Source organism: Electrophorus electricus, chromosome 1 (genome assembly GCF_013358815.1).
Source record: "Electrophorus electricus isolate fEleEle1 chromosome 1, fEleEle1.pri, whole genome shotgun sequence".
Taxonomy (NCBI): domain Eukaryota; kingdom Metazoa; phylum Chordata; class Actinopteri; order Gymnotiformes; family Gymnotidae; genus Electrophorus; species Electrophorus electricus.
This window is the reverse complement of record NC_049535.1, coordinates 25,780,527-25,841,474: the sequence shown is the minus strand read 5'-3', so window position 1 is coordinate 25,841,474 and position 60,948 is coordinate 25,780,527. Positions and strand designations below refer to the sequence as shown.

Genomic DNA, 60,948 nt, shown 5'->3' with positions numbered 1-60,948 from the left:
TGTTGTGGACTGGGTGCGTTGACCTTGATTTAAGGCAGGGGAACTATGTCTATAAGCCTATTGGGTATTTTGTACCAAACAACAGAGCTGACGTCAGTCTATAATTCATTTTCTAAAGATGGAACAGTGTAATTATCGTGTTCCAGGACTGTGATGTTTAACCCAAAAAATGCTGTGGTGTGTGGTAGGAAAAATTGAATAAGAATATATGTTGATGCATTTGACTAAATTTTCTCAAAGATTTTAAGTTTGCTTCTGTACTATTACAGTCAGAGGGAAACTGTATCTACTATAGTGCATTTCCTTGAATGCACTTAATTCTATTTTTAATTCCAATCTTCACTCAAACACCAAATATCAACCATATCATCTGTGGTAAATTTGACCTCAGACACAGATTGGATGGTGATAATCTTAAATAGAAAACAATTAATCTGACATTTCCTCATAGCCTTAGGTTCATTTGAATTTTAGTGTAGAGCAGGTTTTATATTACCTTATTGTAAAACCTGATTTTCTGGTTTCTTGAGTCCCAGATTAAACATAGGATTGGCCTTTATAAATAAAACTTTATGCAAAATAACAGCTCATTTTTTGCTTTTTGTGTTTATTTAAATGCATAAAATATAGTTTTGATTGTGCTTTTTGAATTAATGTAATGAATTAATTAGCTTCATTATAACATTAACTGCATTACACATTTTGCTAGCATCACTGACATCACAGAATTTACCACAGATCAGTTCTGATAGCCTCGAATTTCAGCTAGATCCTAAGACTGCTGGCTTTTGGGAGTTTAATCCTTTACTAACAATACTTTTAATTTTTTTTTTTTATTTACTACGTCTAAACAGTACATTTGTATTTCTTTTGGGGGATTTTCTGAGCCTGTATGTCTGATTTTACCGGTCTTTCCCACAGTACTTAATTCAAGGGCTAATGTATGTCACTGATAACACACTAATATATTGGTCAATTGATTTATTACATATCTCTAATAAAAAAAACATTTTACTTTATAACTCAAAGACAACTGAGGAATCTGAGTATGAAAATGGTTCCCCTTTAACTCTATAATTATATTGTTTAACTCTAGATGTTTTCTAGATACTGCCAAATAAAACCCAGCAGAACCAGATCAATATGGGTTTGTCCTCAAGAACCTCAGTTTGCTTCTACAACAGGCTCAAGTTCTACACTAACACCACGCTGTTTAGATACATGTTAACTTTATAGTGTTCTGGTCCTTATCAGTAAATGTCTCTGTGTGTGTGTGTGTCTGTCTGTGTCATGTTTCCTTTATATTGTCATGGCACATTGCAGCCCTTCCCTCTCAGGTGAAACTCTCCATAGCGCATAGGGAATCGTCACTCCTACCTGCTTCCTTCATCCCTCCTCCCTCTGTCTCTCTCTCCCTCCCCCTCTACCTCCTTCCCTCGAGCAAACCTGTCGCAGTGGATAGCAAGCGGAAGAGGCAGAAAGGAAGAAAGATGAGTCTAGGCTTCTAGTTTCTTGGTTCTGTGAATTCTCGATGCTAGTGAACACCTTCCTGTAATTCTACTCTCCTATTCTCAAATCTTCTGTGAAGGTAGGAATCTTTCTCTCTTTCTTTTTCTCTCTCACTTCTACATGATGCTTCTCAGGCTTACTTTATGCTGTTCTGTGAATGCCAAGTAATCTACCAAAATAGACCTAGGTGTTCTGAAGGTGGGGGGAATTTGGACTTAAAAAAAAAATTAAGGTGTGTTAAATGTCTTCGACTTCTTAAGGGTTCTCCACAGGTTCCGCTATCTTCATCTTTCCTGTCACCAGGTGTGTCAAGAACTTTCTATTTACTGCTCCTTAGAAAGAGGATTGATTGAGAATGCAATGTTAAGGAAGGAAACAGGAATAGGAGACCCACAGGATTCTGCCACAATAATTTGGTTAGAGCATGTAAGAGACAACTTGTTCTTTACAAAATGTTATTGCACTTGGGGTCATACTTTAGTGGGAATCTAGGATGGGAAATAAACTTCGGAAGTGTGTTCTTTAAATATAGTGATTTGGAGTTGTGTCTATCTACTGGGTATTATTTCAAATAGATTAAATTTGGCTGTAAAGAGCCTTTTTTTTTTTGCAAATTGACTGTATCCATCTTTATCATAGACCTTTTGGCCAGCCTTTTATGAAAAGCATCATGGAAATGAAGACCAGAAGGCTGGTTCAGTTCTACACTTAGGATAGAGAAAGCTACTAAAAAGCTATTACAGGACTTACTAACATAACTGCTGCTCCAGATTTGCTGCTGATTTTTGTGTTTACCAAGGACCTGAAGATTCAGGATAGCTTCATGTGAATGGAGTGTGAATAGATTACTGGGCTGACTCACCAGCTAGTCAAGTGTGATGGACCATTGATGCTGACTACAGTTACTGCGTGTGCATTTGTGTAGATGCAGTAGGCAGGCATTATTAGGAAGGGACAAAAAAGAGTGGGACAAAACAACAACAAAAGCCACAGCAACACAAAGCTCCCAAGAGTATAGTGTTCTCTTAAAATCATGTGATTAACCTGCCACTACATAAACATTGACATCACTTGTAAGGACTCATAAAGGTGACTCTAGGGAAGGTCCAATTATAAGAAGGGAAGTTGAGTATGGTCCATTTAATATCTGACATCTACTTGTGATCTTTTTGATGTGTCACTTTAAGTATTTTATTTGTGAGAAGATGCTGATTGTGAGCACTGATCTTCATTTGTTTCTTAAACAGATTTGAGCTTAGAAAGCATTTTCATGGTAATATTCTTCCGAAATGTACTCATTTTCAAAATGCTGTGCTCTGAATATCACCATTTACTTTATTTCAGTTCAGGTACTTACTTAATTGCCTACTTCACTTCTTCTGATACTTAATTACTTACTTCAGTTATTTCAGCTTACTTAGTTACTTAACCATAGAGAGTGTCCAGATCCAAACTGAACTGCGGTGTTAATACTGATTCTTCATTAAAATCTTGTTTATGCCAGATGCAATAAAGTTTGCGCACCCTTGGCAGAACTGTAGGATATCGAGCAACCAAGAAAAGTTTTTCTGTTTGATAATGCCACTCTGATGAAGACGTCTGACATTACACAAAGTTGAATGTATTCTACAAGTCATAACAATAACTTAAACAGCACACATGCGCACACATTCAAAGGTTTACATTTGAAGGGCCTCTTGCAGTCTTTTGTGTATAATGGTGTATGAGATGCTGGATTCTCTCAGGTGGTGAAGCTACTCTCTGTTCTTAACAGCGGAGGTTGGAGGTGTCTCAGCTGCCTACCATGTGCTGCATATTTGCATTTGCTTCACACAGGCTCATTACATTGAGGTTTGGTGACCATAAGGGCTTCTCCAAAACCTTCTTCCCCCTAGTTGGCTTGGCCTTCTGCTCTGCATTGTTGTCCTGCTGGGAAGTCAAAGTGTGACTCATGCACAGCTTCTGAGCATGCAGATTTTCTGATAATGTTCTGAATTTAGCTGACCTTCAATTTTGACCAAAATACCTTGCCCAACTCAAGATCACATGTCCCCAACAACAGTGGTCTACATCTGTGTTTCACTATAGAGATGAGGTGTGTTTCTCTTTTGATCCCTTCCCCATGTTTTAAATTAGAAATCTTGGTTAATATCAGATTTTCTTTTTTCTTTTTTTTTTTTCTCCCTAAAGCAGTTTGTCAAAAGACACCATTGCAGATTACTATCTTGACCTTCACGGTGACCTAAATTTACTTGAGTGTGCTAAACAGGTTTAGCATAAAGTGGCATGGCACCTTTTATTTTAAGCATCAACTTTTTTATAAACTCATAGTGTTGTTACAGGGCTAATCAGTGTTGATTTAGATATCTTATAATTTTAAAGATTATTTTGTCACTTTCTTTTAAAAAGTGACAAAATTCTAACTGATAATGTGAATATGCTGCTCCTCTATAGTTAAAACCAGCATCTATTTTTTTATGGTTAATCAACAAACTTACACTCCTGGGGCTGAGCCCCAACATGTATAATATTAAGCTTAATCTTTTTCAATCTTTTCATGATTTTATCTTTGTGGGAACGAAAACTACAGAAGTGAATTTCCCTGTTTCCATCTTTTCTCCCAAATAGTTCACTGCAGCATTGAGCAGTGACAATCAGATTGTGGCCCAGTTCTCATGACTGCATTGTTTTTGGTCTTGTTCATTTTCTGAACAATTATTTGTTGTTTGGACCATTGGATTTAATTTTGGATTTGACCCATTTTGTCTTTCGCTCAGCAGTGTACATCTACGTCAAGGTAGGGCCTCAGCATGAGCCCCAAATTGGCAATGGCAATGACCTGAACCCCAGTGCACATGCAGTGGCTCTATTAAAGCCCTAGTACTTGATCATCTGGGGCAAAAGACTTCCTCGCTTGTTATTATTTGATAGAGATGGCATAATCCTCCAGTCAGTGGAACTAGTATTTAGGATTAATGGAACTTGAAGCCTTCCACTGTGATGTATGCCATTCGTGTCCTGCTTCAGGATGGTTTTGATTTAGATGCCCAGAATCAAACTCTTTCTAATTAATGGGGAGTTTACAGGACTGAATAGTGTAGTGCTTAATCTGCCACTCACTGGATTTCAAGAGTCAGTGGGTATTAATTGAAAATCCTCTTTAAGACTTTATGATTATGTCTGGAACGATGGCACCATTAGCACACAATTAGCCCCTAATGCTGCTGACTTGCTGAGGTGTTCCGCATTATTCTCTGAATGTATCTTAATTTCAGGTGTAGCAGGCAGACCGAAGATGGGTTGCTTTGGATTTTTGAAAACAGTGATGTTTATTTTCAATGGCATCATATTTGTAAGTACAAGAGTTGAACTGTTTTAGAATTAGTGGTTAATGATATAGACCCAACAAACATGTCTAGGTAAGAATGCTCCTAAGAATATGCATAATTGTCACATTAATTATGACATTATGGTTCCTTATTATGAATGGGAAGGGATCTTTTTAATAAATTGCATTATTATTATTATTATTATTATTATTATTATTATTATTATTATTATATACTATGTTATAGAATTAATAATTATGGCTTTTGAATGGGTCTGAATATAAAAATCCTAGTTCTGTACCTTTAAGGTAACACTAAGCTGGTGATTCAGGTCAAGGTTGCATTTTCTAACTTGTTATAATGTTAAATTGTGCTGGCATATTTAAAAATGGCACAAAGGTTACCAGTTAATAAACATAGTAACTGAATCAACTTGCTTCATTACCCCTTTTTAGGGATTTGATTTTTGGTTTCCTGATCTCTCTGTCGCTCTGTCTCTCTGTCTCTCTCTCTCTCTCTGTCTCCGTCTCCCCGCATAGCTTGCCGGAGCAATCATCCTGGCAGTGGGGATTTGGGTGAAGGTAGACAGTGGCTCTATGTTGGGCTTCCTGCAAAACCTGAACGGTGCTCCAGAGCAGCTGAAGCAGGTGCTGAATGTGGGATATCTGCTCATCGCTCTCGGCGCCATCCTGCTGTTGCTTGGCTTCCTGGGCTGTTGCGGTGCCATGCGCGAGAGCAGGTGCATGCTCCTAACGGTGAGTCTGTCTCCAATGGCAACGAGTGACATGACAACACTGCTAGACCAAAAAAAAGTCCCACATAAAAAGCTAAAAACCAGGTATTTGATGCAGGTATAGGTTTAGTTGAGTTTTCTTTCAGTAAAACTACTAACTGACAACTGCTTTTCATTCTTCAGGCTTATAGAATCAAGCCAAGAATAGGTGTTAGTATATTGCTACCATTTCTAACCCATTTTTGTTGCTTTTCCTCTCTCTCATCAGTTCTTTGTCATTATCCTGATTGTCTTCATTGCTGAGGTAGCTGGAGCAATCTTGCTCCTGGTTTTTAAGGGACTGGTGAGTCAGTATAAAAAGTGGGCTATGTGGGCCTGAGATATGGGTTTAGAGCAGGTAGGGATAAATAATTTTCTCTGCACATTCTGTCTCTCAGATCCAAAACTTGATAAATCAGTTGGGTGTCACAGTGGTGCAAAGCATTAAGATGGAATATGGAAACAATAAGGATGTCACTGACCTGTGGAATGCTACCATGAATTCGGTTTGTAATCTGTCATTAATTGCAGGAGAGACTTTGTTACTGCTTTATCTATATCCTGATCATGCATACATGTATTGTAAACTCTTCAGAGCTGAGTAGAGTAGCTGAAATTTGTTAGCACAGAAAAGTATTTTAGTGAACTGATAGTAACCCCCCACTCAAAACAAACACATAAAAATATCACCATTTACTGTGGAAGTGATGCTGGTAGTAATTCAGTATGCTACTCATTACTAAGAAATTCTAGGATTTGTTTTGTGTTTGTGTTTACAAAGCGTTTAATGCCACCTTCTTTTGTGTCCACCTGTAGATGAAGTGCTGTGGATTCAACAACTATACAGATTTCACAGGTTCCCATTTTGTTCAGAACACCAACCTCTATCCGGACCAGTGCTGTAACGGTGGACTATGCAAAGAAAGCAATGCCACAGCTGCGGTAAAGCTTAATGTTACCTTCTGCATAACATCTAGAGCAGAAAAATAATGGACCTCTCACTGACTACTCCATATAGCCACTTATCATGTATCTGTTCATTAGCTGTTTTCTTGTTTTTCATGCATTTCCATGTTATATGTCCTCAAATTAATTTCACTACATTTGATGTTTTATAAAAAGCTTTTCCTAAAATGTAAAAAGAGAGAAATCTATTTTTATGTTTTTGTTTTTTTTTATGGTTCTAACATAGTTTCATTTTCTTCTTCCTTAGAATGTTATTGGATGTTATCCAGCCCTGACGAAATGGATTGAGGGGAATTCTGCTGTCATCATAGGCGTGTCCTTGGCAATTGCCATTCTTGAGGTAATCTATCTGATCCCCTTCTTAAAGTCTGAGTATAGAAAGAAAGCAAACTACCTTTCCACCTGAAGAATTGTCCAGCAGTCACTTTGTCAAAATAACATTTCTTGTGTCTGCTTTTTCTTACCTTGTAGCTTGTTGCCATGGCTGTCTCCATGACTCTATATTGCCAGATAGGGGGCAAACTTGCCTGAAGCCTGAAGAAAAGATGATGCTTCCAGATTTCAAATGCATAGATGACTAGACTATAGCAACCATTGACTTTTTAAAATTAAATATACTAAATTGATTTTTTTCCCTAATTTTTTAAATTAAAACATTTTAATATATTACTGTGATTTATACAATAAGACATTTCTGTTATATAAATGATTTTATCTGTTTCATTTAAAAGTGTGACCCTGAAAAGTCCTTTTTAAAGTAAAAAAGACCCTTAAATGTACCTTTATTTAATTATATTTCCATTAATAATCATGGACAACATCAACTAAATATGTATATGTTTAAACATAACTGTCGTTTCCAGACTACATATACGTGTGTGTGTGTGTGTGTGTGTGTGTTCGTGTTCGTTTTCATCTACTGAGCTGTTGTTGGCGCTCTGGTGCTAAAGCGACACGTAGTCTGCTCACTAGCCTTAAATGAAAACATTGTGTAAGTAATAGCTATGTATGTTATTTCTTTGTGTTTCATATGACACGCAAAATCAAGGAAGCTGAATTAAAAGCACAGCTGCTAGATAAATAGCAGCTAACAAACAGGTTTGCTGATCGTATGCCTAATCTAACGATAACTCGACTAAGTACTAACGCAAGATAGCTAACAGCGAATTTAAACGTTAACCGTTTTCGTAGTTAGCTGCCTAGCTAACTTAATAACATTAATGCTAATATACGTATCCTAGAAATTGCGTAATCCGATGAACAAAACTGGAATATTATTGTGAGGATTTAATCCTAAATTAGATTGTAGCCTATCTACACAGAACGACTCATCTGTGCCTTTACCTTTGGTTTTACTAGGTTATTGGTAAAAATGCTGAGTCAAAAGAGGTTAAACATATTGATAAGATACCTACTGCTAATGATCTGCGCAGTGATTTTTGTAAGTAGCTAACTTCCTGATTTTACTCTAAGCCATTTTTAAAGTTTTATTTATTTTTTATTTATTTATTTTTTGTTTGTTTTGCATAAAAGTTCTAAACTTTAAGATAGCTCTGTGGCTCAATGAAACGTTTCTTTCTGTTTGCTGGTGTGTCTCACTCTACACCTGCCATATTATTGGCTTTGTGCTGCTAGTTTTGGGTGCATGGATTGCGTATGGAGCCTCCACCTTTGTAAATGCTCTGGGCCCCTATTCAGAACAGCTCAATATCAGCTACATCAGTGTTACCATGGGTGTTGCACTTTGCCATGTGGAAAGAGAATCACTGCTTCCTTTTGCTGGTGTGATATTCTGTCCTGATAACTATAAATATATCAGTTGTAAGAAAATATCCCCCTCCCTTTATCATCTACATCAGTAATACAGCAAAACGTGTGGAATGGGTTGCAGTAAATGGACAAGCATTACCTTGATGTTCTAACTGTAAAACTGCACTAAATTCATGGGTAGGGTAACATATAAGTATGGAATGGCATCATTCATCATTTTCCTAATCTAAATGCTATTTTTTGGCAGGTTCACTTACATAATTCCATTTTTTCCCCTCACTTCTTCTTCATAATGACAACACAGTTTGTTGCTGAACTTGTGGCCACCATTTTTGTTCCAGTGTACAAGGAACTGGTAAAAACATTCCATATCATGTATGTGTTTACTCCTCCTTTTAAACAGTGCCTCACAAGAATTGTTATTGTCACTCATCATGCTACCTTTTTTATGTAGTGCATGACCTGCACACAATACTCTTTAACATATGACACTGTGTTGTGTCAGAGATTACAGTGACCAAATGGCTAACATCTGGTGTGTTTGCTTGTGTGGAAATGTGGGTGAGGTGGTGCAGCAGGCCAGTAAAGACTCCCTGCAGAAGCTGTACATACGTGTGACTGCAGCAGTCCCCATCTCCACTACATGGAATACATTCATTATCAAAGTGAGAGACGAACTTGGCATGTAGGCTCAGCAGATCAAGGTGGCATTGTTGAGTTTATTTCCCAGCAGAATGACACGTGGTGACAAGTTTAACAGTGAGACTGTTTGTATTATGTCTGTCTTTTCTCAGTTCAGATGTTGAGCTTTTGGGAACTCCACACTGGATTTCAGGAAGGTCACCAGACTGATCTACCCCAAAAACGGTTACATCAATCTATGAATGTCATGGGATGAGCATAGTACCTGAGCACATTCATCCTCAGGTAAAGCGTATAATTCCAGCCTCATATTTCACAGTGGTTGTGCACTTAGTGCATACTAAGGGAAGTCAAGGGGGGATTCAAGAAGGGTTGTGTTCCATGCAGAGAAACTGAATTGTATTCCATCATAAATTGCTTTGGCTAAAAGTGATATAATTCATAGAGTGTATTATATTTAATAAAAACACAAAACAGTTATATTATGTAATAAAACAGTAATATTGTGACATATACAGTATGTAACTTTGGCCTGTTTTATAAGTATAAAGTAAAACAAATGTGCTTAGAAGAACAGATCCTTCATTACCAATTTGTACAATGTAAAACAAATTTTTTTTAAACATTTTTACAATGTAAAAAATGTCCTAGATGGTTTTCAATAAACGATTGTTGTGTGAAGTGTATAAATGTTGTTTCTCCTTGCAGAGCTGCTTTATGAAGATGATTGTAGTGATAAAGGAGCAGAGCACTGTCCTGGGAGCTACAGCTGGCAGCATACGTATCATTGAGGTCGGCTTGAGCTTGATAGCAGTGTGTGTGTGTGTGTGTGTGTGTGTGTGTGTGTGTGTGTGTGTGCGTGTGTGTGTGCGTGTGTGCGTGTGCGTGTGTGCGTGTGCGTGTGTGCGTGTGTGTGTGTGTGCGTGTGTGTGTGTGTGCGTGTGTGTGTTTGTTTGTGTGTTTGTAAATGTGTTTCAATACAATACTGTACATTGTTGTCTTGCATTACCTCATTGAGTTTTGTGATGTCTGTACACTGATACCTCACCATCTTTTGATATACAGTTTATTTAGAATGTTTAATTTATTTTTGTGTGTGTGTATGTGTGTGTGTGTGTGTGTGTGTGTGTCACCATGGTTGTCTTTGTGAAGCTGGGCATGGTGTGGCAGCACAGCACAAGATAGATGAGTTAAAAAAAAAAAAGTGTGCTCCATGAAGGTCCATCAACCATAAAATTCAGTTAGCTTTCAAAGACAGGGTTAGGTTGACTTTACTTTGCTTGTTTATTTTTCAAAGATTTTCAATCTATGTTATCTTACAGTAATCAACATTGACTTGTTCGACTAAATTAAATAATCTAGTTTTGTTCAGTGTGCCTAAAACTCTAGTACATTAACATTAGTGTACTTTAGGACATACTATGTCCTCTCTATGAAGCCGTGACCATTATGCCAATAAATGTTACAAGCACGAATTCTGAGTTGTATAGAATGTAGAATATTCCTTTATCTTAAAGGGGTTTGTGCTGCCATCTACTGGCAGGACTGTAAGCAGAGGATGCCATGTTTAGCATAGATTTAGTCGGAGGATGATGATGATAAAATATTCTGTGGAGTGTCTGCTGGAGCTTATATGATGTATATGTCCATTTTTCCATATATAATAAAGAAAGGTTTAATATGTACCACATGTACCACAAAATACAAAAGCACTGTTGTGTTTATGCACTGCATGAAGACATGGAAGCGTTTCTCTTTGTGTAATAACGTATGTGGAATTTGTTTTAGGGAGTGTGCACATCCTAAAGCTTTGGAGCTATATGAGGTATACCTTAATATATTATACTGTGAGAAGCAATATAAAACTACCAGAACAAGTTGTGCAGGGTTGATATAGTTTTAAGAATGCGCAGTAAACTATTCCAACTGACCAAGAGACAAAAAACAGAAACACTCAAATTTAATTATTCAGTTCAAAATTAGATAATAAGGACCTCAAAGTAGCCATCTAAAACATATTTTAAGTACAAATCCTGAAAAAAAATCCTTCTCATGTTCTGGTGTTAGAGTAGAGTCCAATTTAGAGTACAGTTTAGATAAAGGTAGAATTTGTACTTTATACCTTTGTATTTCTGGTTGAGCAGGTTTCTTTGATATCTGCTCTTGCTTTGGTTTCTTGGTTCATCTGACAGTGCTCAAGGGAGAAAAGGATCGGGAATACATGCTTTGTTAAATTCTAAAGGAGTTTTAATGTGCATAGGTCATGACTGAACATGACCATTTGTCATATGCTCTTCTACTGAGTGACTTAACATATTTATCATTATGACAGTATGGGTACTCCCTGGAAATTGAACCCATGACATGAATGTGGGCTATGTAAGAAACATAATATTGTTTGAATACTTTTATTTTGATTTTATTTAAAGATAATTAAAGGAAAAATGTAATAAATGAGAAGAAGACATTTTCGTACACAGCATTTCAAGAAGTGAACAAGTATTACAAGTATTACAGTCCTTAAACACGTGTCAGTGGCTAATAAATGACCAAGGCAGGTTTGTTGAAAGAAGTGATAAAGAACTAGGAGAAATGTAGCTTCTGTTTACTCTTGGGGATACATTCTTCCAGTTCTACGTTTTACATGTCCGTTTAACATTAGGCTTGGCCAGACCTTCACTGGATTATAATGAACTTTACGTGTCACATAATGACCTGGCGCTTATCCAACCAGGCAAAGCTTCCTAAAATTAACCCTAAATGCTAGCCTTCCAGAATCAGTTTTATCACGACCAAACGACGTCCTCCAGTCTTTAAAGCATAACCATATAATTTTGAGAACCCTTACACTCTAAGGTGGTGATTGGTTTAAGGCTACATCCTTTTGACATCCTCGGCGCTTGAGATGGTTTATAGACAACTCGGTGTTGCCAAGGAGGAGCCAAGATCTCGCCGTTTCCGGAGAGCACACCAGTTCGAGCAGTCGAGACACTTGCTTCACCAAGAGAATAACACAATTCATTCATGTCAAGTTCCTAGCTCGGCGCTGCTCAAGAATCCGAAACTCAATACAACTATTTTTGTCTGCGGGAATCAGCCCTATACACTGAAGGCATTCGCAATTTAAAAGCCAAGCAGTGCATTGTGCTCGAGCACTTTTTGACAGGTGCTTGGGTGGACAGAGGAGGAGGAGGAGGAAGAAGAGAAATAACCATGTCCAACGGGAAAGACGCACCTGGGACTGCAGAGTAAGTAGCCCGGAGCAACAGCTGCTTTTGCATTAACATAAATTATTCACGCGTTGCTTGAAGCCTAAACTGATCGTGTGAACACGTCGGTTTAAGTGATAAGATGTTTTCTGCAATGACGTGAGGGAAATTGTATGGATTTAAGGTCCTCGACCGCAAAATATGAGCATAATGTAATGCTTATCATTGGCAGAACCTGGTGTCGACTAGTTTCAAAAAGGATTAGCTGTGAAACTCCATTTACTCTGTCAAGGAACGAGCTATATTTTAGCCCGTGGTCGAATCGGCTGATTCAGTTTGTCTGTGGGAAGTCTTGCAGCTTGTTCATTTTTTCCCCTTACGCTAGTTTTCACAGCCCTCCCTCATCTCTCGTCTCTTCCTTCCTCGTTGTGTAAGTGTTTCTTGTGCAGTCTACTACGTAAAACCAGGCGAACTCCACACGAAATATAATATGGAACCTGACAATTAGTTTTTGAAAATGGATGACAGAATGAAAGGAAAGACGTCTAATGATGCCAGCTGTGTGGCACTGTTCATGTAAGCGCATGACCAACAGTTCATGGGCTCAAACGCGAGCAACCTGTGTGTGTGTGTGTGTGTGTGTGTGTGTGTGTGTGTGTGTGCGCGCGCGCGCGCGTGTGTGCGGTGGGTGACGTTACCCAAGTTCTTAGAGTTTACAGCAACTACCTGTGCATGTGTGTTGCAGAAACAGTAAAATAACCTGTGAAAATATTGCCACAGTTAAAGCTTTTTGTAATAAAGTTTAGGACAAAAACTGCTCCAATCTATAAGCTTATGGGTCCTTAAAATACAGGTGATCTTTTAAGTAGGTATGAGTCTATATAGAATGCAAATATTATGTGTAAGATTGGAAATCACATTGAACCCCTCTCATATTTACATCATTTCCTGTTTTCTGTAATCATTGGTTGGTTGATATGAGTCACTTCACACTTGGCCTGTTAATTAACATCAGTTGGCATTCTGCCATTACAGTATTAATGGCCAAGCTTTTTCCAGCCTCACATATACTGTCATAAGGGATAATTCATAATTAATAAAGGGCAGTGTTTCAAAGGGAAAGAAGTTGCTTATTATTTTTTTTAATCTATTACTTATGCTCTATAATTTCATAAGGCAGGCAACCTTAGTTTTGTCTACCACTTCCTTTGTATGGTTGTCCACATTGATCATTTGATACTGTTTGTATGTATGCCTTTCCACTCAGCTCCACACAGATATCCATGCAGGCATGTCTTGAAGAGTGTATGGAGGCCTTGGATCTGTTTCTCAACAACCGCTTCAGTGAGAGCCTGGACAAGCTGAAGCTAAGGTGAGAGCAAGCTGTTCTCCGTGTCTCTCGCCACCATTTGCCGGTCTTTTCAACTCTCTCATTCACATACACACGCTCCTTAATGTCAGGTGCTTCAGGTGATCCTGGTAGAGGAGTCCTCAGATCTTGTGACTTTGATGAGAATGAGGTGGAGTGTAGGTCGAAGTGTTTACTTATGGTGCGGTTGCTATAGGAATGTTTCTGTATTGGTGCTAGTAATTGTTCATGGTCTTTTAAATGGCCCAAAAGGTTTCGGTAGTGACTAGTCAAAATGGCTATTAACAATGTTCTGAATGTGCTGAATGTTTCTGTATCTGTTTGATCATGTGCGTCATGCTGACTCCCTTAACCAGGATGTGAGCTGTTTACCTAAGCACACACCCAAGGACACACATATACATTGGAAAGTTGAAGAGGTGATAATAGGAAAGTAAGGGGGGGAGTTCTGATCACATTCCTGCAAGACTCCTGCCTGCTAGATTTGTTTGACTGGAAACATCCTGATTCAGATGTAACTGGACTGTTAGTACATTCAGTGGCAGCTGCCTCCCAGTGCATGAAATTAACAGCTGGAGGTTGGTGAACTGAAGGGACCATTGATCCAGATTCAGGTGTCTGAACAACAGTGGAAGGAAGCATTTTAGATACAATGTATAACAATACATTGAAGCTAATTGATAACTGATTCTAATTTGAACTCATTCTGTCAGTCCATCGGAAATCCATCAATTCATCAGATATGCATCAATCCATATCATTTAACTACATAAAAAGGCCCAAAAGTTTATTTTTCTCCTGATGTTTTGTGGACACTTTAAAATGAAATATAACTTTTAAATTGAAATAGAAATCTGAAGTTTATTTGCTAGATTTTTCTTACATTACTGAGAGAAATTGTATTGAATTGTATCATAGTAACATTTGAAATATCAAAAGTAAATCATGCATAGTGAAAATAAAATTATAGAATGTTGTGGTAAAGATGTTGTGTGTCTATATGTATAGGTAAGCACCCCTATCCTGATGGGTGGGATGTGTTATACTGTATTTGAGATCTAAGAAAAATCTATGCTGTGCCATGTTCAGCCTTTTTGTGCATAGGAGGGGGATGTCATACTCATCTTATTTTGTTATTTGACTTTCCACTTGGGAGGGAAAAAATTCCACTGGGACAATAAAGGTCACACTACCAAAGGTTTGTGGTGTATCTCTCAAAGAGATCAGTGATTTCACCACTGGAAGAAACTTGAGAAGACCCATGTGCTGTCCTCATAAAGGACAGAAGTGATTGCTCCCTTCCACAACTCAGTTTTAAGGTAGAGTGCCGCTCCCTAAGCTTCCCTAGGTCCTGCAGAGTCACGGGGGTTCACTGATTGCCCATCTGGAATGGCAGCTGCTTCCAGAAGAATTCTATTATGTTATTTCCTGTGCCTTTACTTCCTCATATCAGGGTTTCTGGACTGTATATGTAAGTGTAGGCAGCATGGGTCTGTTAAACAGGGTAAGTATAACGGTGTGTTATGTCATATCGCAGGTCTAAACAGAGTATGTATCATGCTCTGATCTACGCTACAGTGTTAGAGATGCAGTCCATGATGACCTTCCAACACGAGGACCTTGTCAGTGCCGCCAACACAATGAAGAGCGCTCAGGAGGTGTGCCAGAGGTGTGGAGACACAGACACACACTCTCTTACACTTTTTCTCTGAGCTAAAAGCATTGGGTATTGGTCTGCCCAGTCCAAATGTGTCATTTTGAACAGCTCTTCCCATGAGCTCCTGATTGTGTAATAACACACCAGTGCTGCTAGGTGATTTGCCTGTGTTTGCATGGGTCTGAAGCTCAGGCCTGTCTCCACAGCAGATGTGGCTGATAACCACCTGCCTGCTAGACTTTAATGAATTTTGCCTCCTGGTAAGAGCGAGGCCCTAGGTTAGGGCAGTTTGTTCTGTCTGGCCTCCCAGCAAGCACTGCTTAAGTACCCATGGCTTTGTGGAGTACATTTTCATTCTCATTTTCTCAGCATTTACAGCATTCTAGGCCTGATTGCAGGGAATCCAATTTGTTGCAAAGCTATGCATAAGCCATAGTACCTATGACAGGGTCAGTTTTTAGCTTTTTATGTCATGGGAATGAGTGGAGACTGATCTGAAATTAGTTATCCTACTAAGAGAAACTTGGTAATTATGTGCCCAAGGGTGCATATCATCAGTTGTACCCTAACCGTGTCTGTGTGTAGGTTTGTACCCTAACCGTGTGCGTTTTTACATGCATATATATGTGTGTGTGTGTGTGTGTGTGTGTGTGTGTGTGTGTGTGTGTGTGTGTGTGTGTGTGTGTGTGTGTGTGTGTGGTGTGTGTGTGTGTGTGTGTGTGTGTGTGTGTGTGTGTGCATGTTTGGTGTGCGTACTGTCCTGTGTTCCTCTGCAGGTTTCGTAAGCGGTCGGGTAGTCTGGCAAGCCGAGCAGCAGAAGATGAACTGTCTGAAGGTAGATGTTCTGAACGGGCCAAATGCCCCTCATCCTCTGCCTTCATTGTCATTTGTGAGAATATGGGACATCATAACAAGTATGATTGTGTGAACACAGTGCATGGTTAGAACTAGCTACTGTTAGGGTATAAATGACAAATATTGCATATCTCATTTAGTTTCCATTATATGGTAAATGTTTTTTTTTTTTTATGATGGGCCTTTTTCATTCTGTTTGTGTGTGTTTACAGAGGAGCTCCATGCTGAGGCGTGTTATGCTGAGTGCTTGCTACAGAGAGCCGCTCTCACATTTTTACAGGTTGGATTTCAAAGACCAACCTCCTTACGAACAAAAATCTATAGACCACACAAAGTTACATCTGTTGAACTTGTGCGCGCATACGTACACCTATGCACATGCACTACTGTGTCTCATATCCTATCTCATAATAACACACTGTCCACACTTTGCTCTTGGATATTGCAATTTCACAAAGGTGAGGGTGAAGGGACAAATTCTGATAGGACTGTCTTCCACTGGTTAAACTAGTGACCCAGTTGTCGCTTTGCATGACAAAATAATTACCACAGTCCTTGTGCCTTGTGCAGACAGGCCTCTCCACCTCCTCTCAGGGAGAGATGCTCCCAGGTTCTCTCTTTCCTCCTGCCTTCTTGTCTTCACTGCTTTCTTCCTCTGCTCACAGGACGAGAACATGGTGAGCTTCATCAAAGGGGGAATCAAAGTGCGCAGTAGCTACCTCATTTACAAGTAAGTTTGGAGTTTGAGGGCTTCCAGGACACAGGAGGAGCATCATAACTTTAAGAAAAAAATGTTAGGTCAATTATAATGGAAATTTAGAGTGTCCAGTTTTATAGGTAATTGACCTAAATGCAATGCAAGTCTGTAATTTTCTAAATTTTCTAAAAACTGTTAAACATGGAAATGTTTTTGGAAATGTTCTTTTTTTTTCTTTTTTTTTTTTCCTCAAAAAAAGGCAGGTGAATGTGCAATTCAGGTAGCACTGATGGAAAATGGACCACAATTTAGTTAAAGTTTCTCATATGTGTATTAGCCTGTGCGATTATGTTTGTGCTTCATTTGACTTATGAAAGCTGATGGCTGTTTAACACTGTATTCACATTATAGACATCCATTCAAAAGCCTCAGACTGCACTCATCAATCATTGACTACAGTGCAATAATCATGTTGTTTCTTGACTGAGCTGAGTGTTACTCTGCACACAGGGAGCTCCACTCCTTTATCGAGTCTCACAGCTCTTTCAAAGGGCCAAATCACAAGCACTTGGAGGGAGGGGTGGCATTTGGAATTGGTGCTTTCAACTTGGTGTGTTCCACAAGCATTTTGACATAGATTGTATATGAAGAAGAATGAGCTTAATCTATTGATTGATCTTGTCCCTCATCATTATCCTGCAGACCCTTTCCCTGTTCCCTGCCCGAATACTTAAGGTATTGGAATTTGCTGGCTTTTCTGGGGATAAGGTAATTACTTCATGTAGTTGAACAGAATGAAAGGTGTCCAATGCATATGGGACAGTGTTTGCACAAAGTAAATGTGAACTTTGTAATATACACTTGTTTTTGAGATGTACATGAGAGACATATCAGGATGCATATTCCTAAATTAGATCCGTGTGTGTGTGTGTGTGTGTGTGTGCGTGCGCATGCGCACAGGAATATGGGCTTTGTCGGCTGTATGAAGGCGCCACGTCCCATAGCCTGCGCTCCATGCTGTGTGCTCTGCTGCTGCTCTGCTACTACACGTTCCTCTCCTTTATTTTAGGTAACAGTAAGTCTCCTCCCCCATCCTTGCTACCCATTAATAATACACATGCACAAGACAATGCATGCATGTTTACATGCATGCTACTTAGCGACACCACATTTTGGAACTGGAGCCAACTGTGGATGCTTTGAGTGTGCAAGGCTTGGTTTAATTTGTAGCAGCAATTGCTCTTCATTTGGGGCCGAACTCATAATGGCTGTAGTGGGCGTGTGTGCTGTGGAGTGTGGAATGGAGTCTGAATGTATGCTGGCCTCTGTTCTCTCTGTGCAGGGACAGGTGAGGGGGATGTAGCTGATGCTGAAAATCTGCTGAACCCATTTCGCCTACGATACCCACATGTAGGTTTTTGTGCCTGTTTCCCTCTCTCTTTCTCTAAGCGTGTGTAGCCTACATGTATACATTTTTCTCTGGCTCTCTCACCACTTCTCCCTGCTCTTGCATTTTGTGCTGGCTTTTGGAAATAGACTGTCGTGACTCTAACTCACCGCTTCCTTTCCCATCTCTCTTCTACAGGGGGCCATTTTCCTCTTCTTTGCAGGCAGAGTGGAGGAGATCAAAGGCAATGTGGATGAGGTGAGTGAGCAGAGCACTTTAGTGTCCCAAGCATGAGTTTGCATTTATGTGCGAATCTAGTATTTGTGCTGCATTTTCATGTTAATCAGGCCACTTTGCTTTTGTGTTGTTGAGCTGGTGGTTTAGCCAGATTGTTTGGCATACCTGCAAAAACAATGAACCTGTTAGTTTTAGTCCATTTTCCAAATATGGTTTTAGGTATGGACTGGGGCTACATTCAGCTCCAACATCTGAAATAAGATGACTAGCATGGTTTACTTAAAAAAACATAACAGTAGCACAGACCACCACTGCTATACTAGGGAAGGACACACTGTTACATTTTAGAAAGAGTTTTTTCTTTGCTATGAGCCAAGAAAGTTGAAGCAAAGCCACAATTGCTGTACTTCCCCCTCAACCAAGGACTCTTGCTAGCTATTGTTGTTTTTTGTGTGTGTCCAGGCGGTGGCGCTGTTTGAGGATGGTTGCAAGGCACAGCAGGCCTGGAAGCAGTTCCACCACATGTGCTACTGGGAGCTGATGTGGTGCTTCACGTACAAGCGCCACTGGAAGATGGCCTACTTCTATGCTGACCTGCTGAGCCAGGAGAGTCGCTGGTCCAAGGTCAGCCCTTTAGCCTGGCATTGAGAATGTGTAGAAGGGTTGAGATTTCTAAGAGGTGTTGGCCACAAAGCAGAAGTCAAAACTCAGGACTCCATAGGTCTAATGTGTTAGATTTAACATTGTACATGCAGCTGAGTGTGCATGTGTGTAATAAGCCTTTTTCAGTATGCTTACTCTTGGTTATTAAACTCTAGCATTAAACACAGAATTAAGTCTCATGTCATTAAATCTCTTGGATCAGATCTCAGTTGTTCATCCACTGCAGCTGTCTGTTTAATTTGTGTTGCTTTTATTGTTGTGCATGGAGCAAAAATCAGTCACATGACCTGTCTTTCTTAGGCTATGTATGTATACATGAAGGCTGCTTGTCTCAGTATGCTGCCGGTGGGGGAGGCGCGGCCCTTTGGGGAGAATGAGGTGGAGCTCTTCAGGTAAACACACTCACACACCTTACGACCAGCCATTGCACAAATAAAATGACCCTGTCACCTGCAGTCAGACTGTTTTTTGAAGTTGATGAATGGTTTGTTTCCTGCCCTCTCCGCTTCTCTCTCATGCTCTCAGACAGGTGCCGACCTTAAAACAGAAGATAGCAGGAAAGTCTCCACCCACAGAGAAGTTTGCCATCCGGAAAGCTCGGCGCTACAGGGCCAGCAACCCTGTCCGTCTGCCCGTTCCAGTGCTTGTATGACAGCAGAGCTCACACACAGCTTCCAACAGGCTCACTGTTACTGTGTATAGAAGCAGCGAGCCTGTTGGGAGCTTACATTTTATTTTATACCTCTCGAATTTAAATAATACTTCCAATGCCAGGAAAAGTCAATAAAAGTTAATTGGTCACATTTCAGGAGATGATGTACATGTGGAATGGCTTCTCCATGATAAGCAAGCAGCGGGAACTCACAGAGGGCATGCTGGACACACTGCTGGAGGCAGAGCGCACCCTGCAGGCAACTCCTGGTACTTCACCCTGCACATTTCAGATGTGTATTAAACAGCCAGTAGGTTCAATAGATTCAGGCTTGGTTTTGTCATGGTGAGTGAGTTCATTTTGTTATATATGTGATTAGTTTGCTGCAGTGAAACTGATATGAAGTCTGGTGAACAGCAGTTTGTCTTTTTTAAAATAACCTGTATATTATATTATGGAGTTTGGAATGGGCATTCTATAACATTAACATGTAGCTTGCACATAAGCATAGCTTTTGCTGATTCTGCAATAAGCAAAATGCATGACGTCTGCAAATGAGAAAAATGTACACTCTGGGGAAAAAAATGTTAGCAAGAGCAGTTCAGTTCTGCTACACACACTACAATTTGAATGTAATTAATTAAGGTAAACTAATGTTATAAAATCTAGGCTTTGTTACAATGGAAAGATCCAGCATTTAAAAATTGAATTACCAGTGTCTAGGCTATTATGTTAAGTAACCGCAATGTTTGTATGTGTGCGTGTGTGGCGAAGAGAACGAGTATACGGTAGATGACCGCTGCCTGCTCCTGTTGCTGAAGGGCCTGTGTCTGAAGAACCAGAACCGCATACAGGCTGCAGAAGAGTGCTTCCTCCAGGTTTACAGCAGGCCAGTGCTGCCTCACACTCCACTGGCATTGCAAAAGCCCACCCTGGGACTCTGTTTAAGTTCAAAATGCGAGAACTTGGGAGAGAAAGTGAATGGACATAACTTACAATTAATCTTTTAGTACTGTAATATAATGTACTGAAGAGTTCCACGTACTGTCAGGCAAGACTAAAAGCAAGCTATTTGCAGTCTTTTTTTGTAAGCTTTGTTCTTAAGAATTGAACAGAATGTCAAGAAATAAAAACCCTTACAGTGCTCCTCTGCTGCAGATGTGCTAAACATTTACTCTTCATGTGATAGTCTTGGAATACTGGATATCAAATGTGGTGGGTTTTCAGTGAAATAAGCTACAAGGCTAATTGATAATGTGATGCTTGTTTTTCTGTTTGTGTGGAGCAGTGAGAAGAAGCTTAAGTTTGATCACTACCTAATTCCTAACTCGCTGTTGGAGCTGGGCCTGCTTTATATTGACACAGGGAGGAGGGAGCAAGCCATCAAACTTCTGCAGAAAGCTAAGTGAGTAGAGTACAGGACAAAGCTGAACTTAGCTCTCACTGGTCATTTGTACGGATGTACTTTCCACCGCTATGGTTTCCTTAAAACCTCAAAAGGATAAAATGGCATACTGACCATATGTCCCTAAACGTTAGTGCTACATGGCCTCTGGTCGTTCCTTTTCAAATATGCTTCTTTCGATCATGGTTTTCCTCTTTCCTTCTCAGGAATAACTACAAGGAGTACTCGATGGAGTCCCGCACTCAATTCCGGATCCATGCAGCACTATCCAAACTGAAGGCTGACACAAGTGACCAAGACGAGATAACTGTTCTATAAAAAAGCTCAGCTGAAGAGCATTGTTGAAGACTTCTTCAGTGAACTGCAATACCAAAGAGACACCCTCATGCCCTCACCTGTTTTCATCCCTTGGTACTACCCTGAAAGGTTATTTATAAAGGGACCTGGCTCATGTCAGACTGCACTGGGGAGCTACAAATATACTGTACCCTTCTTGGTGTAAAAGCAATAGCTAAATTAAGTAATAGACAATAGTTAGACCTTGAAGATTTCAGCTTTTATGAAGAGTATTATACTGTAGAAACTGCCTGACACTGCAGTTTGTACTTTTAGGAGGGAATTCCTTTTTCAGGCTTTTAAAAATTTACAAGTTTTTGGATTCTTGAATTGGATGCAGTGTCTGAGTGGCTTTATGTGAGCACATTCCAGACTGTCCATTTTCACAAAGGAACTGAATGCCCTGGATTTCATGGCTTTATTAATGTTAAAACTTTCCAGATTTGCCTGTAGATTTTGTTCCATCATGTCAGCTGCAAAATAACCAAGGGCCACCTTTTTAAATTTGACAAAATCAACAAAGGAAACCTTAATACAAAGTGCATGTTCACACCTGTTTTAGTGTCTGTTTGTGAATAATGGATCAAATGTATTTGAAGAATTACTAAAGTTGGTCTGACAGCCAGGTTTCCCGTTCTTATAAAACATTTTCTGTTTGTGTCACTTTAAAATGCATAAGGTAACACTGGTTAACTCACAGTAAGCTAGAGCTAAAATGGTACTAATAGTATTTTTATTGTAAGTTACGTTTGAAAGCTGGCTTGCAACATGGGAGGGTTTTTCTAAACAGTATCTAGTTGCTGTTTCATCACTGGGCTGTAGATGAAATGAAGAACTAGAAAACTATGTTGCAACATTTTGTTAAACCAGAGCATATTCTAAATAATTAGAAACTGGAAATGCATAATGGCAGGATCTAAGATTGATTGTCTAATTTTCAGTGTCTGACCAAAAAAAAAAAAAATGCTAGGCCAAGCATGCGATCTGATTGTGGCAAATATTCTGGTTATGTTTACTTGATATGATTATTAATTTACTATTGCAGTTAAAGAAGTGAAAAGCCCATAAAATGAGTGATATTCAGTACAAGAGCTAATGTGAGGCACCTGACTAAAGTGATTAGTTGATATTAAACAGATGAATAAGCCTTAGTAGACCTAAAATGATGTAACTATGGTAAATGATACTGAAATATTTACTGGAACCATGTTTACATGACAATATTCCTAGGCACTACGCAGACGTGCCCCCCATTTTTGCCAGAAGTAGCTGAGTTATAAAGAAGGCATTTTATGTTCACACATGGACAATCTGAGACCCCCTTTATTTAAGATGCCTTGGTGCTTGTAAATCAAGTGTAGTGTCATCAAGACACATCAGATTATAGCCTACAAAATGTGGCTTTAAACAAGTGATGACTAAAATAAGAATCCATATATGCTGTGCTGCAGTATTTATGCAGTTTTCTTGGGTTAACTACCTGGCTGTACATCTTTTACACAGATTTCAGTTTAACAAAAGAGGGACAAGATTGGTAGGACTAAGGAAAAGCTATATACAGGAGTCTGTGCGTTCCATGCAGTTTGTCTCTACTGCAGCTGCAGTAACCTGCTGGGGGTAACCAGTTCAACCAGCTCTATTGGGGCTAAGAGCAGTCAGCCCCTGCTCTTCTTGTCTCTTCTGGCGCTTCAGGAGCTTCCTCCTCTTCTTCTCCTCTTTCTCGATCTCGGCCACCATCTCTTGGAATTTGTGGCTACGCGGGTCCACAGCATGGCCAAAACGCTCACGCGCCAATACCAGGAGCCTCTCCTTCTTGGCCTTCTCCTCCTTGGCTTTTCTCTTGGTCTCCTGCTTCTCCTTCTTCCAATCTAGAATCATCTTGGGCATTTTGGCCATGTTGGCAGCTATGAGCTTCTCTCTGTGAGGAGATTAAAAAAATCAAAAATTAAAGAGAAAAACACCAGCATTAACAAAATCAGAAAAGCATAATGCAGTTTTCAAGTATCTTCTACTCCTGCTCCAGGTGTCTGCAGATGCAGTTAGCTAGCTCACTAAAGTACTTACTTTTGCCAGTGGGAGAACTTTCCCTGCCTTCTTTTACAAACGTATAAGAAGTATAAAGTATGAGTACATATATAAATGTACACACACGCACACAAAATATCTGAGGCCTGCGTACTCTTCGCCATGTGGATAAACATATAGTAAATTAGTCTTTTCTTTATATCACCATCAGGCATCCTTGCATTTCTACACAGACATATCCGAACTAATGACCCAAATGATACAACAGCCCAAAATTCAGTTAGTCTACGGGCTAATATCTTAAACTGAAAAGAAAAAAAAAAAACCAAATGTGCCTTAAAAATTAACGAAGCTTGGATATAAGGTAGTCAGCAGCATAGCTAGCCAGGTAACGATACCTTGCAAGTTGTTTAGCAGCTTTCTCCTGCTGTTTTACCGCGATGTTTTGTAGGATCTCTTCGAGCGGAGGGTACCATTCTTTTTCTTCAGCGATGACCTCCTGTAGCTGAGCAGGAGTGGGCCACAGCTTCACGGGATCCACGCCGGAAGCATAGCCATACCGACCAAAAAGCTTGCGGTCATACTTGTCTGTCTTTTGCCATTCCGGTGTCTTTTCACTGTTCCTGTCCGGAATATAAGGATCCTTTAAATTTAATCGAAGTGGCTTTGGGTTATAACTAGCTGTCTGTTGTAAGATGCAGCTCTGCGAAATAATCGGTAGGAAAGATTTTAAACTCGAAAGACCAACTAGCGTAGCTGTCCTCCTGCCTAGCAAGGAGGCTGCCATGTTTGAGAACGTTCTTCAGAGTTTGTGAATTAGTGGGTAGGATGCGATAGACTGCCCTCTGTCAACAAGAGTCTGTTAGTGCGGTCTGCTTTACAAAACAGGCCCCGTTTCCAAAAATCATCGTGGAGTTAAGATTATTCTAAATGAGCGAGTGTGCTTAATGTAATACTCGCTGTACCACTTAAAGATTATCTTTGTTCTTTGATCTTTCTTCTTCGGGGATTGGGGGTACACAACATATTAAACACCTTTATTACAAAATGTATTACATTTTCTATCCATTGCTATTTTTTTTTGCTCACAATATCCTAAAATAAATACTTTTAAAATAAATTTTATAATTTGAAATACAATTTTAATGATAGAATATTAACTGAATTGTTATTATGAACAACTATGGCCAACATTAACATTTATTATAACATTCATAATATGTGTCCTTGTTGAGGAAAGGTATGTTTGAATAGAATCTATAGTGAGATTACAGAAATTTCCATGGTTTTGTTTCCATAGTTCTCTTTTAATCATGAAATAATATCTGGCCTACTTCCCATAGTCCTCTCATTAATGTATACATGTTGTTTTCTATGGGCAGATGAACTGTACAATAAGCATAGGAGCACTGGGGGGAGGAGAACCCTCTTTAACAAGTACTTTGAATATTTGGAATGCTTTATGGAGGGAATTAACACTTGAAGAGAAAAAAGCCTTTTGTTTTAACCCCTCCATCCCTCCCTCTCTAAGCACTGCACCCTCCCCCTCCTTCCGCCTCTCTTCTTTTATTTTTGATTTCTTTTCAAGCAGGAAAAGATAGGGACAAATGTGCAGCTTTTTGAGGACGGCTCTTGGAGAGACAGATGTCAGAGCTTTTGTGTCATGGAGAGAGAGGAGAGACCTTGCTCGTCATTAAAGATGTAACGTTCCCATGGCGGGTGGGGGTGGGGGTGGGGGTGAGGGGAGGAGGCAAGCGCGGGCATGACATGGGGCTTAATTTTGGCACCAGTACCACTGTGCCAACCAAAGATGCTTTAAAGATATGTCTTGTGTTAGTGTCTGGGTAAACAAGAGTGCGAGCTCAGAGTAGATTACATATACAGAGCTTACTTATAGAGCAGAGAGACTATACTACTGCTACTGTAAAGCACATTATAGAAGTCAGCCAAATACAGGGATATTTAAGTGACATATTTTTATGTAAGAATAAGAGACGGTACAACTGTAACTATAAAGACTCTGTTTTCGGGGTTACTAACAGTATACAGGGTGAAACTAAATGTTGCAGTGATCTGCTGGGATGTGCATTTGCCAATTTGTAGCAGTTTAATCAGCTGTGTGTCCTCTATGGGTCCAATGTGTAGCAACAATAATAAGTCTGTGGTATCATTTGTACTATGAGTTAGGTGGATGTCTAACATCTTCCTCTGGCATGCAGTAGCCCAGAAGAACAACCTTGTAGTCATGAGGGCCCTCGGTCAGATGTCCTGTGGAGAAGAGACGTTGGATTATATGAGCTATGGATTGAATCTGTATGGGAACCCCACTGAGTATACCCACCGAGCCCATCCATATGGCCTTATGATTAAAAATTTACATGCCTCCACATTTCCACCAACTCATGAGAAATTCATGGAAAAGTTGCAAAATGGATGGAGTGATCCCCCCCTCCCTGCAGGGTGGCCCAGCCGCAGTGATTTCAGCCTTGCACTTAGCAACAAAGGGAGCTCTTCAGATATTCATGGAGTGAACTTTTGATCCTTTTACCCTTTTACCCCCTTTTTTTCACAGGAGTCATAACGTCTTCTATTTGTTCAAGCCATGCAATGAAATGCTGATAGGATTAACTCTCAGTGCATTCTGTATCTTTGGTATTGCTTCTGAAACTTATACAAATTGGGTTTTGTTTTTGGTTCTCATTCACATGTGTGAAAATATCATGCAATGCCTAAGTTCTGAAATACTGGCTGAGCACACTGTTAAATTAGTCTTTTCTAAAGATAAATCTCATCTATCTTTGTGTGGTGGTTGTGCCGTCACACTTTGAGTCATGCTTAAACATTAAACATAGCGGTTTAAAGCAGCTGTTTTCCCCCCAGCCTTCCCCAAGGTGTTACAGTAAAAAGTGACTGAAAATAGTTCACAAATGTTGATAATAAACAAAGGAAAGTAAAGCTTTTGAATTGGCACCATTAGAAAGACTTGGCTGCAAAAGTCCCCTGTTCAGTGGGCAGTCAAATAGAGAAGTGCAATAAATGAATGCTAATAATAGCCATTTCCTGCAACAAGGAGCAAAAAAATCTCATAATTGCCACATTAACCACAACAGTTCTGTGAATTTGCACATTAATTGTGCATTTGTTCAGTTTATTAGCTATTGAAGCAGCTACTAATGGTGGTCTTGTTTTGAAATGAGCTACAGAAAAACCATCAATCTCACAAGGGAAGGGGGTATTATGTTGGAAGATAGCCTATTCACATCTGGGGCTTAGCCAATGTAGATTGTAAAGAGCTTCTAATAACCATACTCCCAGAATACTCTTTACAGTAACAACCACCTCTAACTGTTCTTCCAGTTTAAAAAAAAAGATTGAAAAGGTCAATATCTCAGATCCAGTCAAAGTGCTGTGGTATTGACCTTCAGAGAGATAAGGAAGTCACTCCAGAGATATGGCACTTCTGAATGGCTGTGTTTAAACAGCACACCTCCCACGTAGTAATGTTCGATGGGGAAGGAGCCCAATTGAAAACCACAGGCAAAAATTATGTTTTTGTGGGGGGGAGAAGGGGGCATTCAGTAGGGAGTGGTGAAGTGGTTTACAGTAATGGATGTACCACATGGCGCTGTAGTTAGTGATGTGTTTCTGTCACCACAGGAGACAGAGGAGGAAGAGAAAGATGGAAAGATGGAGAGAGCTTAGCAGGGCTGGGAGGGCTCTGGAGAAGGCTTTTATTTCTGCTTGCTTTGCAGCTAAAACAGCATTAAATGTGAGGCTGGGACACCGGCTCCCATACTTGCCATTTAATTTACTGTTCCCTGCGGAAGAAGTGATATGATTTAACCCGATTAACACACACACACACACAATCATGGCTCCTGCATACTTTGGCTCCATTTTACTTAATTTTTTTCTTCATTTTTCCACCACAACTCAGGCAACTACTATTTACATTTAGCATGCAGGCCAGCCATCATTTATCTAATTTAATGTTCATAGTCTTGAAGCAGTAGTGCAGCAGAGGATGGGCTGGGTGCACAAATGGAGCTGATGCTACATTTACAGCAGTCTTCTGAAAATGGGATCACTTAAAATGATTCAAAAGTATAGAACAGTAACAAAAGCAAGAGCAGCAACACTCAGATTCTTAGTAGAAAAATTACTAAATGGGTAGAAGGAGAATCAGCAGAAATTAATATGTACAAGTATCTGAATTAACATGCATGTGAGCAGCGTACACCTACTAAGATGCTCATGTCATTTAGAGGTCCACAACATAAGGCTTAGCAAGCAGCTCGTATCTCTGAAGTCTGCAACTGTTATACAAGAATCTCGTTTTATTTTCAGATCTGGCATCTTACAATGTTCAAATCCACATGGATCCATAAATTGTGTTTTATTTCTAATTCCGTTAACCTTCCTAGGCAAAAATTGTACATATACAAAGTGTGTCCTGTGAATACCATTCCAAAGTTCAGTAAATGGATAACCTCTGCAAAATTTCTCCATAGCTGGTCCAAATGTCAATAAAGCTTACATAAGCTTTACTTAATGTGGGTGCTATGCTAGGTTAATTTACATTAAAATTTGTAGAAATGTTAAATTTCCTCTCTTTACAGTGAAATTTGGGTCTAAGCATATACTTACATTTTTATCCTGATAGAAATATAAATACATACTATTCCATCAGCACTTGTGAATGAAGTGTATCTATTGCTGAAAGTTCAGAATGGGCAGGTTCACCACAAAATTTTGCTCTGCAAATTTAGCAGGCGGCCTGTCTTTGACGGCAAGGAGTTAATGAAGCATGCTCACTGGAATATTAAGATTATGCCCAGAGCTATCCAATTTGGTTAGTTTTGAGCTAGGTGTTATTATATTTACATTTACATTTACAGCATTTAGCATTCTCTCTTGTCCAGAGGATCTTACAAAAGTATTTTGGTGTGTCTATGAAAAAAAAATCTTTATGAGGTGAGAATCTTTATGAGGATACATTAAGCCTGAACCCTGTCAGAGATCACAAAATACATACAAAATACATACATCTTTTTAATAGATAGTGAAAGTTTAATAGATAGTGAAAGTCCACCTGGTGCTAATTCAGAAAAAAAGTCTTGAGGTGTGTTTTCCCTGCAACTTGAGGGGTGGTGGTACATGACAAACTGTACTTGAGGCATGAAGGGTGCAAGATACTGTGTGGGGTGTTTTCATGCAGGAGGGGGAAGGTCCATATTCGGCTTTCTTGGCATCATGGGTTTAAATCTGATTTGGGTGACTATAAGAAGCCAGTGGAGTGGTGTGTGTGAAGTTTGGAAGATTGAATATGAGTCATACAGCTGTATTCTGGATTAGCTGCAAGGGTCTAGTAGCATGCACACAGAGTCCTGCCAAAAGCCAGTTATAGAAGTTCAGTCAGATGATGAGTTACTGGACAAGCAACTGAGCGACATCTCTGGAAAGAAAGGGCTAAGCCCCCTTGATGTTGTAAAAGAGAAACCTACATGTACAGGTCATGCTATAGTAATATGGACAGAGAATGATAGCTGGTTGTCCAGGACAACATCCAGTTTTTTGCCTTTTTAGATGATATCATCAGAAAATTCTCAAGGCAAGTCACCAGCACTTGATGCAGGAAGGTATCATCAGGATATGCAACAACCCTGTTTTGTGGGATTTAGATTTAGATGATGTGCAATCAACCATGATCAGATGTCAAATAGGCATGCCAAAATCTGAGGTGAGATGGTGAGTGTCTGAGGGAGTGAAGGAGAGAATGAGTTGAGCATCATCAGCAAAGCATTGGTAGTTTAAGATGTGTGAGGACATTAGCACTCCTACAAAGTGAGTGTAGATGGAAAGATGTCCATGCACTGATCTTTGTAAGAAAGGCCACAAGGATCTGATGAGGATCCTCTCCATGTCACTTGATATGAAGCCACTGCCATGCTGTTTTATTATATTTCTGTATATTTTATTGAAAAGCTAAGTGATAAATGTAACAGTATAGCTTAGTATCATACTTTTTTTTTTACAATGTTCTCTGGATCTCTACAGGGGAGAGGTATATCTTAAATATGAAAAATTACCCAAATAGTACTTTGTGCTGTTCACATTATTCAGCATGACTGGCTTTCCAAGGCTCTTTTGTAAGTTGCTCTTTTAGTGTCTGTTAAGTGCTGTAAACATAAATGTAAGCTATTTTAAAATATGTCACAAATGCAGCTTGCAAAAGTGTTACAAGTTTTCTACAATAAGCATTTGCTGTCCCCTCACTTAATCAAACAAGAAACAGAGTCCTTTGGAAGCTGGGTGAGGATAGTAACAGCTAGAAAACAGCAGAAAACACCCTCCCATTCACAAATCAAAAATGTTTTCTGCTGCCTGTAGTACAAGATGTCACACTCAGTAAAGGTTACATTTTCAATATCAAATTTCAGTAGCAAATGCTTGAAGTGCTAATGTCATTTCAATGGCATACCTCCTTTTCTATCTTACAATGATGTTTTACTTACTTTTGGGAAACTGGATTTAGAGCTTAGAAGCTGAATGGATGTTTATGGACAAAAAAGAGGGCAGTGGAAAAAAGCACTATTATACCAGTCAGACAGTAACGTTCTAAGTCACTGTGGGCTTTGCTGAACAGAGAATTGATTGCCTACAACTGCAAAAAGCCATTCAAACCAATGCTGTCTTCAAAATTTGTTTAATGTTTGTGGAAGCATCTTTTAAGCCACCATCGCTGATCTGTCATCCATCTGTCATGGCCAGCCATATTGTTTTGATGCAATAACAAAACACAAGCAATCCTACTGTCCACCGCATAAAATGTGTAATACATTTGTAAGCCTTTGCATTTGTGATAGATTTGGAGAGTTTTGTCATTATTACTCAATGAAGCCACAAAATACTACAGAATAGTGAGCAGTAGAACAATGAACATTTACTTACATCTTCTCAAGAATGGCCTAAAATTTCCCAGTGGACAAGAAGAGCCCAGCCAGCCTTTCCCTAACTCCTTAATGAAATGATGAATGGAGAGCGAGTGGGTGAAGGAGGCCCTAGGCTCCTGGGGTGGCTAATTTAAGCAGAGATTTATCAAAATGCTGGGCTTAGTGAGGCCTGATCTGTGAGAGGGTGCTCACCAGTCTCCATTAAGATGGATGGGGTAATTACTGCCAATGTGCCTCCCTCTCGGGCCACTCCATTCTGCTGTGTGTAGGTTCTTTACTCCTCAGACTGGATTTTAAAAAAAAGGTTTAAAGGTGTAACAAGGCATTTTGGTAAGATCGCAAAATGTAACGTCACCTCCAGCCCTGTGTTTTTTGACTTAAGACATTGAAACATCTACTATCAGTATTTGGTAATCTGTTCGACATTAATATTGGCAGGTTTTCTTTGCTTTCTCTGCCTTTGCGAGGAGATTTTGTCCCATGCAGCACTGGCTGTGTGTGTCCACATTAATGAGTGGTTTGACATTTCGCTAACGCGCCTCCCCGTGCTCGCCCTTCGCTGCTCGTGCCTCCAGCCGCTGGGAATTTGGCAGGCTTCGCCAGCCAATCAGACGCACAGCGGCTTGCCGAAAACAACTGCATTGCCAAAGGCGTTAAATACTGTTAATGGTCAATAAATGAATTCAAATGTCACCATTGTCTGGGTATCTGCTCTCTGGAGGTCTAGAAATCAGTCCACAAGCCTCTAATGTTTCCCTTTATGCACATCCCTTTAGTTCATAAGCATTATCAGCTCTAATCAAATACGTGATAACATCTCAAACGTACTTACACCCAAAATAAATCCAGATAAATATAGCAGAAATAGTATAGGAGAGATATCACTATGGTCAGACAGGGTTGAGAAAATTTAGGGAGATTCCATTTAATGGCTTCATAATGGAGTAATCCATCTTATATTCAACAAAGCAAAGCTGCACCCTTCATTTTGTGTCCACTCATATTAGAACAATCCAGTGGGCCTGAAACATTTCAGGACTGAACCCATTTGCCCCTCAGAGCTGAGTCATCACCCATGCACACACACTTGTATACACACACACACACACACACACACGCCATGCTCACCACAGCACATCCTATCGGCTCCATTCTGGAGGGTATTATGGAGATGGGGAGTGGCAGAGGGGTGCAGGTGGCACAGGGTTGGCGCAGACGCCGGCCCGCCGCTCCCTGTGCCACAGCCACAGCCATCTGTCATTGGCCTGAACATCTGCAAGCCCAAGGTGCCCTTGTCGCCCACTGTTACCGCAAGCCGCTTGGCGTTTCTATCGGTGGACCACGCGGGCATGGACACTGCCAGCACGGCACTGGGTCTTCCGCACCTCAAACGAGCAAACGAGCAAATTCGCAAGCATACCTCGGAGCTAATTGGTAATCCACAAACTGTAGTGGACCGGGAGTCTCTGTGAAAGCCCCCCTTTGTGCTGACCCGGAATAGGCTCTTTCAAATCATATATGTATATATGAATTTTTATTTGGTACTTTCAGAGCTAATCTGAAACCAGTTAACTTTACTTACTTTTCTTTATCAGTTGGAGGGGATGAAAAGATGAAAAGGTGGTGCAAGCACTATGTTCACTGAGACTGAGACAAAGTGCCAGTCACAAGCTTTAGGTCTTCACTGGTGTTGCTATGGTTCTTGTCATGCCTTTTCCAGATTTTTCCCCTCCTCTCCCACGTCTCACTACAGACAGATGGCCAGCGCCAGACCCCCCACCCCCACCCGTCTCGCTTTGCGTCATTCCGAATGAGGCGATTTACTGAATATTGAGCATGCACTATGTTCAGGTAGCCTTCAGGAGATCCAAGGCGCCATATTGTGCTGAACCCCTTTGACGGTCCTTCTCAGAGTCCTCTGTGCATCATGCACTGTTTTTAATGAGAACAATACACCTAAGTCAGACAAGGATTGGCAGTGTTTGTGTTTAAAACCCTAAGCCTTAATACAAAGGCACAATCCTCTGCTCTGAAGTAAGTAGTGTTCACATACATACATGTACACACACACACACACACACACACACACACACACACACACACACACACACACATATATATATATATATATATATATATATATATATATATAAAGAAGAATTTTGAGGCACCTTTGCTTGTGAAGGAACTTTGCTAATGAAGGAACTGTCGGAAAAGTCCTGTTTCTCTGAAAACCTTGCGTGTACACTGCATAGTTACTTCCTGGGATCTTCATATATATATAAACAATTTAATGTGGTCAGAACTGCTAAGGTGTGCTGCGGCTCGGCGCCATGTGTGCATAACCACTTCAACACAAAGCGCTCTTTGTCTGATGCTGTGCTTCAGGATAGATTACAACGGCGATGTAATGAGATAATGTTGAGGGGCGGGCAGGCAGCCCCTCTAGGTGGTTTTATCACATGAAATCAATAGGCACTCAAAGATGACGTATTGGATACGGCACACGGGCTGATGTAAATTAAACACAGGACCGGACAAACACGCTGATCTTAATTTATTGACAGAGTTAGTGATGACCACGCTGCCCAGTTAATTAACTGAAGGCTCGGCTGGTGACATAAACAGTACCGTGAAACAGGTACAAAAAAGCTTCTCACGGCAAAGAACTTGCAACATAACACCACCGTATTCAGGTCACATCGTTCCCCTCTAATAGTACTTAAGCAATAGCCAGAAGCATTATTTGAACTCGTTCCTGGTTTGGCAATGGTACATGTACGTATTGACATTGTGACAAATATAAATTTTTGGAACACTTTTTACTACATTCATGAACGTTTACATTCATGATAACGTTAAATGCTACTCATGCCCTGGTCCAAATCTGTCAGGATTCTACAAAAAACTTAAATAGGCTACTTTACTGGAAACGGTCTTATGTTTATAGCCTGAAAAGGTGATTGTTGTAGGCCTAAAGGAGAAAAAGTAAGCCTTGAAAAGAGAAGACGTAAACAAACTAGACAAATGCCACCTAGAGCTCGACAAGCTGTGCCAAAATTGTCTGGCGCACGGATCGTCTTTAAAAGGAACACCTGCGAAGCTCTAGTCTTTTCCTTTGCGATCTTTTAAAAACCCCGCTGGTCAGCTCGGATTTGGCACCTGATCCATTGGCCTACACTGTCAAACGCAGAGACGCGATAGAAGATTTTCCATTTCTTCCCGAACAGTTTGTCACCTGCTTGTTTGCGTTTCCCTCTCCACGTTGAGAACTCACCTTAAGTGTAAATGGGCTCATTAACTAACAGCGTGTGCCAATAAAAATAGACGCTCATGATGGTATAATAAAGCTAATAAACGCAGGCGCCATACACGAAATGAGGCTTGTCACCTTAAGTTAGGTAGGTTTGCGTATAATGCCGGTTCGTCTAAATGAAAACATATTCGAAACCTTGCCCGGAAAATGGTTATTTTGATGAAAAATATTTTCGAGTTCAGGCTTCGCATTGAACTCACGGTCTTGGAATGCGTACCGTATGCCGAATTCCCATGGAGAAAATAGTGTCTTTTTTGTTTGAGCACGGCCTTATTGTGTTTGATTGGTCCTCGCTTCACCCTGCGCGAAGCGGTGGGCAAAGCTAAAAGAAGAAGTATGGAACATAAAGTTTGAGTCTTTTTGGTTTCCTGTGTTTGGGCTGAAGTCCCGCGGCTCCGTGGAGAGCGCTGGCTACAATACGGCCCATATACTTCCATAGGTGATTTATGGAACTGCTTTCCGCTGATGGGAGGCAGCTTTCGGTTCATTTCAGGACAGCGCACACCCACTCAGCAGCTTTCTTCTGCCCTGCAAAGTGTTTGACTTTTAGAGTTGATCTCACCCTTTTGCTGATCATTTAATTCTTCAGCAGGTTTTAATTTTCTGCTTAGTTTATTCAGTTCGTAACGTTACACTTCGTATATGATCATTTTAGTGGTAGCTTAATAGTCTAAGGCTTCATTTTTTCCTGATAATGATAGTGAGTGTAAAACCGTGTATTCAGGCAAAATTGTGAGAGCTTGTGTCACACTGCATTTGCACAAATGTGTATTGGGCTGATTTATTTCGACCCGAATTCAACCAGGTGCCTTAAAACGCGTCTAAGGCGACGGGAGAGTTTACGCTACGCCTGGATAGGAGGAGAGAGAACAGGGGTGTCTTCGGAACAGGCAGGACTGGTGATGGTGGGGGTGTATACGGACCTATGTGAGTCCGAGAGAACGGAAAGGAGGGGTGAAACTCAAAGCAGATGGTTATGCTGGCACCTGTCTCGCTCTAAAATCTGTTTGGAGCTGTTTTCCACATGTATAAAACAGGCGATGCCTCCTTGTGCCAAGACAGAAAAAAATCTCAGGTTTAACCCACTAAAACCCATATTCTTTTGCCGGCGCTCACACTAATTAGATATCCCATCTTATGGGACTTAAAACATGCTTTCGGCTCTGCTTGGTTTTGCTGACATGAACGCAGATACAGGGAGGCTGTGTTTCGCGTTACTGACCAATAGTTCATATGTAGTATATAGGCCTCAGTGCACTCTATCACAACCCAGCTGTCTGCAGCGCCTGAGTGTATGAGTCTTTGTATTAGCGAGCCTTCTTGCCTACCTTCCTTTGTTCGTCCTTTTGGTCCCAAGAGTGTCTTTCAGTCTTTTTGCTGTCCCTGTACTCCCTGTACTCTGTTAGTAGAGATGATGTAAATGTGTTTTGTGTGTTGTTATTCACGTGCCTGAAAGGTAGTCCAATTCTCTGGCCAGATGCAAACTGCGTTGCACATGGAGCGGAGCAGAACTGTATTTTAAGGTGGAATGTGATATTTGTCTCGTGTCAAATAGACCATGATCTAATTTTGCAAACGGTGGTTTAAAGGTCTGTTCAAATAATGGTTTAATTCTTTAAGACACGGGGAAGCAGAGGGTTATACATAGTCTATAGGTCCAATGTTGGATGATTTCAAGAATAAGCCACTGATTTTGCCATTATAAAGTAAACCAAAATATGAGCTATGAGATGAAATATTGAGATATGGGGTTTTCGTTTACTTCTTATTGTTTTATAATCACAGTGTAAAGAGAGGCATCATTCCGGTTATTGTGAACAGACAGCCAGCAGAGGGCGATAGAGTATTCATTTCCTTTTAAAAGTGTCTCATCACACCTGAGACAGACTAGTATTGTCCGTGGTCCATCGTCGCGCACCAAATAAACTCACATCTATCCGACGTTACATTACACTAGCATTGCATCTACAGTGTACAAAAATAGAAACTTTAGCTCTGCCCGCGCAGATATTTGGGGTAAGCGACAAATTGTTTCCGCATTCCCCTAACTCGTGATATGGCATTATTTGTAACAACCAAGGTCTCAAAATCAAATCTGTGCTTTCTTCGCTAATAGTCAGGCCAGGAGACATGGAAAATATTTCTCTCTTTGGACAAAAGATACAATATTATTTCTTGATTGTGCCTATTGTGAAATAACTTCTTCTTTTATCAGTATCAATTTGTTGGCCAGACGAAAACATGTTTACTTCTAAATGATTAAATAGAATAGACTAATATCTCCCGCAACTAAAGGACAACAAACCACTAGTATGAAAAATGTACAGCCGACAAATTAATATGAATACCTTATAAATGAACTCTAAACCTACTTATTTTCTTTATGTTCTATTATGTATTTATTTACTAATTGCTCTCAGTATGTGGTTTTAAATGCAACGTTGTATTACATTTCAGGAGTCACTGGATCTAACATCGGTTTTCCTTGCTTTACGTTGTCCCGCAGACTTTGGAGTAATTGTGTCTAACATTAGACTGCAACGGGTAGACCTACTACAAATCTAATCTTCAGCGTTTTTCAGCCTAGTCATACTACACTGGGTGGTGTGCAAGCGTTTGCGTTATATTGTGACTTTCGGTTTTGTGGTTCAGGCCCCAGTTTCAAAACCGTGGTTCAGGTACAATAGTTTGTAATCAAACTAGTTTGTAAGTTACCCTAAAACTGTAACAGTAAAGGAGTGGATTTAGTCAAGCTTTCCTAAACGTTGGATGAAATTCAGAACAGCAGTTGAGAAACTAAAACATCTGGTCTTCTGTACCGCATACACAGAATACAAGGGTTTCCATGCTGCTGCTAATATTCAAGGAATTATTAAGGGTATAATATAATACAATTGTAAAAGAAAGTAAATAATGAAGAAATCAATACAAAAGTAGTATAATGTTTTTTTAAAAACAGTGAAAAGTAGCATAATATAAAAATCAGTAAAAAAACCCAAAAAAACCGCAAAAACCCCCCAAAAGCTGGAGCATATATTTCTGGCTGAAGTGTTTTATTTTTTATTAATGAGTAGTGGAAGACATTTCCTGGGTTTTTGTGAGAAAAGCTGATATTTGTAGTATATATAACCTGTGTGTGTGTGTCTGTATGTATGTCTGTATGTCTGTATGTATGTATGTATGTAATATATTAGTTAGTATGGCAGTATACTTTTTAACTCAGATTATTTTAGGGTGACACTACACCTGAATTTAGGTTTATAGAAAATATACATTTATGATCACTTCTTTTTTATGTTTGTAGTTATTATTATTATTATTATTATTATTATGCGAGTTATCCAAACAACTAACTACTGTTCTGTCTGTGTATAAAGTATTCTGATATAGTACCTGAATTCATCAGATAGGATGCATGAGGCTTATTTGGCAACAGAACCGAATTTTAAAAAGTCCCCAATAGATCAGAGCTATTAAAACTCTCCAAGCAACTCTCCCCCTTGCAGCAGGGTTCTGTACCTCCCAGCCTGGATTACATTTTCTGCTTGATTTCTCTCACATATGTGAACGTGTTGATATTGTTAATAGCATAACCAGGGCTCAATCAAGTGAGTTTAATGATAGGCCTCTGCAGTTTGACAGGTGAGAGGGGCACCCAGTGACATTTTTGGAGAAGCCCGATAGACGGGCAGATGAAAAATTTGCGTGAGAAAGAAAGAAGCAGGGAGACGGTGTGTATGAAAACCAAGCTGGCGTCACCAAGTGCCCTTTAGTATTTGGAGGATGCTGGCATGGCATTTGGGCATTTAGTGTGGCACTCACACACACGCGCATACACACACACCAACCCCCAACAATGATTTGCTTTATGAGGTGCCCAACGATGCCATGGTAACCTTCTCGTCCTGGGCAAGAAACGAGCAATGGTGTGCCAAAAAAATGCCTAGTAACTTTTTTTTTCCCCCTTTGAATAACCCACGTTGCCCAGAAACCTTTGAAACTTAATAAGTGAAACCAGTGGGTACACAAAACAGGCCAGTAGAGAGTTTTAGAGACTGGCCAGCAGAGCAGATAAAGTCAAGGATTTTAGTATCTCATGTTTCAACTCACAAATTTAACCTGGCTCTAAATGGAGCCGAGACACATGGTGGGCACTTCAGCAGAAATGGAAAAATTGATGGTGTTTTGCAGTGAAAGCTAGGATGCAATGCTGATCATCTTCCACCATCTCTGCTACTGTCCATCAGTGGCCATAAGACTGCTTCTCCACATCATACCACTGTCTCTACACCTGTTAGACTGTACATCTGTTCAGCTTCTCGAACATCAAGGTCTTACTGTAGGTGCTAAGCATGCCTCAGTCTTAGGAGAGAACATGTATGTGAAGTCCATTAACTCTTCTTTTTTTAATGGTACATTTGTTAGCAGGGTGGGAAGGCTCTTGAGTAGCTAGCGCTCATTAATTATTGGCAGGAATTAACACTGGGCAGGCCTAGTCTAAGTGAGTTTCGTGTGTGTGTGTGTGTGTGTGTGTGTGTGTGTATGTGTGCGTGTGTAAATGGTATACTGAAGAGTCTCCAGTCTGCAGTCCTCCCGGCCCCCCTTCACCCGTTGATTTCCATATTACCCTGGGTCATCTAGGCATTGAGGCACTTCCCTCTGTTAAGGGCCCTCTCTGAGGCCACGGCAGCTCAGTGCCAGCTCCAAACACATCCCAGGCCGTGGGGGGGGGGGTTGTCTAGCGCGTTTTAATTCCCTTACACTGGGGAGCTGTGCCAAACACAGACTGGACAGTGTCAGCCATCGCCCTGGAACCATGCTTATAATTACCGCTCATCTGACCCCCGGGGGCCCATCGCCCACACCCGCCGCATCTCCCCCCACGTCCCTCACAGGACTGCGTGGGAGCCCTCACTGGCTCCACTCACGTGCAAGGCCATCAGTGGACAGGCATTTCCCAGCCTCAGCACTCTGCCCATTAGTCATTGGTGAACATGGACAGCAGTAGGCATGAGTTGGCGCACAGCAGAGAATCCTCTGCCTTGTTCTTGAGCACAACTGAAGACTTTGTAAGATTCTTGGAATTACCATGAATATTTTTTCCACGGCCAGTTTCTGAACATTCTGAGCAACAGGTGTTCGTGAACTGACCTTGGAAGACAACCTGTCACTCTAGTTGTAGAAAAGGATATATTCAAGGTGTGTGTGTGTGTGTGTGTGTGTGTGTGTGTGTGTGTGTGTGTGTGTGCGCGCGCACACCACTTGGGTTAGTACGTCTGGCATCAGTTTAAATATAGCTGTGCTTAGGCTATATTTATTCTTGCTTTAAATTTCACACTCATTAATAGTTTTTACATTCTCACCTTATTTGAAACACATCGCACCTTCACTCACTACATGCTTTCTTGGATATGCAACCCTTTTAGGTACATTTTTTAGGTGTACAATTACTCAGTGTAACTCATCTCTTAAAATGTGTAATTTGTTAGGCATCCTGTGGCATTACTGTTCATCTCCAGTGGACAATTGACCAAACATATTTAGATGGCAGCCCACTCTCAACACAGCAGTGACAAAGACACAAGAGTGGGTGTAGCACTGGTGTGACTGTTCCCTGCAGTGACAAAGACACAAGAGTGGGTGTAGCACTGGTGTGACTGTTCCCTGCAGTGACAAAGACACAAGAGTGGGTGTAGCACTGGTGTGACTGTATCCTGCAGTGTCAAAGACATGATGGTGGATGTAGCACTGGAGAGACTGTAGCCTGCAATGTTTCCACATGTGAATGCCTCTTCTGGCGTGAGAGCTGTCTGCCACCCAACAGTCCCCTACCAACAGTTATCCAGTAGTCAGAACGAAACTGGTGACATCAAGTTGAAAGATGGCAAATGTAAATTGTGCATAGTAACATATACAACAGAATACTCCACACCTACAAGGTGTTTCTAGTTAATTAGGTTTGATAATAAATTGGATGGTGTGTATGTGTGATAGTAAATTTGGTGTTTTGTGTTTGTTTATTGATACCACATCAGAAAATGGAGTTGTGGAGATTTCTCTGCAGTTTACCTGTTCTGCCTGAAAGTTTGTTCTCAAATCATTTAGAAATAGCAGCCATTAGTGGTTTTGCCTGAAATACCAACATGTTCATTGAATATAAAAATACATTGCTGATATATAATGTGTAATGGCTGAATGCATGGATGTTACTGGCACAAATGAGGAATTCATTAAAAAATTAAAAAGAATTAACCAAGCTAGGAACAATAAAATTGACAACAGATTATTTATCATTTGTCAGTTTATTTACCAATGGTACCAGTGTGCTCAGTGGTACCTGAAACAAATTTCTTGAGTAGAGGTTCATTTTTCAGCTCTTAATATAAAATGTTTTTCCTCATTTTTCCTGAAAAGTTGTAGTGAATGTACAAGAACAGAACAGTAATTTCCCTCTGCCCAGTGGCCTTTTTCTCTCCCTCTTTCCCTCCAGGAAACACACACTCACTCATACACACATTTATATATCAGCACATCAGCAGTATTGCATTCTCAACTGCAAATGCACCCCTCAAAGTAAATATTTTGATGTCGACAGAAAAACTCGCATCACACCCAGAGCCCTGCGTGGGTTGGCTGCACAGGGCTGGTATGTCTGTAAGCCTGGACATGGCAGCCTGCTTGGAGAGGCTCTGGATGGCTGCAGCTGCTTGGATAGCACATCTTGGCATTTTTCTGTGTCAATGTCCTCTTTCCATCTCTCTCTCTCTCTCTCGCTCTCTCTCTCACACACATACACACACATCTAACACACTCACACATGCAAACACAGGCATGCTCGCATCCTGCTAGTGCAGTCCTTCTGATTGGTGTTTGCTGCGTGTTTTTTCCTTTTATTTATTAATTTTCTGCCATCCAAAGAAGAGGATCCTTGTTGTTGCTGTTGTTGGGGTTTTTTTCCTCCTTCCTATTTTTTTTGGCGGGAAAGCACAGGAATGGCAGTGAACAGACAGGCTGACCCAGGGCTCAGGTGGCAGCTGTGTTACGACTTCTCTGCCAGGTCGTGGCTGATGGTATGACTGCTCTTCCTCTCTCTCCCTTCCTTTCCCTCTTTTTCTATCCCTCCATACCTCGCATTTCGAACTGATTGAACACAGAATTGCCTGCCTGCAATAGCTTTGATGGCAGTGTCTCTGTGGAGAGTTGTGGTGTACGGTAATAATTGTATTCTCATGTGTAGTTAAGGCTCAGATTTGCTGCTGGCTTTCCCTGATTGCTCGAGTGGTCATGATTAATGATATAAGACACTGTGAAACAGCTGAAGCCATTACACAGACGTTGCTTACCTGTATGTTAAATTCCTTTCTAAGGTCCTCTCTGAACCAGCAAATGGCCTTACTTGTTCATCTTGAAGAGGCCCATTTTGCTTCCACATGTTTGATGTGCTAAATAGTTTGCGCATCACTACAGATAATAAGTCAATACCTTATAATTTCTTGTTTTTTTCAGACTTAGGCCTACTTAAACATGAGCTTTTTAGTTAAAGTTAGTTAAACTGTTGTTTTCCATCAAAATAATAGTGATTGTATTTTGGATTGGGTTTTAATAGGTTTTGGGGTTCTTTCACCTATTCTCTTTATTGGCAGTTACTTTAAATGTATACAACATAAACAAAGTTGAACACATGCACACATTTTATCAGCCATTAGCTACCAGAGGCTTAATGTTAATATTTTAAACAGTTTGTCATATATTAACCATGTAATACATGAACAGTTTTGTGACACTATCTCTTTTCAATTAAGCCTAATTAATTAGGGGAAGAGACACATGGGGCAGAGCCTAACTCCAGTTGTCCCTCAGATGGGGGGGAGGGGATCTGAGAACAAGCTCTGCATGCAGTGTTTTATCAGGGGAGCTGACATGTTTCAAGCCCCCTGGGCACTGCCACACAGTCTGCTGGATGAGAGCCTATGTAGGACAGCACAGATGCCGGTGTTATGGGCGCGCGTGTGTGGCTAACTAAAACTGAGCCCCCTGAGTTTGCGAGCAGGTCTGGGGAAAGGTGCATGGGTTGTATGCAAGAGCTGGAACTGTTCAACACAGAGAGCTGTGAGGACAGGGTGTTGTTTGCTAGGGGAATGGCTTACTAGTGCAGTTTCCACTTTCCATTTGAAGATGGCCTGGGTCTGCTAACCCTACTTCTAATGTGGTAGAAACAAGCCTTGTAAACTGAACTGAACACTCATAAAAGCAAGATGCAGCCTCATGGCTATGGTGAGAAACATTTATGGTGCTTTTGGGATACGCCTCATGCTTATTTTATCTCTGGTTGGCATCTCCGGTGTCACACTATCTGCTCCTATGACTTTGACCTCATTCTTCTATCTTTACCAGCATAAGTTCACTGGCTCCCTTCTTACTCTGCACTATGTAACCCTGATTGGAGCTCAGAGTCACCTTAACATTGCCCTCTCCTGATCTGTCCATCTATCCATCTGTCCATCAGTGCTTCCTCTCACATGCCCATCCCACTGTCCTCTCATTCTCTCTCTTGTACACCCTCTATCTCACTCTTTCTGTGCACAGATGCCTGGCATGGCCTGCAACAGCTGTCCCGCCATGTGCTCCTACCAAGTGTTGCCGTGGCATTAGGGAAGGGGAGGGAGCTGACTCATGAATATTCATGTTCACTTGGATCCACTCTACCAAACAGAGCCTGGAACTGCCAAGGAAGCCCCTCCCCTTGACAGAGTGGAGGTTGTGGGGTGGGGAAGAGGGAATGAAAGCTAGTGTGTTAGAGAGAGAGAGAGAGAGAGAGGGGGAGAATAGACCAAGCAGCAGACCAGAGCCCATGGCCTGGTTCCACCAAACAAGACTCTCATCTTTGAGGTGTGAAAGAGCACAGGAAACTGACATGGAGAGAAAGAGAGAGTGGGAGAGGCAATAGAAAAAGAGTGATGGTCCTATAAAATGTTGTGATTATTCCAGAGCACTAGGTATTTGGAAGATCATCAAAGCGACATAAAATGTCTGAATCTGAACCAAAATCTTCATTCACAAAGGCAGCTTTTTGAGTAATTCAATTTATGGTTCTCACATTTACTGACAAAATGGTCTGTCAATGAATGAGGCTCGAGGCACAGATTAGATGCTGGTAAAGTGCTCATTCAGATGAGGATGTGTCCATGGAAAAAAGAAAAGGATTTGAATGTAATGTATGGATATGATGGTGGTAATGTTGTAGGCCCTAGAGAACTGGAGAGAACAGAGGCCTGGCAACTTGTGGATAACACAGAACCAGAGAAGGTAGCATGGTCTTGGTGATGGATTCATTATGGATAGAGTGTTTGAGGAAAAAAGTAGATAAATATTAAGAATGTGGTCAAATCTAAGAGGTTGAAAAGGAATGAGGAAATGAAGAAGAGAGGGAGGGGAGAGAGAAAGAAAGAAGTGGAATTGAAACAATGAAAGAAAGGATGGACGAGGTAGAAAAAAGAGAAGTAAAGGCTGAACACCAGATTAGGCCGAGATGGGCAGAGTGGGACAGACCTGTGTGTGAGGATGGAGGAAAAGGGAGAACGGTAAAGAGAGCTACCAGATGAGGGTGGCTAGAGTTGGGGGAGTGGTGGATCTGACGGGGCCAGTCTCTGGTGTGTCCTCTTCTCTCTTTCTTTCATGGGGAGCCAGGAAAGCAGATTACAGCAGGCCTCCTCTCTGTCTCTCCAGGGGAGGACAACCCTGCTCCCCCTGCTCCCCCTGCTCCCCCAGCCCCTTAAGCCTCACATCCTCCCCACACCCGCCTGGATCTTACCCAGCCTCAGCACTGCTGCAGCGTCACACATGCACATGCATCGTTACACGCACATACATTCCCTACATTCAGACATTTGATCTGAAATTTTATAAAATCTTTATCTTTATATGCATCAGAGGTCATGCTTAAAAATATTTTAGTAAATGTTGTTTCAACATATAATGCATTTTGTTTTTGGACAAATCACTTCACCCACAATGGAAATATTTCTCATAAACCAAATCAGGTGAACATTTTTTTAAATGAACAGTTATTGTCTGTGTAGTAGACGTGCTATTCATGGCCTTTGTTATTGTGCTCATATATAAGCATTGAGAACAGTAAGCTGAAACTGGTTTCAGTGAGCAATGCTCGCAATGCTCTATTCAGTCAAGTTTATTTAGCACCTTATTATAAAAGTATAGGTCAATATGTAGATACATTTAAATAAACACAAATGCGCACACCAGACCCATATAGATAATGCATTTTACTAATCCAAGATGGACAATTTAGGACATAAAATACAAAATAAACTGATCAGCATACACAGCTCTCACTCTCACACTTTCTCTCTTACTGACCCATTCATTCACTCACTCATTCACCAACTCAAGCATACACCCTTCTGTCCATCTATGATTTCCTCTTTCTTAGTCACACACACACACACACACACACACACTTAATCAGACGTATAAACCCTTCTTGCTGGTGTAAGATAAGCTGACTGCTCGCAGGCGTGCTCTCCGGAGACTCGTTCTCCTGCAGCAGTGCTGTGCGCGAGCCTGATAAGGTGGGATAGCCACACTTTGCTCCAATCCCGATGGAGCCATGCTACAGTTGACCAATCATAACGCTGGTCTCTGTTGTTTAACTCATCGATGTCCGGGAACGTTCTACCTGGCGTGGTTGGGACTTATATCTTTGTTACAGCATTGTGGCCATATATCTTTTTCCATGCTGCCTTAGCCATGCACTGATTAAGCTTTGAGTTACGTTATAGTGGTTGAACATGTTAGGCACCACTATTAACTTACAGGTGTATAAAAAAAGATTATTAAATTCAGTGAAGCTTAACCAGATGTAGTTAAGTGATTCTTCAGCCAGGCCACTGATCTCGCCGCGTCTTATCGTGCTACGTTTGATTACAATTTTCAGGGTGGTTTCAAAGCTTACTCAGCGGTTGCCAAATTAACTGTATAGTGTCTTGGGACACTGAAATGTAGGTTATAACCTACCTTTAACATGAAAGCCACTTTGAAAATTCAATTAGGCCACGGCTTTCAGTTTAAGATTAATGTTACGTACTTCTTGTGGTAAAACAGGATTTCTTCTTAAGCAAAGTTGTTTTTTCTTCTGGCTGGGCATCATATTCTGAAATATGTCATTTTGCTTGCCAGCCACCGTATTTTTGGCAGCAAGAAGACGCATGTAATAACGGCCCTGCACGGTACGCAGTACATTTGTTTCGAATGTTTAGGTGAAGGAAAGTCTTCGGTTCGGGATTCGAGCGGCGCGCCATCTCATCCATTGGCCCCGTGTGCTCGCCAAGGTCAGCATTCCTGACCGTCTCGTTGCTTAGCTGAATCCCGGTTCACGGTTCTCTTTTCAGCCCAGACTGTTTTAGAGTAGGTTCGCTAAATTGAAGGCGGGTAAGTGGAGGTGAAACGTAAGCCAAGTAGCTCGGTAGGCCTATAGCAAATTCGGTATAGACTGCACAAACAACGCCCTCTGCGCGCAGGCTTTAGGCCCTAACTGAAGCAGACCTTATGCAGATTAAATTTGTAGATTAAACTTCTCTTCGTAATATCAAAATTAAAGGCTTCTTTTTGAGATTTGATATGTGCATCGTAGCGGGTTCTCCTTAATGGCCACCATTATCTATTTTAAATAGTTTATATATTTAATATGCTGAATTTAATGCGTAGGGTACGCAACCGTTTAAGTCTGTTTCTTCTATGTTCTCCTGTATCTGCCTATTTGGACATGCAAGCGCATACGTTTGAATGTTAAGTGCAATACACTTTAAAGTGGCTATAGTGACCATTGCGCCATCCGCCCTGGCCGCTCCTAGTCTTTCTGGAATGGCGAAGAATATGAGACGAAACGAGTTTTTGGGAATTGGTATGCACACACAACAGCAAAGAAGACATTCTAATTTGCTAATAAATTGTATTAGGCCATTGCATAAAATCTGTCATGACAACAATCAAATCGTATGGGACTAATCAATACTTTTAGTATCTGATTAATTAAATTGGAAGAAAGATTCAGTAGGGCTTAATCCGTAGAAACCAAAACATTTTCAACAGGGTCTAAGGTATGAACCGAAACTTAATGAAACCTCCGAGTAATTCTGTTAGAAGGCTTTCATCCCAAGAGATTTTGTAACAGGCTATTTTTAAGGTTAAGCAGGCCTCATCTTCTCTGCCATCCCATGTACTGTAAAAAAATGTGTATTTAAAAAAATGAAACAGTGCTATTGCCACACAACTAACGCATTCATGATATTCTAAAATAATTCTGGTCATAAACGCAAACTAAGGTGGATAGCCGTTGAAAAATAAATGGATATTGTTCTTCTTTAATATGTGCCTTTAAAGTTTTTTCAAATGTTAAAATTAGGTTATAGAGTAGGCTAAATCTGAGAAGAAATATTGAAGGTGAAAATGCTCAGTCTATGATGACAAAAAAAAAGGTAGGTTCTAATGTACAATGCTAATGTACAATGCTGCAGGCAGGCTGTGTTTCTCTAATTATTTACAGACTGTGTATTTTTGGGCTCATAAGTCTAATCAATTAAAGTTTTGTTTTTTTTTCCTAAAGGAATTGAATTGTGATCGAGTTATTTTCAATATAAACCAATTATTTTCAAATGCAGACTACTTACCTAAAAATCTATACAATTTCGTTGATTAGTTTATTCCTGTTTAACTGGGCAATTTAATGCAAATGTAAGACCACACCAGTTGTCTTTTTTTGTTTCATTATTATTTCTCTAAATAATGTTGTAGTCTACGAAAATTCATACAGCGATATTTGAGAAAAAAAAAAGAAAGAAGAAAAAACGAAACCTTAACCTGTAGCGCACAGACATGCAAATGAACAAAGCACCATATGTCTATAGTGTAATAAATTAATTCATAATAATAATTTGACAGTTACAAGGTAAGCCAACTTTAAACGTTTTCGATGTTTTTGTTTTTACATTTTACATAATTTAAATACGACAGCACATTAAGCTTTACTTTAATACTGTAAATGGCTTTGTACTTTTCATTTAAATAACAATGGCTATGCCTATAAATGACAAATACCCAAGTTGATATTATGAATACTGTATTATAAATAAAGCGCAGGTAGTGTTATGAAAAAAAGAATAGCTTAATGTTGTCCAAAAAGGATTTAAATATACTCCACAGGTTAGAAGCAGTAACTAGCCAGAGTGATCGTCCAATTCATCTGTCATCGTCAAAATAATGTTATAGCGAGATAGGGAGTGATGTTACATTTTACTTTATTTGATACATTATTCTTTAGTTTATCGCTGTTCATAGTCAAATACCTTTGGTGAAACGAACAATTATTTTTTTGTTCATATGTTCACAATTTTGTGTGGAATTCAATTTCTTATTGCGACATAGGCAAATTTAAGGAATTATGTCCTAATTAATTTGAAAATGTGTTGGTGTACATATATTTGCTAGTATTGTCTCATTTTCTCGTAAAGGTAGTTGCTTGCATTAATTGGAAATTAAGCACAAGTCTGTTCGCTACAGGTCCCACATCTGCAAATATTTGCTTATAACACCATCTTTCCCACACAACAGGCCTTCACCAGCATTTCTTCCCATATAACTAGCAGGCTATTAAAAAAACTAGTATTTCACTATTAAAACAACAATAGCATGCATTTACTGATAAATTGTTATTATATCATAAACAAAGCCTAGCCTAAATATTATGGAATTACCTAATATGGTCTTTAGGCTATCTTACCTGTGTATTTTAACTGTGTAAATAAATGCTAAATGGTTTGTATATTTTATTTTCAAAAGATTATTTCGTGTGAATATCAATATAGCTAACCCCTTGATGACAAACAAATAAGTTGTACGGTTTACCTCTTAAAAGAACCTTCGATGTAGCTAGTGTTATTCTCTGGTGTAGCCCCAAATAATTTTGTATATTAAGTTTGGTTCAAAGAAAGCGAGTATACTGTAAATTCGTGTACGTTATAATGTACGATCAGGGTCATATTGAATGTGACTTTAGAATAGTCTATTCTAATGGTATAAGGGAGGTGTTTTACAGTGGGGCTCAGGTGACATGAACTTTTCAGTTTCACCTAAGCAAATGACCTTTGCATGTGCCAAGACAGCTTAAGGGAGACGAGATAATACTCGGCGAACAATTCAAAAAGGCTATGACTTCATTGGTAAGACAAAAACGTTACATTAACGTAGGTTATAGTTTCACCTCTGTTTTTAGCCTGCTTAATTAATGATACAATTTGGACTGAAACGCTGCTGATTTTAAATAAGTAGTATCTGAATGTATTCTTCTGGTACATGTATTTTATTAAGAAGCCCAAACGTTAGACTACACTTTTACTTTCTTGTTAAAGGCCGGAACCAAACGATTAATACATGACACGTATACGGATTTATATTGCTCTCATAAAGGACACATGAGAACATTCATTTTTGGCTTTATTTGAATTATATAGATTTGTAAAATATCACAATGAATAGGTCCATCACAATTTATCAATACATTTCAGCACCGTATACTACTTCACTTAATTTGCTAGGAGTTTAACCTTTTTTTCTAAGGTTTGCTCTCTTTCGAGTATTTCTGAAATTACAGCAGCACTTGACTGCGTTTTCAATGGCATCTTTTGTTTTACAGCACATTTCCAACGAGCGGTCTACAGTTGCAGAAACATTTTATCGGGCGCCCCCTGTTTAAAACCAGTCCTGCCTGTGCTGATCACTTTAAACTGGTCAGCCCCACACCCTTTAGAAAAATCGATTATGAAAACACTCGGTACACCATAATCTGGGCAAAACGTACTACAAAGTAGAATGCTTTAAATTCGTAATTTAAAGTGTTCTATGGCTTAGGATACTTTTAGAGTCACTCTCTGAAATATGTAGGCTACTTTTCGCTCCACACAAGTTCTACTTTACCGTTTTTCAGTGCTTCATCTAGGCTGCTCACTATACGTTGTAATGATAACCACATGCCATCTTTTGTTCTACTACCGATCGTTTATATGTATGGCTATTCAGTGTATTCCCACGGGAACTATTAAATAAGAAGGGATCCTGTCAGTCAGTGTCGACGTGTATGGTCAGTCCACTGTCGAACGCTGTAGTTTGCATATGAGTTAACTTATCATTGGTTGCAGGAGTTCACAGTTTAATATCTTAATCATACGATAAACTCCTTACACTTATCTCTTTGGCGTCTCTCTCTCTTTCTGTCTCTCTCTTCACCCTCCCTCTCTCTCGTTCTGCCGCTATGCTATGCTGTTACCGGTGAATGGTAATCCCCTGCCGTCCATGGTTTACTCCAAGCCCGTGTTTAATTCCCTTAAACCCCCAACTGCCGCTCTGGTTACACACTGAACACGACAGACTGTGAACCGCTCTTGGTTATTAATAATTCACAAGCTATTGCACGTCTCCGACCGTCATCCACGGCCACGACTCGACTCACCGTTGGACCGGGTCTCACCTTTTTTGGCAGCTACTCTGTTTCTTATTACAATTATTTCATAGAATTTAGACGTGCGCGGCTCAGCACTAGCGCGTCATTGTCGTTCGCTTGGCATCAAAGTGCATTTCTTTAATGCGTCGTGAGCTGTGATTTCGCAATATCCACTGCGCCCAAAATGACCGTCCTCTCTATAATTTCGTCTGTACAGTGAGAGCAGGAGGTCCCGCGATTCAAAGAGAGATCCACGGTGAAGAGTTCCCGGTGAAAAGGATGGAGACCGAGCGCCGATACGGCTGAAGTCTCCGGGAGACTGAGTTCGCGACAGCTGATTTGAAACAACGTAAGCAGAAACTTCTCGCTGACTGTGGCGAATGGCAGGATCTCGCCGCTGTCGCTGACTACACGTTGTGGCCGCGAACGACTTACCGCGCGGGGTAATTTGGAGGGCGGAAGGGACGATATCTGTCACCCCTTGCTGCACCCAGCACTCCCTCAAAGTCCCGGTGCCGCAGCTCACAATTTGAGCAAAGTAACGCTTACCGACAGAGGACAGAAACACAGCGCATGCAACTGAAAAACTAGCTTGGATAATTCCCTTCTTACGGAGTTCGCATACTGTATAAAGTGATATTTTAGCAAAAATGTTCGGAGGCCCTAAGAGCGTGCAGCAATAAGGTTCTTTTGCTTTCGGTGTCACCGAAGAAACCAAGTCATTTGCGCTCCCTCTCACACACTTTTTTTTTTTTTTTTTTTTTTTACTTTTTTTCTGAAGGAGGAAAAATGGGTCTTTGAGGCTGTTGGCAGTAATCCCCACTCCACAATGGTACGTGCTGTGTAAATCAACAATTTGTTCTTTTTGATAATTTAAAGATGTTAGTAAGTAAAAACAAAATGAAATACATTGTTCTAATGCCAGGCACTGTCTGCGCCATTAGAATATCATTCCACTTGCTTCAGGATACCTCACAAACTCCACGTAAAACAGCACAAAAGGTTTTGTATTCTGGTTCAATGCAAATCTTACGTTGATTCAACATCAAGTAGTAGAGTTTATTTGCACGATGTCGATTAGCCTGTGTATAGAAGAAAATATGTTCTCAAATTCGCAAGTATTTTATATCACGTCTGATTCCTCTAAATGTTTATAAGGCAGTTGAATGTTTAAACCAGCGCACTATAAGTGCTTGAAAAATACGTAGCTCCCTAAGTTGTCAGGTAGTAGGTAGGACCCATTTAACCACCAAGAAAAGCAAAAAAAGCAACACCTTTACTTTTTCCAAGTTTGTGCTGTGTGTTTTAACCAGACTTGTTATATATTACCAATTATTAACACAGAGGATATAAAAACAGAATCTTAAAATGTTTTTGACTAGTACTAGTGCGCTTTTTTAAAATTATGTAGTTAGTACACTTAGAACGTAATTCCAATGAACTATCTATACTTCTATCATGTGGAGCTTATCTAACACATACACTTGTAGCATGCTAACACTTAAAATTGTCACAACGCAGTATGTCACATGTAGCCTACCGAAGCTAAAAGGCCCGGGGTGACAGTGACCGTTTCTGCTCTGTCGAAGTAAACTGTATGCTAGAGGCCGTGTTTTTGTTTTGTTTTTTTTAAATCCCTGGGTGCAATTCATTCAAACGTTACAGTTCTGTCAATTCTGCAGAGGGCCTGATACACTACCTTTTCACTACACTGCACCTAGATTTTTACTGAAGATATTAGGTCTAGTTACCTATAGCTATAGACCTATAGACCTATAGCTACACTCACACACAAACGCAAGTGAAATATTCTACTAATTTTCAATGACATGGCTTTAAACCTTTATCTTACACATTGCATATCAGGACTGTGCCCTTATTCTATGTTTACTGGTGACTACAATTTGTATACAATGAAATAAAATATATGAGGGAAAACCATTTTGGATTAATCATGCCCTAAAATTTGTATAGTCCAACCAACCTGAATATGTAATGTGAACAGTCTATAACTAGCAGTAGCTGTGTCTGTTTCTACTAAACATCAAAAGCTGGAGATGTTTTGTCTCTTTTACAAAGCAATCACTGATCAAATCTGTCTTTCTGCACATCATTTTAAAACCCACCATTGCCTAAATGAACTGGAAGATCATTTCTTCTGCAGTTTCCTCCAGGGACTTTTTTTTGCCTTTTTTTTTAAATATCTGAAGAGTTGTCTGACTTGTCAGAACTGACCTGAGCTTGATGAGGATGCTTTCCTTTAGAGCTGGGTGATCCACATCCTTACAAATCAGAATAAAAGGACACTGGTTCATCAGTGTCTTTAAGTCAGAGAGGCCATGACCTGACAAGATGGTTTTTGGTTCCTGATCTCTCAGGAGCTGCGAGAGGTGCTGGGATCACTCAGGTTCAGCTGGTTCTGCAGATGAGATGCAACCTTGAAGCTGTTGATGAGTTCCAGGCGGGCCAGTATGAAAGTGCTTAAATATGGATAATTATTTGTTTACTTGCTTTTTGAAATGGCACATGTCCAAATAGGCCACTTTTTGAAGGAATCGAGGGACTGTATTCAGTCCTGGGCTCTGCTTGGGATTATCATCTTCTCTTTAAAACCCGAAGACTGAGCCACATTTAATTACTTGTTTCCAAACAACAATCAAAGCTGTAAACTTTTAATGGCTAAAAGCTGACAGCTCAGACTATTGTGGTATTGGATGTTTGTCAGAGTAAGCGTCGAGTTGGCACAGCAATATACACCTTCATCAAATGGTCTCTCTCTCAGTTTGAGTCTCATCTGAATGTGTGGGAGCTCAACGTAGTCTTCTTATTATTCACTTTAATGTGTGGATGCTACAAAAAATGTGAAGCTTCCTATCTATATCTAAAATAGGGATTGTAGCCCTGCTACAAGTCCAACTATGTTCTTTTTGAAGAATTGGAATTGGGAGTGTTGTCAATTATTTAGTGGACCTTTTTGTGAAAGTTCAATTCATAATGCAGCAAAGATACATTTATCTCATCTCCAAGAGAAAATGAGAGATGTTTCAGAAAATGAGAAACATATTCAGAATATTTTTTTTATTTACTCTTTGGTTGTCCCTCCCTACAGATGGGATAGTCATATCAACAGGGGTACGAGTACAGATCATATTAGTGCCCTATGGTTCAGTGCTGCATGGTGCCATGGCCCAGCAACAAACCTCGCTGTTTCAGTATTATGGCTAAGGCCATACTCACATACTGGAAAAGTAATCATACATTGATCCTTATTGCTGCTTTTTTGTGTGAATACAATATGACAGAACCATCCCTCCCCCCACCTTAAAAATAACAGCACAAACCAAGGGCTTCTGCATATCCAATACAAATTTTGTATTCCCCATAATATTTCATGAGAGGACTTTACAATGACTTTAAACCATATTGCCTCTATGGAAGGAAATTATAGCAGCATATAGCTCCATAGGCCTTGCCAACAAACAATAAGCAGTCTCCCATCTACAGCCCCCTTTCTTTCACCATTATATCCCCCATCCATGCAGTTTTCTTTCCTCCTCTCCAGAGATGCAGGTATGAAATATCACATTTTCCAGCATTTTTCCCTGAAGTGGCCCTGGCAGGTGTTCACACAGCGTACATTTCTCCTTTTATATACACCCCCCTCCACACAGCAATTTTTAACAAACAAGTCTGCCCCCCTCCCATTTGTCTTTGATGGGTTTGCCATATTACCTAGGTTTGGAGAGAGTTAATGGGCATGTAGAGATCCTGTGAATTCCCACTCACCCACTCGAAATGTGCTATCTGCAAAAGGCGCGGGAGAATCACAGTGGGTTGTTGATTGTTACTGAGTTGATGGTGATGGTGAAGTCAATGATGATCTGAGGAAATATTCCCAAGAAACAGGAAGAATTGTTGTTGGTGTGTCAGAGTTGCATGCCAGCCCCATGGGTTGTGATGTGTGTAGCAGGGCTCGTGTAGTGGAGGGATAGCTAATGGATGGGGGGTTATGCTGTCTCCATGTGCTTTGATTTATTCACTGCCATGACTAAATGCCAAGTGGGCCATCTCTCAATCTACATACATACTGTTTAAAATAAATCATTGTGGGGGGGGGGGGGCAAGAGAGGGAGTAAATGAGAGAGGGAGTGTGAGAGAGAGAAAGTATTATGAAGCAAGGGGAGCTTGCAGCAAATCAGCAATTTTTATTATTACTACATTAGCTGCTGATGGCTTATATCTTTATTGCAGACCACAGATCTAACAACTCAAGTAAATAGAAGTAGCATACTTTAAGTATTTCTGTTTACCATTTCCTAATTATCAGGTTCTTTGAATCCTCATGTAGGTCACAGGGCCTTGTTTCTTTGAATGTATTAATTAAGAGAGGCCATTTTGCTGAGGGCTGGCCATATGGATTGGGCATATGCTGCATATATGTAGAAAAGCATGGTATATATAATTGATACCATGCTCCATAAAAAAAACCCATAGAGAGGGAAAAGGAGGCCAGTGCTAAAGGGGATGACATCAAACGATCAGGGCAGACTTAAACAAACGATCAGGGCAGACTCAAATGATCAGGGCAGACTCAAGTGATCAGGGCAGACTCAAACAAATGATCAGTGCAGAATCAAACAAATGATGCCTCTTTAAAGTGTGTAAGCAAATTAAGCAGGATCTAGACAGAGAGAGATGGAGACAAATACACACAGAGAGAGAGAGAGAGAGAGAGAGAGAGAGAAAGACTGTTGACACTGTTGACAGTTGAATGTTTGTTTACAATCTTTCAGTCTAACTCTCTGTTCATTGTCACTTAAGTAAACAACACCTTATGAGGATGCTTATGTAAACAGCTCATTTTGAGGACCCTGTCATGTTTGTATGTGATCAGTGTCTTTTATAAACAGTTTCAAGATAATTAATTAAGTAAAAGTTACCATTATTATGGAAAAAGGAATCAATATGCCAAGAGTTGCATATGGCTCTCCAGGTATCTTGCAGCACACATAAAATGTGCCAAAGCAAGTGTTTGACCAAATCAGATTTTCCACTTACCTCAAGCAAAGTGGATCAACATTGCTTCAAGCAGCAGGAGCTAATGATGTAAAGTGCACACCAAATCTATCACATGAATGCCAAAAATTATGTCAATTTATAAAGCAGATATTGAGTTGTCCAAGTAATTATTGGCACTGTGAATTTAATTTGTTCCATAACAGATGAACATTGCAGTGGTAGCAGTATTTTATTTTCACATAGATTTGTACAAATTTAAATGTTTTTGTCAAATTTTAAGCCACTATTTCTCACCATGTGCAGAAACAATGTAACATGAATGCACATATGTGCATCAAACTTAGACATAACTTAGTGAATGGGAATACTATGACAGCTAGCAAAGGTAAATCACCCTACATATTTAAGCATGTGTTGGATATGAAGGTAATTATGCTTCATATTTTACAATAGTAAAAAAATAACATTCTGACATTTTAGAGAATAATTTTTTAAATGGCAGTTCTTCAACACACAGCATCTTCTGATGGAAATAGATTACAATATTGGTGTGCATTGTGCATCATGGAAATTAGTAGAAAATACCTTTCATTACTTGTGCAATGCTTCACTGCAATGCTAAGTTAGCAATGTACCAACTCAGCCCTGCCTTGGATGATTGACCATACTTGTGGCCACTGGACAATCATGTAAATTAGATTTTTCATCATATTATGTCTTTTAAAGGCAAATTCATGATATGCAATGTGAACTCTGACAGTAATTTCAGATGATTTTATGAAATTGGCTGGTTCATGGGAGGCATGAAAAGCTTATGGAATTAACCAGAGGAAGTAACGGTTAAGCTTGGCCTTGTAGTGTTGATCTCCAAGACAAACACAGTAAAGAACACCCTGCTTCCAAAAGCAAAATGGCCATCTGTACACACACTGATTCATTTTTGGATGGAATATTGTTGAGATACAATTTTGTGTAACTGAGAAGTACTGCAGTGTTATCACGCACCAGTGCAGTTTAATCAGTTCAGCCTTCGAACGCATGTTTATACATTCTGAGGTTTGTAGAGGCTGCAGGGAGAGGGAGGGAAAGGCAGGCAGTCACTCAGTGCTGGGGATATGAATAGCTTGTGTAGCAGCCACAGCTTGGTTAGCCAGAGTCTGGGACTTATTATAGTGCACTGTGTGTGGGTGTGGGTGTGGGTGTACGTGTGTGTGCCTGTGCATATGTCCGTTATGTTAATGTTGTGTGTATTATTATATGAGAGTATATGGCAGTGGACTGAACCTTTTTAACATGTGTGTGCATGCTCAAGTTTGAATCAAATGCATGTTATCTGATTTGTTAAATTCACAGGGATTTTACAGTCTCAGCCTAAAACTGAGCCAAGTTTCATCAGAGTTGCCTGTGTAATGAAATAGGTCTGCATGTTTACATAGCTACATACAATTTTAGGCAAACATTGCTGACCTGGGACAGATTTCCTGCTATACATTGATCACATAACAGTGACTTTGTGCTCGAAAACATAACTTTGTGCTCGAAACCCACTGGCCTGGGTACAGTGCTCTTGCTCCCTGGCTCGATATATCCTGGCTTTGTGTGCTGCCATGCTGCCTGGTCTAGCAGCTCTGTTGAGGCTATAGTGGGAGAGAGATCTCAATCAGCCAGCTCGGCCATGGCTCTTCCTCAGCATACAAATGACTCGGTGTGAATGGGGCTGACACTTGCCGACAACACAAACCACCTGGGCGGCCGTGTGGGGAAAAGGGCCCTGCTGCGCTCCTGCCCAATGCCAAATGAGTCACGGCTATAGTGGGGAGTCAGCAGGTGAGCACTGGGACCAGCCGCACACAGCCGGTTAGGCTATGCTCGACCCAAAGAGGGGCATTGAGGGGCCATCGAGTGACCCGCTGAGAGATGTGGCGGGCACATACTGAGGCCCACACTGGTACCTGGGAAGTGTGCTTATATTGGTACAATGTGCAATGTACAATGTGCTTATGTCTGGGCCAGCTGCTCTGGACAGCCAGCACAGGGCAACTCCGTGTGGACAAACGATGCAGGAAATGCTTTTGTTGTTGATTACAAGATAATAACTGTTGAACAACGAGATTAATGTCAGCATCTTTCTTGTGATTTGGACAGGCAGATACTCTATAAAAATATAAATATGCCATTGTTTTGGTAAATGAATTATAACTAGGATAATCTTGCAAATAATGTTGATGAGAAATAAAAAGATGTGAGAGAAACTGCAATAATGGAGATTTGACTTTTATATTACATTTCAGGCCACCGAAACCTTTCTGGTGAATGAAGACCCATCCAGAGGTCCTGGGATGCCAGAATGCTTTGTAGTGTCTGATTCCTACAGGGTATGCTTCACTATTACTATTATCCCTATTATTGCAATTATTATTATCCTTATTGTTGTTATTATTGATTTGTTATTTAAGTCAGCTGTAATTACAGTGATGGAGTGTCCACTTTCATGCTCTTGATAATTACACCGCAGTCATAATGTCATTCACAACTCAGCTGCAAGCCATTACCATCATTATTTCCACACACACTTAAAGCAGAAAAAGAAGAAACATTACAACTCAGCCAAAGTACCGCTCTCTCGTGGGAACGAAAATTATAACAATAATGTGCAGTACACTTGAATCAAATAAGAAGACGAAATGGAGGGAAGAGAAGGAGGGAGACAAGGAAGGGGAGGTGAGAGAGTTCTAAAATTGACTGCACACACCTAAAAAAAAAGGCTCATTGTTTAAAATTCCACTCAGCTCATTTGTGTTTACAGAAAAGGGAGTAAAATAAAATACTCATAAAAATAGGGGGATGGGATAAAACGCTGGTGGGATGAGGGGTTGAGACAGGGAGGGATGGAGGGATGGAGGGATGGCTCTCTAAGCTCATAGATGACTGAAAATGGGGCAGCTAATGAGCTGGGAGCCGGTTTTCTTGTCTTTGTTTCTTTTTGTTTCCAACGGATAGCTTTTGCCAAGTTTCTCCGAGAAAATCTGGGTTGCTCTGGCATATCGAGTGTCTTGGGGTGCAGAGTTAGCTGAAAATGGAGGGAAAATGGCAGGGCATGATTGGTGGAGAAGTAGGGGAGAGGGTGGGACATCTAAATGACTATATTGGATATTAGGGATCAGTGAAACTGCAAGTATGAGGAACGTGCCTGGTGAAGCAGTCCTGCACTTGAGTAATATGGTAAAAACATCAGAACAGAAAAAGTGCTAATTCAGTCCATATATCTTTGGTGACCCTTGTGGTTATAATGAAAGCTCTCAGAGGCTTATTGTCCTCGGAGCACCAGAAACGTTTTGTGGCTGATCGCCGAGTCTTGCTGGTGTCCTGTTTGTCTTGATGAGAGTAAGTTTTAGCCTTATAGTTAACATGGTAGCAGTCAGTGTTTGAACCATCTCCACACTACACAGCTGTAATACAGAAGATTTAAGAATAACTTAACACCTTGCAGATGCTGCCACGTCACATCAAAGCTTAGTACATATCATATCCAATCTAGCCCCAGCATATGGTTCTTCCATGTGGTAGTAAATGAGAAGGTTATCCACTCCCACCACTAAATGCTGTATGCTACATGCACCTTCTTAAACATTGTTCATCAGTGTCAGGAAAATTCCCTTCTAAATATCAGACCATACCTTCAACTCAGTTATGCCTTGTGTAACCACGAGAAGTTATGATGTAGTAGTGGCAAAGGCAGCTGGATCCTCCCATAGTGTGTTCAGAGCACCTCAGTACTTTGAGGAGGTTCCTCACGGGAGAACATGACCTTTTTAGGTTGAACTTATGCATGCAGTTGCAACGGTCATGCATGGTCACCAACACTGTCAGGGAATGTGCTCCACTACCTGTTCTCATTTAGCTACAGTATGTGCAGCTGATGTGGTCTGACCTAACCTCATGCCCCCCAACCCTCCCACCTCCCCACCACTGCCCAAGCGCAGCCTCCTTCCCCCTTCCCTCATTGCATCTCTCCGTTGACTGTGTGTGGTTATTGGCCACACAGTGTCTACTTCGCTCTTTGTTTCCCCTGCAGTGGCTTGTGGTGTTTCTGCACAGGCGGCAGGCCTCATAAATCTGGAGGCCTTGGGTGTCAGCTCCAAACTTCAGCACTGCTTCACCCCCACCAAGCCCCCCCCCCCCCCACCCCCCACCTAGAGACAGTCTCTAGAACCTCACTTGATTTTCCTACACCTCCTGCCTTTGTAATGCATATTCCTCTGTATTCTATCTGACACGTTTCTCTTTAATTTATAATATAAGCTGCTTCAACTATCGTACATTCAGGTCTTGGAAAACTTGTGTATAGCATTGTGTACAGAGCCATTTTAGCCATCAACCTAAACCTGGTATTTTTCCAGTTTTCTCCTCCATTCTCAAATACCGCAAGTGTTCTGTTTTGAATATGATTTTACTATGCCTCTTAAAAGCAAACTGTTTGCAATATGCTGTTATTTAGCTTGCGCTGTATAGCTTGTAGCAACTTATAACAAATGTTAATGTTCTAGTGTTGAAACTTTGGAGAAATCCTTGTTTATACTGTTATTTTATATATATTTAATAGATGCACAGAATTAAGTCAGGCTCCATCACTGTAGTTATTTAGCATGGTACGTTGCACCAACGTGTTTTATTTCTGTAGCCTACATAAACTATTTTTGGTTTTTTTGATAATTTACCAGGATTATTATTCATTTTTTATTCGATCTGACATGCGCTTGCTTCAAGAGCCACATGAAATATAGTTCGCTGTTAATTCTGCGAAAGATTATGTTGTCTCTTAAAATATAAAATCATTCATCACGTCTTTACTAACTGGGATATAACATGTAGACATACATTTTGCATTCACAGTCGTAGAGTCTGGTCTGCGCCGTGATCGTTCCGTCACAAAACGACCTTTTGCTTGGCCAAAGCTGCCTGGTCCGTACTCGCGTTCGCCAGCGCTCGATTTGTGCGCACTGATTTACAAAATCACTAGTCGTACGACTCGTAAGCGTTTTCATGTGGAGCATAGCATCCTCTTCAAGTCAACGCGGTAGGCACACTGATAAGCCGTTAATTTAATCGTTCGTGGCGCTCCCCTGAGCTAGAGCGGGGAGAGAGGGAGCGCGAGAGAGGCAGTGGTAGTGGGAGGGAGAGAAAGTTTTTTCTTCTCAAAACTTTGTGTGAGCTTTCACTTTCAGCCGCCTAGGCGGGGTTAGCAGTACAGCATGGAGTGACCGAGGCAAGACGGCGAGCGATTGCAATGCAGCACTACAGCGAACTTCTATCCAACTTAACTAAGCTCTCCAGTTTTCAAATCTAAAAATAACCATGTACTCCCCGTACTGCTTGACACAGGTAAATGTAATGATTACTTTATTACTTGCACTTCCGTTAACGTTGAGTTTGTTGTTAGGTGTTCCCCCTACTTGCGACTATTTAATAATTGTGTTTGAGCTCATTTCGGTCTCTGCCGCTCTCTGGTTCTATTTAACAGAATATCTCCGTCACTTTCCGTGTTTGATGGCATTTTTCCAGCTGACTTTCTTACGCGATACATTGCACATGGTTTGTGAAGAAAATGGCGCTTCGCTCGAATCTATTTAATATAAAAGGAGGGAGAAGAGGAGGAGGACAAGCGCGAGCGCAGATAGACTTTGGACTTCAGTTTAGAGTTACATCTCATTTTCACTTCCGAATCCAAGTCTCGACCAAGGAAAACACAAGAGACGTTGGAGGTTCGCGGTTGCAGAAAATTAAATCTTAGTAAAAAAAATCGTTTCTTAGCAGTTTAATGTGAGTGCTTTTGTTGAGTGTGTTCGGCCGTCAATCCTATAGATACTGATTGTTGAAATATTTTTTTTTGGGGTAAGCCAAAGGTCGCCACCACTGTCACACATTGAATGTAGCGTTCTGCCAGCTTTTTTTCCATACTAAACAATGAATGGCGTAATGCATTTATGTAGATAACAGTTAACGAACTGTTTTGCAACATGGGAAATCATCTGGTGTCATTCGTCCGATGTGGATCTATTGCAAATATGGAATTTGTTATGAAGAACTGAACCCCTCCATATGATAACTTACTTATAAGGCATCCAGAAAATATTGCTGTTTCAAGGACATTTTTGCTGTGGAATTCAAATGAATATATGCACAGAAATAAAAACATGGGTTTTGGTGGGGAAAATGTGGGTCCTCTTAGAATCATTATTGCTTAAATGCACTGACAGTTGGGATTTTTATGGTCATCGCTCTTAACAGTTATGCTTATTATCCAAACCTGTGATACTTTCCCTAAAGCTGTTCTAGGTTTTTGGATTCTACACAACTTAAGTTAAAAATACTTTTAAATTAGAATTTTATAGCCTTCTTCAAATATAGAATGGTGTAGCAGAAATGTACTGTTTTATTTTAGCATTTGCTGCAGTTGTAACTAATTCCTATAAAAAAGAAAATCAAAACAGTTTTGTATTAAATTTGGCTGGTGTTTGCCCATCAGATCTGATTCATGCTCTAAAAATAGGATGTGCAATAATAGACGATTTCTCCAGGCTTTTGTTCATAATAAAAAGCATTACTTTAAGATGATGTGGTGATGTGCCAAACCTCATCTCCTTAAGATGAACTCTTCTTGTTTTTTGG

General features: G+C 40.4%; 4 protein-coding genes and 1 pseudogene across 10 annotated transcripts in view; 4 read left to right on the top strand and 1 right to left on the bottom strand.

Annotated features, from left to right (window-relative positions):
* Positions 1–1,393: 1,393 nt before the first annotated feature.
* On the top strand, positions 1,394–7,575 carry tspan35 (tetraspanin 35). Its single transcript, XM_027006600.2, has 8 exons — positions 1,394–1,588; positions 4,785–4,861; positions 5,378–5,593; positions 5,840–5,914; positions 6,009–6,116; positions 6,427–6,552; positions 6,824–6,916; positions 7,048–7,575. The coding sequence occupies exons 2-8, from the start codon at positions 4,805–4,807 to the stop codon at positions 7,105–7,107; spliced, it is 735 nt and encodes a 244-aa protein (XP_026862401.1). The 5' UTR covers positions 1,394–1,588; positions 4,785–4,804; the 3' UTR covers positions 7,108–7,575.
* LOC113575203 lies at positions 7,555–10,794 on the top strand (annotated as a pseudogene).
* A 1,191-nt stretch (positions 10,795–11,985) lies between these two features.
* Positions 11,986–22,080, top strand: zgc:158403 (tetratricopeptide repeat protein 39A). Of its 2 annotated transcripts, XM_027006599.2 has the most exons (18): positions 11,986–12,236; positions 13,465–13,569; positions 15,104–15,235; positions 16,000–16,058; positions 16,291–16,358; positions 16,744–16,808; positions 17,286–17,385; positions 17,478–17,543; positions 17,736–17,844; positions 18,118–18,185; positions 18,361–18,420; positions 18,862–19,023; positions 19,363–19,454; positions 19,588–19,708; positions 19,872–19,983; positions 20,489–20,603; positions 21,003–21,119; positions 21,326–22,080. In XM_027006599.2, the coding sequence occupies exons 1-18, from the start codon at positions 12,202–12,204 to the stop codon at positions 21,435–21,437; spliced, it is 1,698 nt and encodes a 565-aa protein (XP_026862400.2). In that variant the 5' UTR covers positions 11,986–12,201; the 3' UTR covers positions 21,438–22,080. The 2 variants fall into 2 exon arrangements, with proteins under 2 accessions (XP_026862400.2, XP_035388205.1); XM_035532312.1 differs by lacking the exons at positions 21,003–21,119; positions 21,326–22,080 and having other exon boundaries at positions 20,491–20,597.
* A 680-nt stretch (positions 22,081–22,760) lies between these two features.
* gadd45gip1 (growth arrest and DNA-damage-inducible, gamma interacting protein 1) lies at positions 22,761–30,554 on the bottom strand. Of its 3 annotated transcripts, XM_027006604.2 has the most exons (4): positions 30,432–30,554; positions 25,717–25,748; positions 23,879–24,103; positions 22,761–23,373 (listed from the first exon to the last, which is right to left on the bottom strand). In XM_027006604.2, exons 2-4 carry the CDS (start codon positions 25,725–25,727, stop codon positions 23,082–23,084), a joined length of 528 nt encoding a protein of 175 aa, XP_026862405.2. In that variant the 5' UTR covers positions 25,728–25,748; positions 30,432–30,554; the 3' UTR covers positions 22,761–23,081. The 3 variants fall into 3 exon arrangements, with proteins under 3 accessions (XP_026862405.2, XP_026862406.2, XP_026862404.2); XM_027006605.2 differs by lacking the exon at positions 25,717–25,748; XM_027006603.2 differs by lacking the exons at positions 25,717–25,748; positions 30,432–30,554 and having other exon boundaries at positions 23,879–24,286.
* Positions 30,555–48,366: 17,812 nt separating this feature from the next.
* Positions 48,367–60,948, top strand: part of nfixb (nuclear factor I/Xb) — a 107,047-nt gene continuing 94,465 nt past the window's right edge. The window contains exons 1-3 of one of the 4 annotated variants that reach the window (XM_035526130.1): positions 48,367–49,609; positions 50,042–50,092; positions 56,571–56,654. In XM_035526130.1, coding sequence (XP_035382023.1) covers positions 50,090–50,092; positions 56,571–56,654 — 87 coding nt within the window. In that variant the 5' untranslated portion in view covers positions 48,367–49,609; positions 50,042–50,089. Of the gene's footprint in view, positions 50,093–56,570; positions 56,655–59,203; positions 59,662–60,948 lie in introns of those variants that run through there. The other 3 variants (XM_035526143.1, XM_035526195.1, XM_035526160.1) reach the window with 3 other exon arrangements.

Excerpts from the sequence above, each read along its gene's own strand:
- zgc:158403 (XM_027006599.2), top strand. The coding sequence starts at position 12,202 with ATGTCCAACGGGAAAGACGCACCTGGGACTGCAGA. Across the intron at positions 18,421-18,861 it reads TCAAAGGCAATGTGGATGAG|GCGGTGGCGCTGTTTGAGGA; the intron begins GTGAGTGAGCAG and ends GTGTGTGTCCAG. Across the intron at positions 20,604-21,002 it reads TTCCTCCAGGTTTACAGCAG|TGAGAAGAAGCTTAAGTTTG; the intron begins GCCAGTGCTGCC and ends TGTGTGGAGCAG.
- gadd45gip1 (XM_027006603.2), bottom strand. The coding sequence starts at position 24,267 with ATGGCAGCCTCCTTGCTAGGCAGGAGGACAGCTACGCTAGTTGGTCTT. Across the intron at positions 23,374-23,878 it reads GCTGCTAAACAACTTGCAAG|AGAGAAGCTCATAGCTGCCA; the intron begins GTATCGTTACCT and ends ATCTCCTCACAG.
- tspan35 (XM_027006600.2), top strand. The coding sequence starts at position 4,805 with ATGGGTTGCTTTGGATTTTTGAAAACAGTGATGTTTATTTTCAATGGC. Across the intron at positions 5,915-6,008 it reads TCCTGGTTTTTAAGGGACTG|ATCCAAAACTTGATAAATCA; the intron begins GTGAGTCAGTAT and ends TCTGTCTCTCAG. Across the intron at positions 6,117-6,426 it reads GGAATGCTACCATGAATTCG|ATGAAGTGCTGTGGATTCAA; the intron begins GTTTGTAATCTG and ends GTCCACCTGTAG.